Source organism: Diadema antillarum, unplaced genomic scaffold, assembly GCF_040938485.1.
Source record: "Diadema antillarum isolate AM-2024a unplaced genomic scaffold, OU_Dant_1.0 scf00000192, whole genome shotgun sequence".
Taxonomy (NCBI): domain Eukaryota; kingdom Metazoa; phylum Echinodermata; class Echinoidea; order Diadematoida; family Diadematidae; genus Diadema; species Diadema antillarum.
Window position 1 is genome coordinate 357,895 of NW_027271081.1, and position 57,958 is coordinate 415,852.

Here is a 57,958-nt window from a genome sequence, read left to right on the forward strand (position 1 = left end):
ATCCAAATATGAGTTCTCATCTTTACAACCAACACTATACCATCCCTTTGAGATAATAGGGTTACAGTCCTTTTTTATAGGATGGTATTGGACATCAAACTTGTCCTATCCGAATGAATAATAATATATCCGGTTCTTGTGATATCAACGTCTTGTTGTCACTTTGCGAAGTGATCTTAGTTTGCATGCCCCAGCTCAAAAGATCACCGAACTAGGTATCACCCTATCAACGATGTCGTTTATGTTACCATCGGTCAAATGGACAACTATTCAATTCAAACGGGGCAAGTCGTTTTTTCTTTAGCAGTGTGACAACAAAATCAACTACTGCATGAATCTTGATAATCAACTGCCAAAGCAAGGACAAACCTGCTATTAGTTGCCTGTGCATCGCACGCCAGCATCTTCTGAATGTCCGCAGTTGTTGACTCCGACTCCACTGTTGCCGCAATCAAAGATGCCGGTTTCTGTTCCAGTGCAAGCCACGTCATCCAGTAAAATGTTACTGGTGCCTTCTCCAAAAGCGGCATTGCCCACTGCTTCTACAGCGCCACCGAAACCAAGACTGCTGCAGACAACGCCCGCATCGATGATATCCCAGGAGTCATCGCACACAGTTCCCCAGGCTCCGTTGTGGTAAACCTCTACTCGACCTTCATTTAAGGTTTCACCATCGACGAGGCGAACTAGATAAGCGAAATAAAATCTTAAAGGCAATTAAAACTTGCATTAACTTAATAATGAGAGTACCAAAAAGTCTTGCTTGCTTATCGAGATCGAGTCTAGGTTCAGCTTTGTTTTCTTTACTGAATTTATTTCCACAAGTCGTTGAAAACGGGAATTAGAGAGAGAGAAAAAAATACTCTAGGCGCTTACAGACTGGAATTGTATGGCATTACCAGTAGCACTGCACTTGACTCCAGCATCTTCTGAATGTCCGCAGTTGTTGACTCCAATTCCACTGTTGCCGCAATCAAAGATGCTGGTTTCTGTTCCACTGCATGACACGTCATCAAGTAAAATGTCGCCGGTACCCTGTCCAAAGGCCGCATTGCTCAGTGCTTCTACAGCACCTGGGAAACCAAGACTGCTACAGACAACGCCCGCATCGTTGATATCCCAAATGTCATCACACACAGTTCCCCAGGCTCCGTTGGCGTAAACCTCTACTCGACCTTCATTTGCGGTTTCACCATCGACGAGGCGAACTAGATAAGGGAGATAAAATCCTAAAGTAATTAAGGACGTTCCTCAGTTACGTTTGTGCGCCATTAACTCTACTTTTTACAAGTGCGCTTAGGCTATGTTCACACCGACGCCGAATGTCGCGCTTTAAATCGGTGATCAATTCGGCGTCATTTTTGTTTACTTATCAAAAAATCTCACGATCTCCTCAGATATGTTATGCTCTGATAAACTCTAATACGCTCTGATACGAAGTTCTTTTCCGCTTTGGGCGAAAAATTATTTCCCGAAGCGCTACGGCTTCTCACGCTTTGATGCCGATTGATCAGGATTTGTTACGCTTTAAATCACGCTTTGATATGCTTTAATACTCTTTGATAAGCTTTGATGCGCTTATCACGCTTTAAATAACGCTCTGATACGATTATCAAGCTCTCTTGTGCATTGATAGGCTCTGTTAAGCTATAGTTACGTTCAGACGGGAGCCCTTAACCTCGAAGTTAGGAAACTTCGAGGTTAGAGCTTGTAGTTAGGGACCGTGAAGACGCACTCGTAGTTAGCAAACCTCGAGGTTTGCTCGATGTTTCGAGCCACGAGAAATCTTATGGTTAGCGCTCTAACCACGAGCCGCGGGGGGTCCCCACTCGTAGTTAAGCACCGTGTGGACACAAAAAACAACGAACTCGAAGTTAAGAGTGTATGACGGGCGAGGGGAGTCAAAATTAGTGCAACTATGCAACTATACAACCATAGAATGGATGTCAGGTTTCAGCCAATCAGAACGCAAGAAACCGTATAACTATGCAACTGTGCAACTATGCAACTGTGCAACTGTACAGCTCTAGAATGTCTGTATGGTTGTCAATCGCACGGGCCGAAGTGCCATTAACCGAACAACCATACGTCCCTGCATCCCATTACGGAACGCCTGTTGGGTTTTAACCAATCAGGACGCGAAATACCCGACGGACATACATAAATACATGAGTGTAGGAACGGCTGTAGGGTTTAGCCAATCAGGACGCGAAAAACCCGATAGACATACATGCATGGGTGTGGGAACGGCTGCATGGTTTTAGCCAATCAGGACGCGAAAAACCCGACAGACATAAATAAATGCATGAGTGTAGGAACGGCTGTAGGGTTTTAGCCAACCAAGACGCAAAAAAAACAACAACAAACAAACCGACAGGCATAGGCCTACATAAATTCATGAGTGTAGGAACGGCTGTAGGGTTTTAGCCAATCAGGACGCGAAAAACCCGACAGACATACATGGATGGGTGTCGGAATGGCTGTAGGGTTTTAGGACACATGAGTGTGTCTGCTGAGTTTATTGCATTCCGGTCCGGAATGCAATAAACTCGACAGACATACACGCATATATAGTTTCATTCTGTCAAAGCACCTCCCTGAGTGTACGTCCACACCTGCCTTAGGATCGCAGGTCATGAACCCTTGATGTGGAAAGGAATGGGGACCATTGCACCAACGGTATAATAAATCTGTCAGGAGATTCAGTGGTTAGCAGAGCCCCAAGGCTAATTACGTGCAGAGGGAAAGGCTGAATGGTCAAAATCTAACACCCGTCCCTCACTAACACATGTGTATATGTCTGTCGATTTTATTGTATTCTGGTGTGCTAAAATCCTACAGTCTTTCCCACACCTGTGCATGTATGTATGTCGGGTTTTTCACGTCCTGATTTCCTAAAATCCTACAGCCGTTCCTACACTCATGTGTTTATGTATATCTGTCGAGTTTTTCACGTCCTGATTGGCTAAAACCCTACAGCCGTTCCTACACTCATGTATCTATGTATGTCTGTCGGGTTTTTCACGTCCTGATTGGCTAAAACCCTGCAGCCGTTCCCACACCCATGCATGTATGTCTGTCGGGTTTTTCGCGTACTGATTGGCTAAAACCCTACAGCCGTTCCTATACTCATGTATTTATGTATGTCTGTCGGGTTGTCTGCGTCCTGATTGGCTAAAATCCGACAGGCGTTCCGTAGTGGGATGCAGGGACGTATGGTTGTTCGGTTAATGGCACTTCGGCCCGTGCGAGTGACAACCAAACAGGCATTCTAGGGCTGTACAGTTGCACAGTTGCATAGTTGCACAGTTGCATAGTTGTACGGTTTCTTGCGTTCTGATTGGCTAAAACCCGACATCCATTCCAATGCTGTATAGTTGTATGGTTGTGTCGAATTCTGTCGTATCTCGCCCGCCATAAGAGTGACCTCGCCGTAAACTCCAGCCCCCACAATTTCCCTCTGCTTCCGGGTCAACCTCCCAAACGTACACCACAAATACACTACACGTGAAAAACCTATGACGCACGACACAACAACATCATCTTTTCTTCCCATGCGCTTGATCTCTGAAACTGAACACGTCGAACTCGCTACTGTATTCTATATTCTTCTCCGACGCTAAAAAAAATTTTCGACGAATATCTTCATAAAGGCATAAAGTCGTCAGTGCAGTGATATCTCTGCATACCATGACAGAGAAAAAGAGTACCTGTAAGCGAGTCCGACAGGGTTGGACTAAAGAATAAATAGACGCCTTGTTAGCAGTGTGGGCTGAAACTTCCGGTTTTGTGGTTTTAACATCGAGTGGGACCCACTCGTAGTTACGGGGGGCAGAAGCTTAACCTCGAGGTTTCGTAACCTCGAGGTTAAGATTCGTCGTGTGGACACACGTCGTAGTTAGGGGGCAAGAGCGAAACCTCGAGGTTTCCTAACCTCGAGGTTAGGGCCTGCCGTCTGAACGTAACTCATGTTACGCAAAGGAAAATTTCGAGATCCCGATTGCATCCCGCCTCTGATCCAGAGCATATATAAAGATCCAGCAGATACACGAAAGGAGGAGAAGAGTGGTGGAGAATGCCTTTGCTATCTTGGCCAACAGGTTCCGGTGCCTACTGGGAAAACTGGAACAGAAGGTAGATAACGTCAGAGATTTGGTGGAGACTGCTGTGGTGCTCCACAACCTGCTGAGGAAGAGAGTGGCGCTGGCAGCCAATGAGGTGGACCACGAAGATGAATCTAGCACAACTTCGTACCAGGGGCCTCGAGAGATGGACCTCACTGGGAAGATGTTCCGCAACCACCTGCAAGGGGGAACCTCGCCACTGTGGATGCCAGACATCAGAGAGATCATCTCAGAGAATACTTCGTCTCTCCAGTGGGTGCTGTTGACTGGCAACAAAGAATGGCTGGGGTGGTACTTCCTGATTGAGTTAAGAAAGGAGTGGCTCAGATATCGTCAGAAGCAGATGATGAAGTTAAAGACTTGTTTGTCTGGAAATAAGAACATTCTCCCATATGCACACTTTGTTCATTTGTAATGTACGTTTGAAATAATTTTTGTATTATGTGAACGTGTGAAGATGTTATTAATGTTATTATTGATGTTATTGTTGCTGTTATGTATTTCATCTGCTTGTAAATAATAGGCCTATAAATACAAACTTTATTGATTTTTCCCCATGAAAAATCAGATAATACTACTATTGTAAATCAGTAGTGAAAATTCAAAGAAATAAAGTTGTAGAATTTGAAATTTAGATATGTGCGATAAACGGAATTATTTTATTAATATCATATAATATAGTTTTATCAATACGCAATTTTTTGTTAAATTAATTATCCCAAATTATTATTACAAATTGATTTTCTTCCTAATCAAAAAAAAAAATTAGTAAGAAAATCAATTTTATATGTGAGATGAATAACCCTTATTGTAACGAAGAAAATAAAACAAAGGAAATAAAATATAAAACATTATGAAATTACAAAATGAAATATAACAAAAAAATAAATAGAAAAAAAGCTTTGTGAAAAACTCAGAATACTAAGTTTTGAACATAATTTTTTCTATTTATTTCTATTGCCTTTTCTATTTCATTATGTTTTATACAGGGTGTTCCGGTTAAGCTTTCCTACGCTTTGAGCAAAACTTTGATACGCTTTGTGACTCTTTGATAAACTTTAATACGCTCTCTCCGCTTTACACAATTCCTGACAGATCGCCTCAAATTTTTAAACAGTTTAAAATTTTTTGGCGCTCTTGCCGAATGTCCCGAATTGCTCAAAGCTTTCTCACGCTCTATTACGGTCTTTACGCTTTAATTAAGCTTTGTTACGCTTTGCCGCCGCTTTGCTCGCCGACTTTTAATAATTCGCCATCAATTAGGCGTCGGTGTGAACTAGGTATTACAAGCGAGTATTCTGTCACTCTAACAGTAAACAACTTCAACTGATCGGTTTCGCGTACGTAAAAATTGTCAAGATATGTTTTGTGCTCTCTCTTAATCCTATTCCAAATGTTAATGACACTAATGATTTTTTTTTTCAAACATGAACCTCATTCTACTCCGCTCTGAAACCCTGTCAATCGAGGATTAATTACAGCTGTTTCATCTCTTTTTTTTTCAGTGGGAAGGGGGGGGGGGGGAGGGGCTGGGCTGGGTTCTTTAAGGTACATCGCCACAGTTTACAACTTACCAAGCACTGCAACAACCAACAAAGACAAACTGCAATCAACGCTATCATGTCAAATTTTTTTTTGAGGACAGACTTATGTCAAAACTCCCCTTTCCGTACTTTTCTTCCTAAAGTATCACTTTCTAAAGTTACAGAAAGAAAGGGAAACAATTAAAACAAAAACATATCAGTGTGGAGTTTTTCCACACATTATTTTTATCATTATTATTATTAATATTATTATTATTATTATTATTATTATCATTATTATTATTATTGATATTAATATCATTATTACTTATTCAGCCAAATACAAATAACAATAACATTAACATAACATACCTTCACATGGAAATATCACAGTTGACGTATTAGGAACAGGGAAGCAATACATGGGATAGGCCGCACATCCACATATGGGCTTTGCGAGGGAAATAAAAAAAGATGACCAAAACGCACATGGACCTTCCTTTCTGAATAGTTTTCAACGCCATCACTGCAATTTTGACAAGTTTTTTGAAAAGAAAATGAGGTTTTGAGTGTACAGTATGAGATTTATGGCCTAACCCTATCAAGGCATCCCTGCATAGGTTCCTGACCAGAATTTGGGGCCTTGTGATGGTTTCTGTAGCACGGGGGCGCCGCTGGTACAAAAACGAGCACACGAACCTCCCATTTTTATAATGTTTGTGCATTAAGTAAACCTTCTTCTACAATTTGGTCAAGTTTCGTGAAAATGACATGGGTTTTTAATGTACAGGATGAGATCCATGAACCCTCCATATGATCAGGGCATCTAGGATAGGTTATTAACCAGATTTGGGGGTCCTACGATGATTTCTGTCATACGGGAGTGCTGCCAGCGCAGAAAAAAAGAAAAAGAGCACGCGAACCTCCCATATTTATTCTTTTTAATGCAATTAGTAAGCCTCTTTATATAATGTTGACAAGTTTCGTGAAAAGGTCATGGATTTTCAATGTATAACATGAGATTCTTGCACCCACCCGATGAGGGCATCCCTGGTTAGGTTTATGACTAAATTTTGAGGTCTTACTGTGATTTCCGCCGCATGGGGGCGCTGCTAGCTTAGAATACACCAGAAACCATCCATTTTACGTATTTCCTGCATTAACCCTTCTTTTACATTTTGGTGAAGTTTTATCAAAATCACATTGGTTTTAAACGTACAGCACAAGTTTTATCAACCTTCTCCTATAGCCCAGCCCTAACAGAAAACGTTCCTCACGAGGAATTAAGAGATTTCAGTGGTTTCTGCAGAGTGAGGGCGCTGCTTGCTTGAGAATAATAGTGTAAACCCTAATTTTAAAACCTTTCCTTCGTTTGAGTACCTTTTTGGGTAACAATTCTTGTAAATTTTTAGAAAATAAAGTGGACTTTGAAAGAATTATGGGATTTAAATTTGCCATTGCAGATTTTGTTGCCGATCGTGGAAATGATCCCGTAACGCTATTATTCTGGTACTGGACGGCAGATTGTCATATTCTTCAAAGTCCCGCAAAAGAAAAACAAGCTCATGAACCTTTGGTTTTATTTGCATATTTGGGCTGCGGATGGGCCAAAGTTATGATATGGGAAGTTTGAAGAAAATGACATGAACTTTACTTTAACTGAGGAACGTCCTTAAAACTTGCTTAAACCTAATGACTGTATCAAAAAAAAAAAATCTTGTTTTGATTATCAAGATCGAATCTAGTTTCAGCTTTGTTTTCTTTACTAAATTTATTTCCGCAAGTCGTTAAAATCGGGAGTTAGAAAAAAAGAAGACTGTAGGCGCTTACAAACTGGAATATTATGGCATTACCTGTAGCACTACACTTGACTCCAGCATCTTCTGAATGTCCGCAATTGTTGACTCCGATTCCATTGTTACCACAATCAAAGATGCTGGTTTCTGTTCCACTGCATGACACGTCATCAAGCAAAATGTCGCCGGTACCCTGTCCAAAGGCCGCATTGCTCAGTGCTTCCTCAGCACCTGGGAAACCAAGACTGCTACAGACAACGCCCGCATCGATGATATCCCAGGAGTCATCGCACACAGTTCCCCAGGCTCCGTTGGCGTAAACCTCTACTCGACCTTCATTTGAGGTTTCACTATCGATGAGACGAACTATAGATAAGTGAGATAGAATTAAACACCATTAGTAGGGTAAAGAGTACATGTTAAAAAAAAATGTTTTACTTGTTACAATCCGATATTATTTAGAGTTTATTTTCTTACATTTTTAGAATAATCTTCTTAAAAGATAATCTTCTTAAAAAAAACAAATTCAACAATTAATCTACTGAGGACTATAGTAATTGATATTGTAGCGCTTTGAGATTGAAGCTGTGGGGCCTTTCTACCTGCAGCACTGCACCTGACTCCAGCATCTTCTGAATGTCCGCAGTTGTTGACTCCGATTCCACTGTTGCCACAATCAAAGATGCTCGTTTCTGTTCCACTGCATGACACGTCATCAAGCAAAATGTCACCGGTACCCTGTCCAAAGGCCGCATTGCTCAGTGCTTCTTCAGCACCTGGGAAATCAAGACTGGTGCAGACAATGGCCGCATCGGTGATGTCCCAGGAGTCGTCGCACACAGTTCCCCAGGCTCCGTTGGCGTAAACCTCTACTCGACCTTCATTTGAGGTTTCGCCATCGGCGAGGCGAACTATAGATAAGAGAGATATCTTAAAGGAGACCTCCGGATGATTTTCAGCTTTTTACATTTGAACAACTATAAATTAGTTCTACCAGGGAGGTGGAACTGCATTCCACCTCCCTGGTTCTACTGAGGACAAAGTTTTAGAATTTGTGATAATTGGGATGAAGAATAAGAATATTTTCTAAATTAAGAACAAATTGCAATGGACAAGGATGATGACATGGCAGAGTCACCATAAGAATGCATGAGCTGGGGCTCAAGGAAGCAGAACAAAAGAAGAAGGCATGCATATAGATTATACACAGGTGAACTCGCAAGCAAGCGGTATTGTAATGAAATTACATGGCTATATTTCTGAAATGTGTGAACCTCCTATATCATCATCCTTGTTCAGTGTAATTTGTTTAAGGTTTTTCAAAGTATTAGTTCTCTGCTCAAGAACCACAATAAATTTCATAAATCTATACATGGAGTTGTCGATATATGTACTACATGATGTGAAATTATGAAAATCGTCTTGAATGTCCCTTTAAGGCAATTCAAGGAGGTTGGCCAATTGAAACTTATTCAAGTGTAATGAATATGCACGTTAAAAAAAAAAAAAAAAAAAAAAAAAAAAAAAAAAAAAAAAAAAAACTTGGTTCGATCATGGACTTTGGATCTTATTGTAATATATCAAATGTGACCCTGCACCACAAAACACACAAAAAGTTGCCAGACATGGATTTTTACATAAGGGCATATTCTGAAAGAGCAGACTCTACGCTTTAAAATGATGTATAACTCAATTCAAATGGATTTTCCTAACCTATACATATATTGGAAAGAAATCGCACACTCTGGAAAAGTTTGAACTGAGAAAAGAGGCTGTGAAATACAGAGCCTATTCAAGGAGGTTCGAGAGGATGAAGTTACAACTGACTATTTAATCAGCTGTCAATTTTCTATGGATGGACAAAAGAATTCCACAGGTGCATTTGTGCCTTTGATGTTCGATGCTTGAAGTTGCCATCTTTCTGAGCAATCTGAAGGTTCATTTTTAACGCTAACATAATATCGGGTACATTCTGCTCGTTTATATATCAAATGCAATGAATTTTCACCTAATGATAAAGCATATAAAAGAAAAGTCAATTCCGTTCGTAAATATGTGCAAAAGTCTAAATCTGAGCTGTATTTTGTGAAAGTGTTTGAAATTTTACCCTGATGGGAAGCCGGGTTTTATCACTTTTCTCCTTATTTCCGCCAAATGAAACTAATATGGTATCATCTTCAAGTATAGTTCTTTTTAAATTGATATGTCGGATTAGCGTACAGACACGTACAGTCGAGTAATTTTGATAAAGGTATTTCAGCAATATTTGAGCAATTTCTATTCGCGCCCTCCGCACCTTTACCATTGTCTACCGCCCATCGTTTGTTAGTAGGGATAGCGAAAAGTAATTACCATCAGAAAAACATATCTTCCTTGGAAAGTGGCAGGTGATTATGCAATGAGACACGAGTCAATTGTCTTCGCATCTGAGCGACAGGTCCAGTTTGATACATACTTCAAATATTTTTTAGTGACGGCTTTGAGTATAGGATAAAAGCGAATAAGACTGTTGTGACTCCCTTTCTCGAACCTCCTTGGTCTATTCAAGCGCCTAATCTTTACTAAGCCGTGATACCCGTGCGATGAATGAGACAAAAATCTTGTTGTAAACCATTGTAGCAACAATAATGAAGGCATTATTACATTAAGCTGAAATGAAATATGCTTGACTAAGACATTCTGTTCATAATAAATGTCAACTTTCAAAGCAGTAGCATTATCTCTTCAAAAGTTATTAAAGTTGAAAGAGAAGAGTAAGCAAAGGATTTTCAAGAAATTAAAAGGGGCCTTTAAGAAAAATCTGATCACACTACTTTATCAAAAAAGGGTTGTGGTAAACTCACTTTTTCATTCAACTTATGATCTCAAATTTATGGATAATGTAGAAGACGAATAGCTCATTTAGAAAATATGGAAAACTCAAAACTGACTTGGTTGACCTGTTTCACCTTTCTTGAGTCCTCACATAAAATCAAGGGGCGCGACTTTTGGTTTGTTTTATGATTCACGGTCACAAATGGAGGAGTGTTGTTGCTACAAACCCAAGCTCTAACCACTACAGACTTGAGGGTAAACTCCTTCGGTGCTATTCTCGACGTCGATGTATGGGCAATTTGCTAATTAGATGCAATAGCTTGAGAACTCGACGGAAGATTTTCATGAATTTGATTTGTTGTATGATAGTTTTGCTCATTTTGAGAAGTTTTACAAAGACATGAAATTACAAGTGATAATGGATGCCGTGATATTATGCAGGAAGGGGATAGACTCACCATTAATTTGAGCAGTTGCCGATGCCAGAAGGCAAAATACGATGATTGATCTGATCATCATCTCCCGAACTTTGAGAAAATTAATGCAGCGAAAAACGATGTTGGTGGTGGTGGTGGCAAAAGAAAGCTTTTCACGTCCAGATCCTCACACCTTCATCACCTGAGAAAACGTTTGCCATGTCACCACGGAGGCCCGCCTTTTATCCTATTCTTCTATCTTCGTTTAGAGATGGGCTACGACTGGATAGACGTGATTTGATATCACCCTCTAGTTCACTCGAGTCTCCTTAATTGCAACCTTGTGTAACTTGACAGACATCATCATATCAAGGAAAATGAAGAAACGAGATATGATTTCGTTACTTGCTGGCACGACACGTAACACCACTTGGTCAAGCTACTTTATCTTAAATGGCATTGTTGGCAAGGCCTCTTGATTCCAGCAATTATGGCATAATATCAAAAAGTCTGACACGTTACAGGAATATCTTGATGACGTTGACCCTTCTCCTTCTAGTACCATGCTCTTTACCTTCATCCGGTTTTTATGTCTATTGTCTGGGTCTCTGTAACCTCACCAGAATCAAATCTTATTGGTGTTGCTTTTGTTTTTCTTTATTTGTCTCTCGGTATAGATTTTGAGACCTGAAATAAAAATGATAACCAATCTACCGGGGTTTCGAACTCAAGGATGATACCAGAACTTTGCTTCAGCTTAAGTTTAGAAAAGAATAGAATTACCTGAATAATCTAAATTCAGCTAACCAAACAAACAAAAAATAAGCAAAGTAAATACACCATCATAACAAACTAAATCTTCTTCTTTTTTTTTTCTTTAAGTGTGGACTTGTAGGTTGCAGCAAACCTTTCACTTACTAAAGAAACACACAGATCAAAGAAGAGCAAAACGTAACAGGGGATTCTGGCCTTCTTTCACAGGGGCTGGATTAAGCGATGATTGCAGAACTCAATGATTTTAATGATAGGAACAGTTTCCACATACAGCTCTTTAACGTTTCCTTTACAGATTATGTGTGACGCTCCGTATATTTTTCAAACAAAACATGAAGATTTGGTAAATGTTAGTCCCGGTGCTAACGATATAATCCCTCCATCATTTCCATTGAGTTCAAATGTTAGGCATCTAATTCCTTTAGAACTGATTTTAATGCTAATTCGCCCCAAAACAAGCTAGCCTGGGTCCCTCCACCGTGCATGGTTTTGGGAAGTAAAACCTACATCAAAAGAAAACACACAAATTGACCAACGGATGACAAATCAAATTGTAGCACTTAGCCATGATCTTTCAGCTGGGTAGAAAGAAATGTCTTATCTGCCATATCTTCCTCTTTGTAAGCATTGTTGTAAATTTTATCTTCAAAATAAACAGCGTTTGAGATTCAAGGTAGTGTTAAAAAACCACAAGCATTGCCTCCGAATTCTTCTTTATCTGCAGGAATATAAAACTGTCAATCTAATTATGTGGCTTGTCACTCTAAGATGAATAAAAGGGCCTATGTGAAGTGACAGATAAATGCGCGCTACTGCATGCATGTGTTTGTTTTCTTGGAATATTGTCTCTGAGGGAAAAATGTAACTTGTTGTGTAGTCGTCAGGGATATTAACACCAGAGAGAATAGAGTGCATAAGTTGGGTTCGAAATGGATTTTAATAAATGGCAGACTAGAAAGCTATAACGGAATATCATTTTATACGCCACCTTCAAAACTCTCAAGGAGTGGTGATTCGCAATATTCAGCTTTTGATTCTCTCAATCATCAATATTCATTTGAGTTGTTGAAATTCTTTAGATTTGGAGAACAATTTTGTAGATTTGTGTCTGTGTTTTATAATGATATAGAAAGTTGTGTTTTGAATGATAATATAGGTCAACTGGGTATTTAAGGATTGGGAAGGGCGCCCGCCAAGGCGATCATTTGTTACCTTATCATTTCAGCCACAGAGACACTTGCCATGCTTACACTCCATATTAGATCTAGCCCAGAAGTCATTGGAATAAAGTTAAGGGCGTAGGAGGAAATAAACATTTATATGTATGCTGATGATGTAACAGTTTTTTTAACAGACGATCAATGTTTTCCTGATGTTGCGAAGATTTCAGATGATTTTGACATCTGTTTGTCTTTATCAATTAATTATGATAAGACAGAAGTGATGCGAATCGGTCCATCTGTGTCTACTATACTGCACCCAAGACGGACATGCAACAATTTAGACATGGCACAATTACAGAGAATTTTGATGAATATCAAATCAAAACTGCATAGGTGGAGATCTAGAAACTTATCCCTCTACTATGATAGAAAATTCAGATTGTTAAGACTTGTGCTTTATCTTAGTTGTTATAATCAATATCGTAAGCATAGTTTCAATGCCAGATTACTTTATACACGACGTAAATAAAGGTATTTATGAATTTATTTGGAGAGCCCCAGAAAGAACAAGGCGCGATGTTTTAATTAAAGATTATGAGGAGGGAGGTTTGAAAATGTGCTGTTTAAAGTCAATGATGCAAGCTGAAAAAATAAAATGGCTGCAGAGGTTAATTGGGTCATGTTCAAAAGGGTGGAAATTCATTTGTTTCAATTTGTTAGCATCAGTAGGAGAAGAATTTTGTTCTTCTGCAAACTTGATGTTTCAAAGTTAAAGATTAGTCACACTTGTTATCAGAGAGAATAGAAACGTGGTCTCTCTTTCAAAACAGGGAATTTAGCGTACCCAATCAAATAATTTGCAATAATGAAGACATTTTGTTTCATGGAAAGTCTATGTTTGATACACATAATCATAGTAGAAAGGGTTGTTTGAAGGTAACGGATATGTTAGATGAACTTCGCCGACCTATACGTCGGAAGACTTGAAGGGTATAGGTTTGCAGTTTACTGAGTATTTCACTCTTCTTGATTGCTTCAAGAAGATGGCAAGTGAATGAAAGCTTTTTTTTTTTCTTTTTCTTCAAGATTATCACCCCTTCATTGAATTTCTTAGTATTTTTCCTTTAAATTGGATTGAGGGTAGGAGGTTGGAATAATTACATCACGTTACAACAAAGCGGTTATATGATATATATGAGCATTTGAATAACCCTGAAAAATCTATTGTTTTCGATCGTTTGATGTTAGGTATGGCATTGGATTGGAAGATGTTCAATCTTTTTCAAAAATTACCTGCCAGCTTGACAATTGATACAAAATTAAGAATAACGCAAAACGAATAACGAATAATATCAAAAGGTATTATATGGTGTTATACATCCGAGGAACGATTTTGATCTTTCGTATAATTTCATCAGGTAAACATTTCATTTTAGGCTGTAAGTATCAAAGTTTAAAGTCCTCAAAAGCAACATTTTGTGCAGTATGTAAAAAATACAGTTTGATTAAAGAAGAATAGCTAAAAGTAAAAATAAATTTGATTTGCATGAGGCAAAGTGGAGAAAAATCTAACACATTATATCTCGAAAGAAAGTTTTTTTTTATGTTTTATTGAAAAACTATACAGACTCACACTATTGACAACAATTATTAACTTGATTAGAATAACACAATCACTGAACAATGTAGAGGAATCGTGAAAAAGAACAAAGAAAGGCAGAACATTATAAGTTATCATCAGATCTTGCTCAGGAGCGATATTCGGAGATGGGGAAGGAGAATAAAACAGACAAATAAGCAAACAAACTAATGAGTGACCAAATAACAGTTTCATCCTCCCTTCCAACTGAAAAAAAAGTGTGTGTACTGCAAAGACTGGAATAAGCCAAACCAGGGGGCGAGAAGATCCACATTAACTGTCCTTATCCCCTTTTTCCTTCCTTGTCCTTGCTCAGATGGTCTTTTCTTCCTCATCGTGGTTTATACTCCTTTTTCTAATTTTCTCCCTCTCTGTCTGTCTGTCTCTTGTTATGGCGTTTATTACAAATTATGTTTATGAACCCACTGTTCTGTTCTGCATTATCATCCCAAAGACTGTAGCGTCGAATACCCCCCCCCCCCCACCCCCCAGGGCCGGGAGTGGGGACTAGAGACTTGGCATCTTCAGCCCAGGGCTGGATGTATCATTGTAGAGAGAAAGTTACGGAGAGTGCAGAAATGAGCAAGGTGAATATTATAATACCTTTGTTTTCTATTTTTTATTTATTTTTTGTTGTTGTTGAATGTAGTGTGTGTTCTTATGAATTTGGTTTGTTTTGTCTAGTCTTGGGAAATATTTAGTGTTTGATCCATTAAAGGCTATTTTTCTTTTTCTTTTTTCTTTCTTTCTTTCCCTCGTTTTCTGTGTATACGATTCTAGAGTGTATTGGTGTTAACGTGTGTTAAGGCCACCGCACACTACACGATCAGACTGGTCGTAAAAGTCTTAAGCCAAGCTGACCTGTCGTACGACTGGACACTATACGACCGAGTATAGGCTTACGACTGTATAAAAGCGCGCGCAATGCGCACTGCGTGTGCTTGCATTTTACTGCTCTGTGAATGGCTGAAAGCCTACGACCGGTCGTAGAAATTCAACATGTCAAATCTCTACGACTGGCTCTAAGACCCAGTAGTACGACTAGAAAATTGCAAGACTGTGACGTCACACTTCTAGCATTAAGGTCTTAAGACCGGTGAATCGGGGCAAAATCGTGTAGTGTGGGGCGGGCTTTAGTATAGTCCAAAAAAGGACCAACGCCTGGTAATTTTACTATCATCGAATGCTATGTTTGTGTGGTGATATCAAAATATCTATATGTCATATGATTTACTAAATAAGAACAATGTGTTTGTTCTGATCAATAAAATCCAGAAATACACACACACAAAAAAAATATTCAGCTCCCCATCATACTACACAGAATTTCAGAATTCACTTTCTCGGGCTTATTTTTACGAGAACATGATAAATTGCACTCGTCGATGAAAGGAAATGTATTTAGATACAGGGGTGTGGGTTATTGGCAAGAAAATAAAGATAAACACAAACACACACAAAAAAAAAATTAAAAAAAAAACGTTAGCAGATAAAAGATCTCAAATTGTCCCAGGGTGCTTTTTGTCTATACACACTTCTTTCTCTTTGCTGATAGTGGCCGCGGTACAAACGCCAAGCATCATCAATAGGTTGAAATGGATTGAAATGAATTGACAATCGATTGAAAATAATATATTCTTTAAAACCATGATCATCAAAACACATCTCCAGAACGAATTAGTCCTTGGGTCGCGGTATCATGAATCTTCTTCACCAAACTTTCGTTGGTATTAAAATTCTCCTCTTGGACCCTTCACAGAGCTTGACACAGCATTATCTTTCTGTCTGGATGGGCACATCTCTTTGTATGAATGTTCTTGACCTGTCTGAATTTTTTTTTTTTGTTGTTTTTTAAGGAAAATGACCTCCATCAGCCAAAAGAAGCATTGTTTTTTAGAGAGACAAAAAAAGAACAAATAAATCACTTCATATAATCAACAGCACATAATAATAAATAATAAATAAAATAATAACAACAACATAAATAAATAAATAAATGAATAAGATCACAGATCAAAAGAGAGAAGGTAAAACGAAGGAGGTTTAAGAGTTGGAGTTCCAACTTGCTATAATTAATCAAATTGTTGTCGGATTTCTATTGATGTACAAAAGAATTTCACAGGTGCATTTGTGCCTTTGATGTCCGATGTTCGAAGCCGCCGTCTTGCTGAGCAATCTGAGGATTCATTTTCTTCCATCTTCGTTGAGAGATGGGCTTATTTGCGACCTTTTGCAATCATATAGACTTGACAGACATCATTGTATCATGCCTGTAAATTGAAGAAACGAGAGACGATTTCGTTACTTGCGAACATGACAGCTAACGCCACTAGATTACGCCACTTTATCTTGAATGACATTATTGGCAAGGCCTCAAGATTCAAGCAATAATGGCATATCAAAGAGTCTTATACTTTCACATTACTTTGATACAGTTGACCCTTGTCCCAGGACCACAATTTGCCGTCATCGTTCTTTTTTGAAATGCATATTGTCTGGATTTCTGTACCCTCAAAAGAATCAGATTCTATTGTTGTTATTTGCGTTTTCGACTCTCAATATGACTCTGAGACTGGGATGACATAGTCAGGCAGGCTAACTTACCGGGCAAAAACAACAACAACAACAACAACAATAACAAGAAACAAAGTTATAGGGATTTGTGGTCTTCTTTCACAGAGACTGAAATAACTGTTAATTGCAGAGCTTCGTGATTCCAATTACAAGAACAGTTTCGACAGAGCTTATCAACATTTCCTCTACGGATATGTATGACGCCATCTTTGTTTTTCAGACAACAGTACATGAAGATTTGTTAACTTGTCCCGTTGCTAACGACATCAGTATCATACGTCTCTTATTTTCCCTGATTTCAAACATTAAATTACACCTGATTCCCTTTACAATCGATTTTGAATGCTAAGACGCCAAAGCCAAACTAGATTGGGGTATCTCCACTATGGTTTGGGGGAGCAAAACCTACTACTAAAGAATACTCATACAACTTGGCCAACGGATGACAAATCAACTTACAACGACCACGTCAAAAATTGGCAATAATTCATTTCATTTCATTGCAGTCTTTATTGTCCATATCACAGATATTTGTTTTGTTCACATGCTTTTTACAAAACAAAAAATATACAGTACACAGTTGAATAACATTCAAATATATTTCAGCAGGGAAAGAAAAAGATGCTATATATTATTTTACGTTTAGTTACCATTGTTGTAAATGGTAACTTCAAACTAATCAGCATTTTAGATTCAAGGTAGTGTTCATGACCACAATCATTGCCTGCGAGTTATTCTTCATGCAGTAATACAAAATTATGCATTTAATCATGTGGCTTATCATTCTCAAGTGAGTGTGTGAAGAGAAAGAGAAATGCAAGCAATTTAATGTATTACCTGAGAATTTTGTCTCTAAAGAGAAGAAGATACTGGTGTTTAGTCTTCAGGGATAACTAGCACTGGAGAGAATAACGTGCACAAGGTGACTTCGAAATGGATGTTAATAAATTGTTCATTACGATGGCAGGTTTGGAAACTATACTAGCGTTGACAAGTATAGGCCCTATTTTAATGGAAGAGCCTACGCTACTCAATTCCCAAGGAGTGGTTATTGGCATTATTCTCTCTCAAAACTAGGCGGAACCAACTAACCAACTGACCAATCAAACCTGAAAAATAAAGGACAATAACAAAGAAAAGTTTCAAATTTTCCACGGGTGACATGAGTGTATGTTTCTGTGTATTCTCTCTGCTGACGTGGCGGTATCAACGCCAAGCTTGTACAGTATCATTAAAACACGCGTTGACAGAACGGGTAAGAGCTAAGGTTACGATACTGTCATCTTTACCAAACTTTCGCTGATACGAAGATTTTCCTCTTGGTCCCCTTCGTAGTTCTTGACACAAACACTCATCATCCTCTTACCTCTTGCATCTATTGCTACAAAGGTTCTTGACCTGTCTGAAAATTATTTTGTTTGTGATAAAAATGACCCCGCTCGACCGAAAGAAGCCAAAAAAAAAGTGGTGAGTGACCCTGAAATTAGGTGTAAACAAGTATTTTAACATACTGAGTTAAAATATTAACTGATGTGATGTGTCTGACAAACGCAATGCCTGCTATTTTGAATTCCAATGTGGCTACGAAGACAAGTATCACGACTAACATTCACGGGCATGTCAAAAAGTGCAGCAAAAAGGAAGCATAATGCACCTTTCACTGATGTCACAATGTAAATACATCAGCGCGCACTCTATCAGTTACATACGCGCGCTCAATCAGGTAGCCTAATTTACAAACCCGAGATACATATTTTCAACACTCCAACATGGCAAATATGTATTAAATTCAAATTGGCTGCCGTGCAGCTTGTCAGACACATCAAATAAGTCTGTTATTGAAGTCATCATATCTTCATGCTTTTATGTATCAAATTCCAATGGCTAATGGTCAGTCAGAAATGAAGATAGGGATCTTTGACGGCGGCCATATTGGAATTCAAAATGGCGGCCGACCCTGTGATCAGATCTCTTGGATCCAGCAATTTTTGAAATCAGCGCCTCAAAATACCCCTAAATGCAAGATTTCATACTTTCCGCCGGATGTGAGCATCTTTTTCACATGCGGCTGCCCCACTATAGGCTTTCAGCCATTCACAGAGCAGTAAAATGCAAGCACACGCAGTGCGCATTGCGCGCGCTTTTATACAGTCGTAAGCCTACTCGGTCGTATAGTGTCCAGTCGTACTACTGGTCAGCTTGGCTTAAGACTTTAAGACCAGTCTGATCGTGTAGTGTGCGGTGGCCTTAACACACGTTAACACCAATACACTCTAGAATCGTATACACAGAAAACGAGGGAAAGAAAGAAAGAAAGAAAAAGAAAAAGAGCCTTTAATGGATCAAACACTAAATATTTCCTAAGACTAGACAAAACAAACCAAATTCATAAGAACACACACTACAATCAACAACAAAAAAATAAATAAAAAATAGAAAACAAAGGTATTATATTCAGGAATTCACCTTGCTCATTTCTGCACTCTCCCTAACTTTCTCTCTACAATGATACATCCAGCCCTGGGCTGAAGATGCCGAGTCTCTAGTCCCCACTCCCGGCCCTGGGGGGGGGGGGGGGGGGGGGGGGTATTCGACGCTACAGTCTTTGGGATGATAATGCAGAACAGAATAGTTGGTTCATAAACATAATTTGTGATAAACGCCATAACAAATGACAGACAGACAGAGAGGGAGAAAATTAGAAAAAGGAGTATAAACCACGATGAGGAAGAAAAGACCATCTGAGCAAGGAAAAGGAAGGAAAAAGGGGTAAGGGCTTCTCGCCCCCTGGTTTGACTTATTCCAGTCTCTGCAGTGCACACACTTTTTTCAGTTGGAAGGGAGGATGAAACTGTTATTTGGTCACTCCTTAGTTTGTTTGCTTATTTGTCTGTTTTTTTTTCTCCTTCCCCATCTCGGAATATCGCTCTTGAGCAAGATCTGATGGTAACTTATAATGTTCTGCCTTTCTTTGTTCTTTTTCACGATTCCTCTACATTGTTCAGTGATTGTGTTATTCTAATCAAGTTAATAATTGTTGTAAATAGTGTGATTCTGTATAATTTTTCAATAAAACATAAATCTAAAAAAAAACTTTCTTTAGAGATATAATGTGTTCTATTTTTCTCCACTTTGCCTCATGCAAATCAAATTTATTTTTACTTTTAGCTATTCTTCTTCAATCAAACTGTATTTTTTACATACTGCACAAAATGTTGCTTATGAGGACTTAAGACTTTGATACTTGCAGCCTAAAATGAAATGTTTACCTGATGAAATTATACGAAAGATCAAAATCGTTCCTCGGATGTATAACACCATATAATATCTTTTCACATTATTCGTCATTCGTTTTGCGTTATTCTTAATTTTGTATCAATTGTCAAGCTGGCAGGTAATTTATGAAAAGATTGAACATCTTCCAATCCAATGCCATACATAACATCAAACGATCGAAAACAATAGTTGAATGAGAGACCCAAGTCAGTTAAGGCATTTTACCACGACGAGATATTTGAAGAGATGCTGCTTTACTTAGCTTTGATTTTAAATGTATATCTTTTGTCGTGTACCATAAGGTGCCAAGTGAAAATATACCTGCATTCAAAATCATGGGAAATGGTGATATCCTTTTAACTTACTTAAAGAAAAAAAATGCAACTGGGTATGTTACAATAACACTCTGAATAGAGAATGGATATTTGCGTGGATGGGAAAACTAAGAGATAAAATAAAAAGTTACAAACAAATTAATTTGTATGGAATTTTCAGGTAAAGTCGATAATGATAAAGGAACAGAAGATACAACTTTGATAGCGGTCCAGATCACCATTGGGATCAGATTTTGTTGTTACATTCTATCAATTATTCATTTATTTCAGAATTCTTTATCATTATAGCGTCAATCATGAACGCTAACTGGCGTGCTTGCTTTTGCGACCCTTGGAGCCATTGCAACATCAGTCGGACATATACATCAGTGAAAGTTTGAGGAAAATGGGACAATCGAAGCAAAAGTTATGAATTTTTACAGTTTTTGGTGTTGGAACCGCTGGATGAGGAGACTACTAGGTGATATGGTGTCATGTGTTGACATCAATATGAAGAAAATATAAATGGAATTTCACAAAATTTCATATCTCGTGAAAATTACACATTCCATCAATTTGATACTGACATGTTTTAAGGGTAGCAATTATTCCCTCTGCATTCTGAAAGTCAAGTGCTCTATCATTATGCTAGAAAAGTTTTTTTTTTTTTGTATGATACGAGTAACTTATTGCTTTCCCATTCTAGAAATGTAAGAACTAAACTGCCAAAGAGGAGTCCAATTTCCTGCTCTAAAACTTTGCCATTATGATAGAAATACCATTTCAAACCAAAGGCAAATCTTATACATCATAGTAGGGTTCTTTAGTTTTCGTTGCGCTTGTATACCTGAGTATTTTTGTTATTTACAAATTGTCCTTGCGTCATACCGATCATTGTCACTGATTGTCGTAGACGAAATAAGCAACATTAAAAAAAAAAAAAAATTTCCCTGTCCTGATAGCATCATTAAAGGATCATGTTCATTATTTTAAGGGAACGCCTGATCTGAAATTCATATTCAAAATAATTGAAATTATGTAGTTTTACTGAATATAATTGAAAATGGCTAAATGTTATTGATAATTACTGATATTCATTAATACTTAGAATGTAATAGGTCATCATTAGATATTTCAAAAAGCATTATATGCATTTAACCGTTTACATTTTAAAATGATGAAAGTAGTATCGGTGTAGATGAAAAATTGTTACTTGGACGAAGGTCTAACTCTTTTTTTTGGGGGGGGGAGTTATTTTGAATGATAGATATTGACTTGGCATGATTATGAGGAATTTAATAGCTGTAATATCCAGGCAGATCGGCATTAAATCATTTGCGATATCTATTGTTATCTAAGCCGTTCTGCATGGTTTGAAATACATTTAATTGATTTCTATGTAACCTATTGTGATGTTGTTTGCGGCAGTTGTAATACGACGAAGAAATGTTATGACGCAGGAAGGCAATCAGAATACACACTGCACATGTAACACCTACAACTCTCTTTTATATACACATGCAGGGAAGTGCATTTAAAATTGATGACTAACATTCATTTCAAAATTCTGTATACATGTCAAATACACCAAGAACTTGATGCTGTATTCCCTTCAGAACTTTTCCTATGATGTAATACCAACATTCATTCGTACCCTACACGGTACTCAACAGATTTCCACTTTGCGTAATCAGAAATCCCTTACAGCTCACAGGTCAGTGAGACATAGTGAATATTGGTGTATAGATATAATAACGTATTATATGAGTGTAGTATAATTGAAGACCTGAATATAAGAACGACCCAAGTCCAATTTTTGGCCAAATTCAGTTTGACATGGGAAATTGTAGCTTATGCATGCATGGATTCATCTTGTGTTTAAATGATAAATCCTAATTACCCCCGGAGTGCCTGAAATAAACCAGTTAAATCTTATATGAATGTAAGAATGAAGGACTTGGGTCATTCTTACACTCATATTACAGCGCCCTCTCTCGTCCTCCTCTCTTCTCTATAGCAGAATCAAAGAACGACCCAAGTCCATATGAATCAAAGAACGACCCAAGTCCATCACACAAAATGGCCTCTCCACAATTAATGTAAATGTTAATTGTCATAATACTATATGTTCTAATTTGTATATACAATGTTGCCTTCCCATCACAGTTAAATAGAATATTATTGGACAAATAAAAAAGATATGAAGTTTTTTTAAATTTACTCGAAATGATCTTCCAAGGACTTGGATCGTTCTTATATTCATGTATCCAATTTTCAGTAATAAAATTGACAATCTTAGACAAGAAAAGTGCCCTTCTTGTTCATTTTGATCTTTGAATAATTATAGAGGGCATGGCGGGGGGGGGGGGGGGGCAAAAACTCCTTTTGCCCCTCCCCCCCCCCCCCCCCCCCCCTCCGGCGCTTTGGGGGTAGGTACCGGTAAGTGCTACCCATATAGGCATATGTGGAGTAAAGACCTGAAATATGATATGTCACATTTTTACACCATTGCTATACTACAGTTCAATCCTTAGGCATTTATTTGCAATTTAATTTAAGTGTAGGTTGCTATGCAACGATAGATTCAAGATTCAAGATTCACCTTTATTTTCACTTCCATGAAATAAACAAAGAAATTATATACATTGCATATGTACAGGATATTTGTAACTTTTCAAGGTTTTGATGGTTACCATGGCATCGAGTTCCGCTCGGCAAATTAAGACATCATACTGATATTACTGGTCGTTTAGAAAAATGTTCCAATTGAACTACTACTGTTTCAGTAACAAATAATATAAGATATATCCAAGGAGGAACTAGGCTTGCCTAGTACCTCCTTGATATATCCATTTTCTGGCTTTCAGGCTTCATGGCGGCCATTTTGGACGCCATTTTGAATAATTAAAATTGCCCAAGGGTGAGAGCTCCACACCCACCTGAATATCATTGCAGAGACCCCAAAGATGAATAATCAACAAAGAAATAAAATTATATCAGAGAAAAAGTACTTGGCCCCCTCGGCTGCCAGACTATTTCAGAAAATATGAAAAACTCAAGAATGATTCAGTTGACCCATTTCACCTTTTTTGAGTCCTCATGTAAAAATCAAGATGTGCGACTTTTTGTTCGTTTTGTGATGCACGGTCACATATACACAATGTATATATCTGCTATGCTCATTTTCAAAAAGTCCCAACTGCGGAAGGGCATCTCCCAAAATCTCTTTAACCTTCTGTCGCTTCGCCCCTTCGTAAAGTCCTTCAATATGGGCCCCCTCTCTGTCATAAAAACTGAATGACTAACATGCATTTTGCATGCTTAAAAACACATATTTGATATACGTATTCTCAAAAGACCCTTATGTGGGATGGATCTTTAAGGTATTGTTTACCACTGGGAGCAGTGATTCAGCAAATGTTCGAGTTATCACATTTGATGCATTATTATGTAGGTCAGTCGTATAAGAAAACATCCTGTCATATAAATATTTCATAATAAAGCCTGAAATAATAATAAGAAGATATCACTATTTATCTCAATAAACCATAACTGTAGACGGTTCATCTTAGAAACAATATTATCATAACTATTGTTCGCATTTTGTATATTCAACAATACCTGATATTGGTTATACTGAATAACGTTTTTACATTGGTTGTTTCTATCCCTACCTCATATTTTAGAATTATTTTAAAGCACTAAAGCTAGGTGTTTGTTTCATATGAAAATCGTAAATAATGACTTTAATATCTTTACTCAAAGTTTTGCTTCACCCCATCCCCCTATTCTGAAAACGGATCAGCACATTTGCTGCCACGTCATGCAAGTTCCGGATATGTACAATTAGTTCTCGGCTCAATATCTAATTCAGTTCAATTCAGTTCAATTCACTTCAGTTTAATTCAGTTCAATTCAATTCAATTCAATTCAATTCAATTCCAACGTATTTTCGTTTCCCGACAACAAGAAAAAAGAAGTGTTGTTTGAAGGTTTGCATGGTGAAATAAATGAGGGAGAAAGGTTTGCGGTGACACCATAAGAATAACAGAAAATACATCTCACTTTCTTTACTGACAGAAATCATGTAAACAAGACGATGTATAAAGGGATATGTTTGAGGGCAAGACTTTCTTTTTAGATGTAATTTTGAAACACCATGTATTTCTGGTATTAAGTCAGTATCTTACTGCTATCGTTTAAAACCACCCTTCGAAATGTATTCATGATATAAAATATATATACTAGTCAGTCCTGATGTGAGCGTGACTCCCTTTCCTTTTACATGAACCATCAATCATGAATGTATCATCAATACATTCTTGAGAGTGTTTCCAACTTGTGTGTTTTCCCCCGACTTAGCCAGTAAACACAAAATAGATGGCACGAAAGAGGCGAACATTCAGCTAGAGTGTATGCATACAATCCTTGTCCACGATTTTTTCATTGTTTTCCAGGGGTAGGGGCTATTGTTTCGGTGCTTCCATACTATACCCAAAACTTTAAACACCCCCCTTTGAACAATGCTAGGTAAGCCCATGTGCCAATGAGTTTTAATCCGTCATTATCTTTGTGGTTGTGCATGTTTTTAATGATATAACTTTTTTGATGATCTACTCAGTAATTATTCATGATGCGTCTCAGCACAATGAACTCAGTCACTGTCAGTTGAAAAGCAGTTTGTAATTCAAACCCCACGATGATCACAGGAGGGATACGGTATTGCAACAAGTTGCTTAAACATTTTGTATATCTGTAATTCAAAGCAGGTTTCACTACTGCAGCATAATATAGGGGAATGCTGGGAGAGGGTGGTTAGAACAGTTACAATTGCAAGATAGGGCACTCCCGGGTGGTCGAATGGAGGTTTCCGAATATTTAAGCGTTTGAAATTGATAATCTCTCGGTACGGAAAAATAAACATGTTTTATATACTATTTTGTCCATAAGATATTGCTTCGTGAGTTAATAAGACAAGTTTGTTTACTATATATATATATATATATATATATATATATATATATATATATACACAAATATAATGATTTGACAAATACACAGGTCTATAAGAATTTGGAATAACCAAGGTCACGTACAAAGTCAAACAAACGTATTACAACGAGCAAGACGAGGATATCAGGCAACGGCATCAGCTTCATGTGAACTCCAATGATAAATCATTCACTGGACTTTATATTATAATTATGTGTTTAGCTGTTGGGCTAAATTAACGGTGCCCAATTTGTCTTTCCTATAGATATATTTGATGAACAAAAGTATACAGATGTACGAATATTCATTACTTTGCTATAAATGGACGGGGATAGATGTTTTCAATTTTTCTTATCAGTGTATCATGTCTTGGCTTTGTGTGTATATATCATTTCAGATATTGCTGTATAATATTCTTGCATTTACTGATAAATGCGTTTTTTATCGGCACGGACCAGCTACAGCCTTACAAAAATAAAATCAATTGAACTAAACTAATCATTGTTTCTCTTTTTACTCTAAGAATACAAACCTCTTAATAGGACAAGCAGTTGACAACGGTGTAGATTACACTGCAAAAAGTCCGGTGTTAGATATGAAACACCGAGATGGTGTTAAATTTCCGGTGCTCATTCATGGTGTTAGATTAACACCTCCGGGTGTCATTTCAAAATATAAAATTGTTTTTTGATAGTTTCTTAGTTACTGAATTTCTTGTTAATTCTGAACTTCAACAAGACGATGAAGAATTTTCCGATAAAGTACTTGATTTTTGAAAAAAAAATGTGTAAACAAGATTACACCACAGTAACACCAGTTTGTGTGGTCCCCTATTGAAGCTGGACGGGTGTTATACCATTGAAATTAACACCACCACTATCAAATCAACACCATGCGGTGTCATTAATGAATTAACTCTATAGCGCAGTGTCAAAAATATCACCAGCTACAGTGTCAAATTAACACCACGAAGTGCCAGGTGAACACTTTTTAACACCGTCACAATACATTTTCTACACCTGTGGGTGTGGTCCTCTATTGAAGATTGATCGGTGTTAGATTTAACACCCATGGTGTTAAATCTAACACCGATGTTTTTGCAGTGTACTTCCAAAGCCGTAAAAATTAATAGAGAATATAATTTGAAGTCATGATATCATTTTCGTTTGAAGAAGTGCAAGACCGGGCTCTTACGAACATGCTGAGACACACATACACAGACACACACACACACACACACACACACACACACACACACACACAAACAAACACATATTACAACAACAACAACAATCACTCACACACACACACACACGCACACACATACATATACACAGCATTGCACATAATTTATACAAGAACGCTTTCTGTCATAAGAAACTTGCCTTTTGTCTAAAATCGAATACACTGTATACACCCTCGATGAAAACAACAATCAAGCGAACAAATAGAAGTCATCAATGCTAATTTTGCAGAAGAAATACATTTATTGACCAGCCACCACTCTTTAAAGAAGAAAATCCTCAACCAAATGCTAACAAAACTTGCAGAGGATTCCTACGGTGTATAATAGGAAATCAAGGTTTAGGAACCATACAAAGTAACATTCCTAATTAATGACATTGGATAATTTTAACTTGTCGTGTCGTTCTCTGAACCATTCAGCGTGAGTTTGTGTAAATATTAGAATATCTATGAAATAATGTACGATAACCTGATACAGAAGATAAGGTACGATTACTGTTGATTACTTAAGATTACTATCTTTCTCAACAGTGTCAGTTCAATTGGAAGCATCGAGCTAAGTATGAAGAGGTGGAGTGCCTTTGTTTCTCACAAATTTCACTCTTTAGATATAGAAGCTAGACAGTATCGCAAATTCGATTCATTTGAATTGAATTGAAAAAAAAGGTAACCCATATCCATCGTGTCGTGAAATTATTTCCATTGTAGCCTCTGTCACTGCAACCTTGGAGGGCCTAGGGGGGAAAAAAACCAGAAGAGCATTGTTTTATTTTTGGGGTAATGATAATGGTACAAATATAACACAATATTTAAGGTTTTCCTGCCATTTTATATTTCAGAGTGCATTGAATTAAACGATGTGATCATTATTTAGATTTCCAAAGAATTTTCATAGTGTCTCTAAATTGAATGAAATTGGTATGAAACGAAGCTGATCACTCAAAGAATGAATATGGACCAGGAGAGTACGATGTTAAGGAAAATTGAATTTGAACGCCTATGAGTGAATGCGAACGCAAGTCTGATGGACGGGGGGGGGGGGGGTACCTCCTGCGGGGTATTCATCCATCACCACATTTAACCTCATTTAATCTACTAATACCAATCAACATGTACATACTCCGAATGCATTTCGTTCCACTCTAAGATCTGACATCAAAATTGTGTCGGAAACGCAGGTAAAACTCCACTTCTAAAGAGAGTTAAAGGGTAGAAACTTTCACTTTTAACCAACCGATCAGCCGATTCGAAGATGAATATTTCAGAGAATGCAAAGATAAGGTTTGCCCAAGGCAAGTCTTATGTGATGGAACATACACCACAACATCTGCTTACCATTGAACACTTTGCTGCTGCAAATAAAAGGAGGATAACAGTTTTATGCGATAACGACACACCTTCAGGTGTGAGTTTCTTCAATTTCTCTCCCTCTTGCTTTCATTTAATGAGACACCTCTTATGAATTATAAAGTATGAGTAGGCCTATACCATTCTATCAGGAATTGAAAGCTTATCTTATAAAAATTTGCTTTGAAATGGCCGAGATATAAAAAAGGACAAAAGACAAATGGGTCCTATCAAAAACGTGGGACCCAACATTTATAAGGACCACTTTCTTTCACTTTATTTCAATATCTCAGTAATTTCAAACCGATTTTCATCAAATAAACTTGGAATTCATTTCGGAATTTCAAAAGTGGTTCCAAATTCAAATATGAGTTCTCATCTTTACAACCAACACTATACCATCCCTTTGAGGTAATAGGGTTACAGTCCTTTTTTATAGGATGGTATTGGACATCAAACTTGTCCTATCCGAATGAATAATAATATATCCGGTTCTTGTGATATCAACGTCTTGTTGTCACTTTGCTAAGTGATCTTAGTTTGCATGCCCCAGCTCAAAAGATCACCGAACTAGGTATCACCCTATCAACGATGTTGCTTATGTTACCATCGGTCAAATGGACAACTATTCAATTCAAACGGGGCAAGTCGTTTTTTCTTTAGCAGTGTGACAACAAAATCAACTACTGCATGAATCTTGATAATCAACTGCCAAAGCAAGGACAAACCTGCTATTAGTTGCCTGTGCATCGCACGCCAGCATCTTCTGAATGTCCGCAGTTGTTGACTCCGACTCCACTGTTGCCGCAATCAAAGATGCCGGTTTCTGTTCCAGTGCAAGCCACGTCATCCAGTAAAATGTTACTGGTGCCTTCTCCAAAAGCGGCATTGCCCACTGCTTCTACAGCGCCACCGAAACCAAGACTGCTGCAGACAACGCCCGCATCGATGATATCCCAGGAGTCATCGCACACAGTTCCCCAGGCTCCGTTGTGGTAAACCTCTACTCGACCTTCATTTAAGGTTTCACCATCGACGAGGCGAACTAGATAAGCGAAATAAAATCTTAAAGGCAATTTAAAACTTGCATTAATTTGATAATGAGAGTACCAAAAACTCTTGCTTGCTTATCGAGATCGAGTCTAGGTTCAGCTTTGTTTTCTTAACTGAATTTATTTCCACAAGTCGTTGAAAACGGGAATTAGAGAGAGAGAGAAAAAAAACTCTAGGCGCTTACAGACTGGAATTGTATGGCATTACCTGTAGCACTGCACTTGACTCCAGCATCTTCTGAATGTCCGCAGTTGTTGACTCCAATTCCACTGTTGCCGCAATCAAAGATGCTCGTTTCTGTTCCACTGCATGACACGTCATCAAGCAAAATGTCGCCGGTACCCTGTCCAAAGGCCGCACTGCTCAGTGCTTCTACAGCACCTGGGAAACCAAGACTGCTACAGACAACGCCCGCATCGGTGATATCCCAGGAGTCGTCGCACACAGTTCCCCAGGCTCCGTTGGCGTAAACCTCTACTCGACCTTCGCTTGAGGTTTCACCATCGGCGAGGCGAACTATAGATAAGAGAGATATCTTAAGGCAATTCAAGGAGGTTGGGAAATTAAAACTTATTCAAGTGTAATGAATATACACGTTAAAAAAATGTTATGTTCACACCGATGCCGAATGTCGCGCTTTAAATCGGTGATCAATTCGGCGTCATTTTTGTTTACTTATCAAAAAATCTCACGATCTCCTCAGATATGTTATGCTCTGTTATGTATTTCATCTGCTTGTAAATAATAGGCCTATAGATACAAACTTTATTGATTTTTCCCCATGAAAAATCAGATAATACTACTATTGTAAATCAGTAGTGAAAATTTAAAGAAATAAAGTTGTAGAATTTGAAATTTAGATATGTGCGATAAACGGAATTATTTTATTAATATCATATAATATAGGTTTATCAATACGCAATTTTTTGTTAAATTGATTATCCCAAATTATTATTACAAATTGATTTTCTTACTAATCAAAAAAAATTAGTAAGAAAATCAATTTTATATGTGAGATAAATAACCCTTATTGTAACGAAGAAAATAAAACAAATGAAATAAAATATAAAACATTATGAAATTTACAAAATGAAATATAACAAAAAAATAAATAGAAAAAAAGCTTTGTGAAAAACTCAGAATACTAAGTTTTGAACATAGTTTTTTTCTATTTATCTTTTTATTCTATTGCCTTTTCTATTTCATTATGTTTTATACAGGGTGTTCCGGTTAAGCTTTCCTACGCTTTGAGCAAAACTTTGATACGCTTTGTGACTCTTTGATAAGCTTTAATACGCTCTCTCCGCTTTACACAATTCGTGAGAGATCACCTCAAATTTTTAAACAGTTTAACATTTTTTGGCGCTCTTGCCGAATGTCCCGAATTGCTCAAAGCTTTCTCACGCTCTATTACGGTCTTTACGCTTTACTTAAGCTTTGTTACGCTTTGCCGCCGCTTTGCTCGCCGATTTTAATAATTCGCCATCAATTAGGCGTCGGTGTGAACTAGGTATTACAAGCGAGTATTCTGTCACTCTAACAGTAAACAACTTCAACTGATCGGTTTCGCGTACGTAAAAATTGTGAAGATATGTTTTGTGCTCTCTCTTAATCCTATTCCAAATGTTAATGACACTAATGATTTTTTTTTCAAAAATGAACCTCATTCTACTCCGCTCTGAAACCCTGTCAATCGAGGATTGATTACAGCTGTTTCATTTTTTTTTCAGTGGGGAGGGGGGGGGGGGGGGGGAGGAGGGGAAGGGCTGGGTTCTTTAAGGTACATCGCCACAGTTTACAACTTACCAACCACTGCAACAACCAACAAAGACAAACTGCAATCAACGCTATCATGTCAATTTTTTTTTTGAGGACAGACTTATGTCAAAACTCCCCTTTCCGTACTTTTCTTCCAAAGTATCACTTTCTAAAGTTACAGAAAGAAAGGGAAACAATTAAAACAAACACATATCAGTGTGGAGTTTTTCCACACATTATTTTTATCATTATTATTGTTATTGATATTATTATTATTATCATTATCATTATTATTATTATCATTATCATTATTATTATTGTTAATTTTAATATCATTATTACTTATTCAGCCAAATACAAATAACAATAACATTAACATAACATACATTCACATGGAAATATCACAGTTGACGTATTAGGAACAGGGAAGCAATACATGGGATAGGCCGCACATCCACATATGGGTTTTGCGAGGGAAATAAAAAAAGATGACCAAAACGCACATGGACCTTCCTTTCTGAATAGTTTTCAACGCCATCACTGCAATTTTGACAAGTTTTTTGAAAAGAAAATGAGGTTTTGAGTGTACAGTATGAGATTTATGGCCTAACCCTATCAAGGCATCCCTGCATAGGTTCCTGGCCAGAATTTGGGACCTTGTGATGGTTTCTGTAGCAAGGGGGCGCCGCTGGTACAAAAACGAGCACACGAACCTCCCATTTTTATAATGTTTGTGCATTAAGTAAACCTTCTTCTACAATTTGGTCAAGTTTCGTGAAAATGACATGGGTTCTTAATGATCAGGATGAGATCCATGAACCCTCCATATGATCAGGGCACCTAGGATAGGTTATTAACCAGATTTGGGGGTCCTACGATGATTTCTGTCATACGGGAGTGCTGCCAGCGCAGAAAAAAAGAAAAAGAGCACGCGAACCTCCCATATTTATTTTTTTAATGCAATTAGTAAGCCTCTTTCTATAATGTTGACAAGTTTCGTGTTAAGGTCATGGATTTTGAATGTATACCATGAGACTCTTGCACCCACCCGATGAGGGCATCCCTGGATAGGTTTATGACCAAATTTTGAGGTCTTACTGTGATTTCCGCCGCATGTGGCGCTGCTAGAATACACCAGAAACCATCCATTTTACGTATTTCCTGCATTTAGTAACCTTTTTTTTACATTTTGGTGAAGTTTTATCAAAATCACATTGGTTTTAAACGTACAGCACAAGTTTTATCAAGCTTCTCCTATAGCCCAGCTCTAACAGAAAACGTTCCTCACGAGGAATTAAGAGATTTCAGTGGTTTCTGCAGAGTGAGGGCGCTGCTTGCTTGAGAATAATAGTGTAAACCCTAAATTTAAAACCTTTCCTTACTTTGAGTACCTTTTTGGGTACCAATTCTTGTAAATTTTTAGAAAATAAAGTGGACTTTGAAAGAATTATGGGATTTAAATTTGCCATTGCAAATTTTGTTGCCGATCGTGGAAATGATCCCGTAACGCTATTATTCTGGTACTGGACGGCAGATTGTCATATTCTTCAAAGTCCCGCAAAAGAAAAACAAGCTCATGAACCTTTGGTTTTATTTGCATATTTGGGCTTCGGATGGGCCAAAGTTACGATATGGGAAGTTTGAAGAAAATGACATGAACTTTACTTTAACTGAGGAACGTCCTTAAAACTTGCTTAAACCTAATGACTGTAACAAAAAAAAAAAAAATCTTGTTTTGCTTATCAAGATCGAATCTAGTTCCAGCTTTGTTTTCTTTACTAAATTTATTTCCGCAAGTTTTAAAATGGGGAATTAGAAAAAAAAAAAGAAGACTGTAGGCGCTTACAGACTGGAATTTTATGGCTTTACCTGTAGCACTACACTTGACTCCAGCATCTTCAGAATGTCTGCAATTGTTGACTCCGATTCCATTGTTGCCACAATCAAAGATGCTGGTTTCTGTTCCACTGCATGACACGTCATCAAGCAAAATGTCACCCGTGCCTTCTCCAAAGGCCGCATTGCTCAGTGCTTCCTCCGCACCTGGGAAACCAAGACTGCTGCAGACAACGCCCGCATCGGTGATATCCCACGAGTCATCGCACACAGTTCCCCAGGCTCCGTTGGCGTAAACCTCTACTCGACCTTCATTTGCGGTTTCACTATCGACGAGACGAACTATAGGTAAGTGAGATAGAATTAAACACTATTAGTAGGGTAAAGAGTACATGTCTAAAAAAAATGTTTACTTGTTACAATCCGATATTATTTAGAGTTTATTTTCTTGCATTTTTAGAATAATCTTTAAAAAAAAATCAGCAATTAATTTACTGAGGACTATAGTAATTGATATTGTAGCTCTTTGAGATTGAAGTTGTGGGGCCTTTCTACCTGCAGCACTGCACCTGACTCCAGCATCTTCTGAATGTCCACAGTTGTTGACTCCGATTCCACTGTTGCCACAATCAAAGATGCTCGTTTCTGTTCCACCGCATGACACGTCATCAAGCAAAATGTCACCGGTACCCTGTCCAAAGGCCGCATTGCTCAGTGCTTCTTCAGCACCTGGGAAACCAAGACTGGTGCAGACAATGGCCGCATCGGTGATATCCCAGGAGTCGTCGCACACAGTTCCCCAGGCTCCGTTGGCGTAAACCTCTACTCGACCTTCGCTTGAGGTTTCACCATCGGCGAGGCGAACTATAGATAAGAGAGATATCTTAAGGCAATTCAAGGAGGTTGGGAAATTAAAACTTATTCAAGTGTAATGAATATACACGTTAAAAAAAATGGTTCGATCATGGACCTTGGATCTTATTGTAATATATCAAATGTGACCCTGCACCACAAAACACACAAAAAGTGGCCAGACATGGATTTTTAGTTAAGGGCATATTCTGAAAGAGCAGACTCTAAACTTTAAAATGATGTATAACTCAATTAAAATTGATGTTCCTAACCTATAGAAATATTGGAAAGAAATCGCACACTTTGGAAAAGTTTGAACTGAGAAAAGAGGCTGTGAAATACAGAGCCTATTCAAGGAGGTTCGAGAGGATGAAGTTACAACTGACTACAATTATTTAATCAGCTGTCAGTTTTCTATGGATGGACAAAAGAATTCCACAGGTGCATTTGTGCCTTTGATGTTCGATGCTTGAAGCCGCCATCTTTCTGAGCAATCTGAAGGTTCATTCTTAACGCTAACATAATATTGGGTACACTGCAAAAAGTCCGGTGTTAAATAGTGAACACCGAGCTGGTGTTAAATTTTCGGTGCTCATTTATGGTGTTAAATTAACACCCCCGGGTGTCATTTCCAAATTTTAAACTGTTTTTTGAAGAGTTTCTTTGTAACTGCACTTCTTGTTGATTTTTAATTTAAACAAGACGATCAAGAATTTTACATTAAAATACTAGATTTTTGAAAAAATGTGAAAATAAATTTACACCAAAGTAACACCAGCTGGTGTGGTCCCTTATTGAAGCTGGACGGGTGTTAAACCATTGATATTAACACCAACAAATATCAAATCAACACCATGTGGTGTCATTTTTGAATTAACACCAGTACAGTGTCGAAATAACACCAGGTACAGTGTCAAATTAACACCACGAAGTGTCAGATGAATACTTTTCAACACCATCACAGTGCATTTTTAACACCTGTGGGTGTGGTCCTTTATTGAAGTTTGATCGGTGTTACATTGAACACCCGTGGTGTTAAATCTAACACCCATGTTTTTACAGTGTACATGCTGCTCGTTTATATATCAAATGCAATGAAATTTCACCTAATGATAAAGCATATAGAAGAAAAGTCAATTCCGTTCGAAAATATGTGCAAAAATCTAAATTTCAGCTGTATTTTGTGAATGTTTTTTTACATTTTACCCTCATTGGAAGCCGGGTTTTATCACTTTTCTCCTTATTTCCGCCAAATGAAACTAATATGGTATCATCTTCAAGTATAGTTCTTTTTAAATTGATATGTCGGATTAGCGTACAGACACGTACAGTCGCGTAATTTTGATATCTATTTCAGCAATATTTGAGCAATTTCTATTCGCGCCCTCCGTGCCTGTACCATTGTCTACCGCCCATCGTTTGTTAGTAGGGATAGCGAAAAGTAATCGCCATCAGAAAGACATATCTTCCTTGGAAAGTGGCTGGTGATTATGCAATGAGACACGAGTCAATTGTCTTCGCATCTGAGCGGCAGGTCCAGTTTGACACATACTTCAAATATTTTTGAGTGGCGGCTTCGAGCATGGGATAAAAGCGAATAAGGCTGCTGTGACTCCCTTTCTCGAACCTCCTTGGTCTATATTCAAGCGCCTATTCTTTACTATGCCGTGATACCCGTGCGATGAATGAGACAAAAATCTTGATGAAAACCATTGTAGCAACAATAATGAAGGCATTATCACATCAAGCTGAAATGAAATATGCTTGACTAAGACATTTTGTTCATAATAAGTGTCAACTTTCAAAGCAGTAGCATTATTGCTTCAAAAGTTATTGAAGTTGAAAGAGAAGAGTAAGCAAAGGATTTTCAAGAAATTAAAAGGGGCCTTTAAGAAAAACCTGATCACACTACTTTATCAAAAAAAGGGTTGTAGAAAACTCACTTTCCCATTCAACTTATGATCTCAAATTTATGGATAATGTAGAAGAAGAATAGCTCTTTTAGAAAATATGGAAAACTCAAAACTGACTTGGTTGACCAGTTTCACCTTTCTTGAGTCCTCACATAAAATCAAGGGGCGCGACTTTTTGTTTGTTTTGTGATTCACGGTCACAAATGGAGGAGTGTTGTTGCTACAAACCCAAGCTCTAACCACTACAGACTTGAGGGTAAACTCCTTCGGTGCTATTCTCGACGTCGATGTATGGGCAATTTGCTAATTAGATGCAATAGCTTGAGAACTCGACGGAAGATTTTCATGAATTTGATTTGTTGTATGCTAGTTTTGCTCATTTTGAGAAGTTTTACAAAGACATGAAATTACAAGTGATAATGGATGTCGTGATATTATGCAGGAAGGGGATAGACTCACCATTAATTTGAGCAGTTGCCGATGCCAGAAGGCAAAATACGATGATTGATCTGATCATCATCTCCCGAACTTTGAGAAAATTAATGCAGCGAAAAACGATGTTGGTGGTGGTGGTGGCAAAAGAAAGCTTTTCACGTCGAGATCCTCACACCTTCATCACCTGAGAAAACGTTTGCCATGTCACCACGGAGGCCCGCCTTTTATCCTATTCTTCTATCTTCGTTTAGAGATGGGCTACGACTGGATAGACGTGATTTGATATCACCCTCTAGTTCACTCGAGTCTCCTTAATTGCAACCTTGTGTAACTTGACAGACATCATCATATAAAGGAGAATGAAGAAATGAGATATGATTTCGTTACTTGCTGGCACGACACGTAACACCACTTGGTCAAGCTACTTTATCTTAAATGGCATTGCTGGCAAGGCCTCTTGATTCCAGCAATTATGGCATAATATCTAAAAGTCTGACACCTTACAGGAATATCTTGATGACGTTGACCCTTCTCCTTCTAGTACCATGCTCTTTACCGTCATCCGTTTTATTTCTATGTCTATTGTCTGGGTCTCTGTACCCTCAAAGGAATCAAATCCTATTGGTGTTGCTTTTGTTTTTCTCTCTGTCTCTCGGTATAGATTTTGAAACCTGAAATAAAGATGATAACCAGTCTACTGAGGTTTCGAACTCAAGGATGACACCAGAACTTTGCTTCAGCTTAAGTTTAGAAAAGAATAGAATTACCTGAATGTCTAAATTAAGCTAACCAAACAAACAAAAAATAAGCAAAGTAAATACACCATCACAACAAACTAAATCTTCTTCTTTTTTCTTTACGTGTAGACTTGTAGGTTGCAGCTAATCTTTCACTTTAAAACAAACACACTTACAGATCAAAGAAGAGCAAAATGTTACAGGGGATTCTGTTCTTCTTTCACAGTGTTCACAACCAAGGGAATTGCCTTCGAATTCTTCATCTGCAGGAATATAAAACTATCAATTCAATTCTGTTGCTTATCAATCTCAGATGAATATAAGGGCCTATGTGAAGCGACAGATACAAATGCACGCTTCTGCTTGTGTTTATTTTCTTGGAATATTGTCTCTGAGGGAAAAATGTAACTTGTTGTGTAGTCGTCAGGGATATTAACACCAGAGAGAATAGAGTGCATAAGTTGGGTTCGAAATGGATTTTAATAAATGGCAGACTAGAAAGCTATAACGGAACATCATTCTATACGCCATTATCAGAACTCTCAAGGAGTGGTGATTCGCAATATTCAGCTTTTGATTCTCTCAATCATCAATATTCACTTGAGTTGTCGAATTTTTTTAAATTTAGAGGACAGTTTTGAAGATTTGTGTCTGTGTTTTATAATGATATATAAATTTGTGTTTTGAATGATAATAGGTCAACTGGGTATTTAAGGATTGGGAGGGGCGCCCGCCAAGGCGATCCTTTGTTACCTTATTATGTTCATTTTAGCCACAGAGACACTTGCCATGCCTGCACTCCATATTGGATCTAGCCCAGAAATCATTGGAATAAAGTTAAGGGCGCAGGAGGAAATAAAACTTTTTATTTATGCTGATGATATTACAGGATTTTTTTAACAGATGATCAATGTTTTCCTAATCTTGCCAAGATTTAAGATGATTTTGCCATCTGTTTGTCTTTATCAATTAAATATGCTAAAACAGAAGTGATGCGAATTGGTCCATCTGTGTCTACTATACTGCACCCAAGACGGACATGCAACAATTTAGACATGTAGAATTTGTTAAAAAGAAAGTGTTAAATTCCTTGGAATACATATCAATGAAAATTTGAAATGGAATGCTCATGTGCAATATATCTCAGATAAAGTGTCTCGTAATGTTGGTATACTCTGTAAGCTTAAGTATTTTGTCCCAAAGAATATTTTATTTATGCTTTATAATTCCTTGATATTATCGAACATCTCATATTGTAACATTGTTTGGGCAACTGCAAAAAGTCACATTGACAGTATATTGCTTCTACAAAAGAAAGCTATACGTATATGCACCAATTCAGGTTATCTTGACCATTCAGATCCTTTGTTCGTAGAATTAAAAACACTAAAGGTAAATGATATTAATTTTTTTGCAAAATTCACTTTTTATGTTTCGTTTGTATAACGGTCAGTTGCCATCTTCTTTTTTCTCATTATTTCATTTAAACAAGGATATACATTCTTATCCCACAAGGCAATCTGATAAATTTCATCTACAAAATCCTAAAACGGTGATGGCTCTGAAATCTATCAGACACACTGGACCTGATATTTGGAACTCTCTTCCTTCAGAAATTCGAACTTTAAAGTCTATTTATTCTTTCAAGAAAGCTGTAAAGACAATGCTGCTCTCTGGATATCAGTGATCTTATAATGTCAGTGCAATTGTATTGTATATGAAATTCCCTCGTGGAATTATCGTTGTTCTGAATTTATTGCGTAATGTTTAACCGACCATGACCTGTAACTGTTCACCTGTACCTCGGTGAGAAAATACTTTGCCATGCTTTACTATTCAGTGATCCAGGTGATCTAACTTTGTGTATTAGTGAAAGCAGACAGACCTCTCCTCTCTCCTTTCTCCCATCCTATCTCTATGCAAGTCATCCCTCCCCCTATTTTCCTATATGTTATGTATTATGTACGAGGGCTGCATGCAAATCAAGCAATGCTTAAGCTGTAGCCCTTCTGCGTTATTCATTGCATCACTGTTCTGTTGGACATTGTACAGGCAATGAAGAAATGTATTGCTGTATATTCTAAAAGTAATAAAAAAACCTCATTTTGTTAGCAACTAATGTTCATGTATATCCATTTATATGTATTGTACCATTTATGTATATGATATATGTTTGTATCTACATGAGCAATGATATAATGCAGGAACCAATAAAATCAAATCAAATCAAATCAAATCAAATTTGCATCTGCTCTCACTGTTTTAGGAATAGGGTATTTCGTACTCTTTTCACGGCCGGAAGGCACAATTACAGAGAATTTTGATGAATATCAAGTCAAAACTGCATAGGTGGAAACTAGAGACTTATCCCTTTACAATAATAGAAAATTCAGATTGTTAAGACTTGTGCTTTATCTCAGTTGTTATATATCGTAAGCATAGTTTCAATGCCAGATTATTTTATACACGACGTGAATAAAGTTATTTATGAATTTATTTGGAGAGCCCCAGAAAGAACAAGGCGCGATGTTTTAGTTAAAGATTATGAGGAGGGAGGTTTGAATATGTGCTGTTTAAAGTCAATGATGCAAGGTGAAAAAATAAAATGGGTGCAGAGGTTAATTGGGTCATGTTCAAAAGGGTGGAAATTCATTTGTTTAAATTTGTTAGCATCAGTAGGAGAAGAATTTTGTTCTTCTGCAAATTTGATGTTTCAAAGTTAAAGATTAATATTTCACACTTGTTATTAGAGGGAATAGAAACGTTGTCTTTCTTTCAGAACAGGGAATTTAGCGTACCGAATCAAATAATTTGCAATAATAAAGACATATTGTTTCACGGGAAGTCTATGTTTGATACACATAATTATAGTAGAAAGGGTTATTTTGAAGGTAACGGATATGTTAGATGAACTTCGCCGACCTATACGTCGGAAGACTTGTAAGGGTATAGGTTTGCAGTTTACTGAGTATTTCACTCTTCTTGATTGCTTCAAGAAGATGGCAAGTGAATGAAAGCTTTTTTTTTTCTTCTTCAACATTATCACCCCTTCATTGAATTTCTTAGTATTTTTCCTTTAAATTGGATTAAGGGTAGAAGGTTGGAATAACTACATCACGTTACAACAAAGCGGTTATATGATATATATGAGCATTTGAATAACCCTGAAAAAAAATTTGATGTTATGATGTTATGTATGGCATTGGATTGGAAGATGTTCAATCTTTTCATAAATTACCTGCCAGCTTGACAATTGATACAAAATTAAGAATAACGCAAAACGAATAACGAATAATGTCAAAAGGTATTATATGGTGTTATACATCCAAGGAACGATTTGATCTTTCGTACAATTTCATCAGGTAAACATTTCATTTTAGGCTGTAAGTATCAAAGTTTTAAGTCCTCAAAAGCAACATTTTGTGCAGTATGTAAAAAATACAGTTTGATTAAAGAAGAACAGCTAAAAGTAAAAATAAATTTGATTTACATGAGGCAAAGTGGAGAAAAATAGAACACATTATATCTCTAAAGAAAGTTTTTTTTTATTTATGTTTTATTGAAAAATTATACAGAATCACACTATTTACAACAATTATTAACTTGATTAGAATAACACAATCACTGAACAATGTAGAGGAATCGTGAAAAAGAACAAAGAAAGGTAGAACACTATAAGTTACCATCAGATCTTGCTCAAGAGCGATATTCCGAGATGGGGAAGGAGAACAAAACAGACAAATAAGCAAACAAACTAATGAGTGACCAAATAACAGTTTCATCCTCCCTTCCAACTGAAAAAAGTGTGTGCACTGCAAAGACTGGAATAAGCCAAACCAGGGGGCGAGAAGATCCACATTAACTGCCCTTACCCCCTTTTTCCTTCCTTTTCCTTGCTCAGATGGTCTTTTCTTCCTCATCGTGGTTTATACTCCTTTTTTTAATTTTCTCCCTCTCTGTCTGTCTGTCATTTGTTATGGCGTTTATTACAAATTATTTTTATGAACCCACTGTTCTCTTTGCCATTATCATCCCAAAGACTGTAGCGTCAAATACCACCCCCCCCCCCCCCCCCCCCCCCCCCCCCCCCCAGGGCCGGGAGTGGGGACTAGAGACTCGGCATCTTCAGCCCAGGGCTGGATGTATCATTGTAGAGAGAAAGTCACGGAGAGTGCAGAAATGAGCAAGGTGAATATAATACCTTTGTTTTCTATTGTTTATTTTTTTTATGATTGTAGTGTGTGTTCATATGAATTTGGTTTGTTTTGTCTAGTCTTAGGAAATATTTAGTGTTTGATCCATTAAAAGCTATTTTTTCTTTTCTTTTTTCTTTCTTTCCCTCGTTTTCTATGTATACGATTCTAGAGTGTATTGGTGTTAACGTGTGTTAAGGCCACCGCACACTACACGATCAGACTGGTCCTAAAGTCTTAAGCCAAGCTGACCAGTCGTACGACTGGACACTATACGACCGAGTAGGCCTACGACTGTATAAAAGCGCGCGCAATGCGCACTGCGTGTGCTTGCATTTTACTGCTCTGTGAATGGCTGAAAGCCTACGACCGGTCGTAGAAATTCAACATGTCAAATCTCTACGACTGGCTCTAAGACCCAGTAGTACGACTAGAAAACTGCAAGACTGTGACGTCACACTTCTAGTATTAAGGTCTTAAGACCGGTGAATCGGGGCAAAATCGTGTAGTGTACGGCGGGCTTTAGTATAGTCCAAAAAAGGACCAACGCCTGGTAATTTTACTATCATCGAATGCTATTACAAAAAAGATAGCAGATAAAAGATCTCAAATTGTCCAAGGGTGCTTTTTGTCTATACACACTTCTTTCTCTTTGCTGATAGTGGCCGCGGTACAAACGCCAAGCATCATCAATAGGTTGAAATGGATTGAAATGAATTGACAATCGATTGAAAATAATATATTCTTTAAAACCATGATCATCAAAACACATCTCGAGAACGAATTAGTCCTTGGGTCGCGGTATCATGAATCTTCTTCACCAAACTTTCGTTGGTATTAAAATTCTCCTCTTGGACCCCTTCACAGAGCTTGACACAGCATTATCTTTCTGTCTGGATGGGCACATCTCTTTGTGTGAATGTTCTTGACCTGTCTGAAATTTCTTTTGTTTTGTTTTTTAAGGAAAATGACCTCCATCAGCCAAAAGAAGCATTGTTTTTCAGAGAGACAAAAAAAGAACAAATAAATCACTTCATATAATCAACAGCACAAAAAAGCGAAATAAAATAATAACAACAACAAAATAAACAAATAAATAAATAAGATCACAGATCAAAAGAGAGAAGGTAAAACGAAGGAGGTTTAAGAGTTGGAGTTCCAACTTGCTATAATTAATCAAATAGTTGTCGGATTTCTATTGATGTACAAAAGAATTTCACAGGTGCATTTGTGCCTTTGATGTCCGATGTTCGAAGCCGCCGTCTTGCTGAGCAATCTGAGGATTCATTTTCTTCCATCTTCGTTGAGAGATGGGCTTATTTGCGACCTTTTGCAAATCATATAGACTTGACAGACATCATTGTATCATGCCTGTATAATGAAGAAACGAGAGACGATTTCGTTACTTGCGAACATGACAGCTAACGCCACTAGATTACGCCACTTTATCTTGAATGACATTATTGGCAAGGCCTCAAGAGTCAAGCAATAATGGCATATCAAAGAGTCTTATACTTTCACATCACTTTGATACAGTTGACCCTTGTCCAAGGACCACAATTTGCTGTCATCGTTCTATTTTGAAATGCATATTGTCTGGATTTCTGTACCCTCAAAAGAATCAGATTTTATTGTTGTTATTTGCGTTTTCGACTCTCAATATGACTCTGAGACTGGGATGAAATAGTCAGGCAGGCTAACTTACCGGGCAAAAACAACAACAACAACAACAACAACAACAACAACAACAACAACAACAAGAAACAATAAAGTTATAGGGATTTGTGGTCTTCTTTCACAGAGACTAAAATAACTGTTAATTGCAGAGCTTCGTGATTCCAATTACAAGAACAGTTTCTACAGAGTCTATCAACATTTCCTCTACGGATATGTATGACGCCATCTTTGTTTTTCAGACAACAGTACATGAAGATTTGTTAACTTGTCCCGTTGCTAACGACATCAGTATCATACGTCTCTTATTTTCCCTGATTTCAAACATTAAATTACACCTGATTCCCTTTACAATTGATTTTGAATGCTAAGACGCCAAAGCCAAACTAGATTGGGGTATCTCCACTATGGTTTGGGGGAGCAAAACCTACTACCAAAGAATACTCATACAACTTGGCCAACGGATGACAAATCAACTTACAACGACCACGTCAAAAATTGGCAATAATTCATTTCATTTCATTGCAGTCTTTATTGTCCATATCATAGATATTTGTTTTGTTCACATGCTTTTTACAAAACAAAAAATATACAGTACACAATTGAATAACATTCAAATATATTTCAGCAGGGAAAGAAAAAGATGCTATATATTATTTTACGTTTAGTTAGCATTGTTGTAAATGGTAACTTCAAACTAATCAGCATTTTAGATTCAAGGCAGTGTTCATGACCACAATCATTGCCTGCGAGTTATTCTTCATATGTGCAGTAATACAAAATTATGCATTTAATCACGTGGCTTATCATTCTCAAGTGAGTGTGTGAAGAGAAAGAGAAATGCAAGCAATTTCGTGTATTTCCTGAGAATTTTGTCTCTAAAGAGAAGAAGATACTGGTGTTTAGTCTTCAGGGATAACTAGCACTGGAGAGAATAACGTGCACAAGGTGACTTCGAAATGGATGTTAATAAATTGTTCATTACGATGGCAGATTTGAAAACTATAATAGCGTTGACTAGTATAGGCCCTATTTTAATGGAAGAGCCTACGCCACTCAATTCCCAAGGAGTGGTTATTGGCATTATTCTCTCCCAAAACTAGGCGGAACCAACTAACCAACTGACCAATCAAACCTGAAAAATAAAGGACAATAACAAAGAAAAGTTTTAAATTTTCCATGGGTGGCATTTGTGTATGTTTCTGTGCATTCTCTCTGCTGACGTGGCGGTATCAACGCCAAGCTTGTACACTGCAAAAAGTCCGGTGTTAAATAGTGAACACCGATCTGGTGTTAAATTTTCGGTGCTCATTTATGGTGTTAAATTAACACCTCCGGGTGTCATTTCCAAATATAAAACTGTTTTTTGAAGAGTTTCTTAGTAACTGCACTTCTTGTTGATTTTTAATTTAAAAAAGACGATCAAGAATTTTACATTAAAATACTAGATTTTTGAAAAAAAATGTGAAAATAAATTTACACCACAGTAACACCAGCTGGTGTGGTCTCTTATTGAAGCTGGACGGGTGTTAAACCATTGATATTAACACCAACAAATATCAAATCAACACCATGTGGTGTCATTTTTGAATTAACACCAGTACAGTGTCAAAATAACACCAGGTACAATGTCAAATTAACACCACGAAGTGTCAGGTGAACACTTTTCAACACCATCACAGTGCATTTTCTACACCAGTGGGTGTGGTCCTCTATTGAAGTTTGATCGGTGTTAGATTTAACACCCATGGTGTTAAATCTAACACCGATGTTTTTATAGTGTACAGTATCATTAAAACACGCGTTGACAGAACGGGTAAGAGCTAAGGTTACGATACTGTCATCTTTACCAAACTTTCGCTGATACGAAGATTTTCCTCTTGGTCCCCTTCGTAGTTCTTGACACAAACACTCATCATCCTCTTGCCTCTTGCATCTATTGCTACAAAGGTTCTTGACCTGTCTGAAGATTATTTTGTTTGTGATAAAAATGACCCCGCTCGACCGAAAGAAGCACTGTTTTTTTTTCTTAAATTTTCAGAAAGGAAACTAAAAACTCATCAATGATATCATATCACCAGTAACACAGACAAATAAACACGAAAGAAATACTTGGTGACATAATATGATGGAAAACAATGATGACAGAAAAAACACCCGCAGTAAGATCAAAGACCCAACACCGCAACTATAATAGAGAATGTAATGCCATCGGCAACGAGTACACTTAACCTAATGCCTTATCCTTGAGTTACTCATAGGCAATTAGATCAATTCATATCTATAATGATAGACGACATGATCTTGTTGTTTGTTTGTTGCCCCCTCCCCCCCCCCCCCCCCATGAGAAAAAAAAAAACAAACGGCTCTTATATTTGGTACTTGATTTGAGTTTTTTTTTTAACTATATTGCTCTGTAAATAGGCCTAAGCAGATAATAACATTTGCAAAGATCTTAAAATTAATGCAGTACGAATTTTCAATGGATAATACACTGACATTCCCCTGTAGAAAAAGTCATTTTACAATTATCAGAATTTGGTTTCAGAAGATTCAAATTCGGATTTGAACGAAGTTCCCAAGGAGCGGTTATTGGCACTATTCACTCCAAAAACTAGGCGGAACCAACTAACCAACTGACCAATCAGACCTGAAAAATAAAGGACAATAACAAAGAAAAGTTTCAAATTTCCCATGGGTGGCATGTGTATGTTTCTGTGCATTCTCTCTGCTGACGTGGCGGTAATAACGCCAAGCTTGTACAGTATCATTAAAAGACGCGTTGACAGAACGGGTAAGAGCTAAGGTTACGATACTGTCATCTTTACCAAACTTTCGCTGATACGAAGATTTTCCTCTTGGTCCCCTTCGAAGTTCTTGACACAAACACTCATCATCCTCTTGCCTCTTGCATCTATTGCTACAAAGGATCTTGACCTGTCTGAAAATTTTTTTGTTTGTGATAAAAATGACCCCGCTCGACCGAAAGAAGCACTGTTTTTTTTAACCTAATGCCTTATCCTTGAGTTACTCATAGGCACTTAAATCAATTCAAATCTATAATGATAGACGACATGATCTTGTTGTTTGTTTGTTGCCCCCTCCCCCTCCCCCCACAATGAGAAAAAACAAACAAACAAACGGCTCTTATATTTGGTACTTCATTGAGTCTTTTTTTAACTATATTGTTCTATCTAAATAAGCAGATAATAACGTATATAAGCACTAAATTGATCAGTGTTTTAGTATATAGTAGCCATGATAAAAATCAATGGGCGTACATACTCGAGCAGGATTCGAACCCACGACCTCCTGGGGGGCGTTTCATGAAAGAACTTGTCGGATAAAATATCTGACAAGTCAATTATATCCGACAAGTTTTGAAAAATTCTTTAGTCTGATTGGCTGATTTCTCTGAACTCGTCGGATATAATTGACTTGTCGGACATTTTATTTGACAAGTTCCTTCATGAAATGCCCCCCAGGGGGGCGTTTCATAAAAGGCTTATTTACGTTGATGTTGGGCAATTTGTCAACCAGATGCATTGAAAACATCTCGACGGAAGAATTTCCTAATTGAATAGTAAAAGCAGTACCCGCTGAATGTTATAATGATAAGAACCAACACTTGCTGTCGGGCGGAAGCTCGATGGTCTAGTGGAGATGACGCCTGTCCGGAGATCATGAGGTCGTGGGTTCGAATCCTGCTCGAGTATGTACGCCCATGATTTCTATCATGGCTACTATATGCTAAAACACTGATCAATTCAGTGCTTATTTACGTTGATATTGGGCAATTTGTCAACCAGGATGGATTGAAAACATCTCGACGGAAGAATTTCCTAATTGAATAGTAAAAGCAGTCCCCGCTGAATGCTATAATGATTTGAACCAACACTTGCTGTCGGGCGGAAGCTCGATGATCTAGTGGAGATGACGCCTGTCCGGAGATCATGAGGTCGTGGGTTCGAATCCTGCTCGAGTATGTACGCCCATGATTTCTATCATGGCTACTATATGCTAAAACACTGATCAATTCAGTGCTTATTTACGTTGATATTGGGCAATTTGTCAACCAGGATGGATTGAAAACATCTCGACGGAAGAATTTCCTAATTGAATAGTAAAAGCAGTCCCCGCTGAATGCTATAATGATTTGAACCAACACTTGCTGTCGGGCGGAAGCTCGATGATCTAGTGGAGATGACGCCTGTCCGGAGATCATGAGGTCGTGGGTTCGAATCCTGCTCGAGTATGTACGCCCATGATTTTTATCATTGTTACTATACTAAAACACTGATCAATTCAGTGCTTATTTACGTCGATGTTGGGCAATTTGTCAACCAGTTGCAAAGATTTCTGAATTATTCACTTCGTTCAAATCCGAATTTGAATCTTCTAAAACCAAATTCTGATAACTGTAAAAGGACTTTTTGTATAGGGGAATATCAGTGTACAATCCATTGCCCAAGGAAATTCGTACTGCATTAATTCTAAGATCTTTTCAAATGTTATTATCTGCTTATTTAGATAGAACAATATAGTTTTTAAAAAAAAGACTCAATGAAGTACCAAATATAAGAGCCGTTTGTTTGTTTTTTTCTCATTGTGGGGGGAGGGGGAGGGGGCAACAAACAAACAACAAGATCATGTCGTCTATCATTATAGATTTGAATTGATTTAAGTGCCTATAAGTAACTCAAGGATAAGGCATTAGGTCAAGTGTACTCGTCGCCGATGGCATTACATTCTCTAGTTGCGGTGTTGGGTCTGTGATCTTACTGCGGGTGTTTTTCTATCATGTTGTTTTCTATATCATGTCACCATCATGGTGATATGATATCATTGATGAGTTTTTAGTTTCCTTTCTGAAAATTGAAGAAAAAAACAGTGCTTCTTTCGGTCGAGCGGGGTCATTTTTATCACAAACAAAATAATTTTCAGACAGGTCAAGAACCTTTGTAGCAATAGATGCAAGAGGCAAGAGGATGATGAGTGTTTGTGTCAAGAACTACGAAGGGGACCAAGAGGAAAATCTTCGTATCAGCGAAAGTTTGGTAAAGATGACAGTATCGTAACCTTAGCTCATACCCGTTCTGTCAACGCGTCTTTTGACGATACTGTACAAGCTTGGCGTTATTACCGCCACGTCAGCAGAGAGAATGCACAGAAACACACACAAATACCACCCATGGAAAATTTGAAACTTTTCTTTGTTATTGTCCTTTATTTTTCAGGTTTGATTGGTCAGTTGGTTAGTTGGTTCCGCCTAGTTTTGGGAGTGAATAGTGCCAATAACCGCCCCTTGGGAACTTCGTTCAAATCCGAATTTGAATCTTCTGAAACCAAATTCTGATAATTGTAAAATGACTTTTTCTACAGGGGAATGTCAGTGTATTATCCATTGAAAATTCGTACTGCATTAATTTTAAGATCTTTGCAAATGTTATCATCTGCTTAGGCCTATTTACAGAGCAATATAGTTAAAAAAAACTCAAATCAAGTACCAAATATAAGAGCCGTTTGTTTGGTTTTTTTTTCTCATGGGGGGGGGGGGGGGAGGGGCACCAAACAAACAACAAGATCATGTCGTCTATCATTATAGATATGAATTGATCTAATTGCCTATGAGTAAGTCAAGGATAAGGCATTAGGTTAAGTGTACTCGTTGCCGATGGCATTACATTCTCTATTATAGTTGCGGTGTTGGGTCTTTGATCTTACTGCGGGTGTTTTTTCTATCATCATTGTTTTCCATCATATTATGTCACCATGTATTTCTTTCGTGTTTATTTGTCTGTGTTACTGGTGATATGATATCACTGATGAGTTTTAAGTTTCCTTTCTGAAAATTTAAGAAAAAAAAACAGTGCTTCTTTCGGTCGAGCGGGGTCATTTTTATCACAAACAAAATAATCTTCAGACAGGTCAAGAACCTTTGTAGCAATAGATGCAAGAGGCAAGAGGATGATGAGTGTTTGTGTCAAGAACTACGAAGGGGACCAAGAGGAAAATCTTCGTATCAGCGAAAGTTTGGTAAAGATGACAGTATCGTAACCTTAGCCCTTACCCGTTCTGTCAACTCGTGTTTTAATGATACTGTACAAGCTTGGCGTTGATACCGCCACGTCAGCAGAGAGAATGCACAGAAACATACACAAATGCCACCCATGGAAAATTTGAAACTTTTCTTTGTTATTGTCCTTTATTTTTCAGGTTTGATTGGTCAGTTGGTTAGTTGGTTCCGCCTCTAGTTTTGGGAGAGAATAATGTCAATAACCACTCCTTGGGAATTGAGTGGCGTAGGCTCTTCCATTAAAATAGGGCCTATACTAGTCAACGCTAGTATAGTTTTCAAATCTGCCATCGTAATGAACAATTTATTAACATCCATTTCGAAGTCACCTTGTGCACGTTATTCTCTCCAGTGCTACTTATCCCTGAAGACTAAACACCAGTATCTTCTTCTCTTTAGAGACAAAATTCTCAGGTAATACACGAAATTGCTTGCATTTCTCTTTCTCTCCACACACTCACTTGAGAATGATAAGCCACATGATTAAATGCATAATTTTGTATTACTGCATATATGAAGAATAACTCACAGGCAATGATTGTGGTCATGAACACTGCCTTGAATCTAAAATGCTGATTAGTTTGAAGTTACCATTTACAACAATGCTAACTAAACGTAAAATAATATATAGCATCTTTTTCTTTCCCTGCTGAAATATATTTGAATGTTATTCAATTGTGTACTGTATATTTTTTGTTTTGTAAAAAGCATGTGAACAAAACAAATATCTGTGATATGGACAATAAAGACTGCAATGAAATGAAATGAATTATTGCCAATTTTTGACGTGGTCGTTGTAAGTTGATTTGTCATCCGTTGGCCAAGTTGTATGAGTATTCTTTGGTAGTAGGTTTTGCTCCCCCAAACCATAGTGGAGATACCCCAATCTAGTTTGGCTTTGGCGTCTTAGCATTCAAAATCAATTGTAAAGGGAATCAGGTGTAATTTAATGTTTGAAATCAGGGAAAATAAGAGACGTATGATACTGATGTCGTTAGCAACGGGACAAGTTAACAAATCTTCATGTACTGTTGTCTGAAAAACAAAGATGGCGTCATACATATCCGTAGAGGAAATGTTGATAGACTCTGTAGAAACTGTTCTTGTAATTGGAATCACGAAGCTCTGCAATTAACAGTTATTTTAGTCTCTGTGAAAGAAGACCACAAATCCCTATAACTTTATTGTTTCTTGTTGTTGTTGTTGTTGTTGTTGTTGTTGTTGTTGTTGTTGTTGTTGTTGTTGTTGTTTTTGCCCGGTAAGTTAGCCTGCCTGACTATTTCATCCCAGTCTCAGAGTCATATTGAGAGTCGAAAACGCAAATAACAACAATAAAATCTGATTCTTTTGAGGGTACAGAAATCCAGACAATATGCATTTCAAAAAAGAACGATGACGGCAAATTGTGGTCCTGGGACAAGGGTCAACTGTATCAAAGTGATGTGAAAGTATAAGACTCTTTGATATGCCATTATTGCTTGAATCTTGAGGCCTTGCCAATAATGTCATTCGAGGTAAAGTGGCGTAATCTAGTGGCGTTAGCTGTCATGTTCGCAAGTAACGAAATCGTCTCTCGTTTCTTCATTTTACAGGCATGATACAATGATGTCTGTCAAGCCTATATGATTTGCAAAAGGTCGCAAATAAGCCCATCTCTCAACGAAGATGGAAGAAAATGAATCCTCAGATTGCTCAGCAAGACGGCGGCTTCGAACATCGGACATCAAAGGCACAAATGCACCTGTGAAATTCTTTTGTACATCAATAGAAATCCGACAACTATTAATTATAGCAAGTTGGAACTCCAACTCTTAAACCTACTTCGTTTTACCTTCTCTCCTTTGATCTGTGATCTTATTTATTTATTTATTTATCTATGTTGTTGTTATCATTTTGTTTCGCTTTTTTGTGCTGTTGATTATATGAAGTGATTTATTTGTTCTTTTTTTGTCTCTCTGAAAAACAATGCTTCTTTTGGCTGATGGAGGTCATTTTCCTTAAAAAAACAAAACAAAAAAAAATTTCAGACAGGTCAAGAACATTCATACAAAGAGATGTGCCCATCCAGACAGAAAGATAATGCTGTGTAAAGCTCTGTGAAGGGGTCCAAGAGGAGAATTTTAATACCAACGAAAGTTTGGTGAAGAAGATTCATGATACCGCGACCCAAGGACTAATTCGTTCTCGAGATGTGTTTTGATGATCATGGTTTTAAAGAATATATTAATTTCAATCGATTGTCAATTCATTTCAATCCATTTCAACCTATTGATGATGCTTGGCGTTTGTACCGCGGCCACTATCAGCAAAGAGAAAGAAGTGTGTAAAGACAAAAAGCACCCTTGGACAATTTGAGATCTTTTATCTGCTATCGTGTTTTTTTTTTTATCTTTTTTGTGTGTGTGTTTGTGTTCATCTTTATTTTCTTGCCAATAACCCACACCCCTGTATCTAAATACATTTCCTTTCATCAACGAGTGCAATTTATCATGTTCTCGTAAAAATAAGCCCGAGAAAGGGAATTCTGAAATTCTGTGTAGTATGATGGGGAGCTGATTTTTTTTTTTTTTTTTGTATTTCTGGATTTTATTTATTATTATTTTATTTAGTAAATACACTCTAGAATCGTATACACAGAAAACGAGGGAAAGAAAGAAAGGGAAAAAAAGAAAAATAGCCTTTAATGGATCAAACACTAAATATTTCCCAAGACTAGACAAAACAAACCAAATTCATAAGAACACACACTACAATCAACAAAAAAATAAATAAATAAAAAATAGAAAACAAAGGTATTATATTCACCTTGCTCATTTCTGCACTCTCCGTAACTTTCTCTCTACAATGATACATCCAGCCCTGGGCTGAAGATGCCGAGTCTCTAGTCCCCACTCCCGGCCCTGGGGGGGGGGGGGGGTGGTATTTGACGCTACAGTCTTTAGGATGATAATGCAGAACAGAACAGTGGGTTCATAAAAATAATTTGTAATAAACGCCATAACAAATGACAGACAGACAGAGAGGGAGAAAATTAGAAAAAGGAGTATAAACCACGATGAGGAAGAAAAGACCATCTGAGCAAGGAAAAGGAAGGAAAAAGGGGGTAAGGACAGTTAATGTGGATCTTTTCGCCCCCTGGTTTGGCTTATTCCAGTCTTTGCAGTGCACACACTTTTTTTCAGTTGGAAGGGAGGATGAAACTATTATTTGGTCACTCATTAGTTTGTTTGCTTATTTGTCTGTTTTGTTCTCCTTCCCCATCTCGGAATATCGCTCTTGAGCAAGATCTGATGATAACTTATAATGTTCTGCCTTTCTAACTCTTTTTCACGATTCCTCTACATTGTTCAGTGATTGTGTTATTCTAATCAAGTTGATAATTGTTGTAAATAGTGTGATTCTGTATAATATTTCAATAAAACATAAATAAAAAAAAACTTTCTTTAGAGATATAATGTGTTCTATTTTTCTCCACTTTGCCTCATGCAAATCAAATTTATTTTTACTTTCAGCTATTCTTCTTTAATCAAACTGTATTTTTTACATACTGCACAAAATGCTGCTTTTGAGGACTTAAAACTTTGATACTTACAGCCTAAAATGAAATGTTTACCTGATGAAATTATACGAAAGATCAAAATTGTTCCTCGGATGTATAACACCATGTAATACCTTTTGACATTATTCGTTATTCGTTTTGCGTTATTCTTAATTTTGTATCAATTGTCAAGCTGGCAGGTAATATATGAAAAGATTGAACATCTTCCAATCCAATGCCATACATAACATCAAACGATCGAAAACAATAGATTTTTCAGGGTTATTCAAATGCTCGTATATATCATATAACCGCTTTGTTGTAACGTGATGTAATTATTCCAACCTCCTACCCTTAATCCAATTTAAAGGAAAAATACTAAGAAATTCAATGAAGGGGTGATAATCTTGAAGTTAAAGAAAAAAAAGCTTTCATTCACTTGCCATCTTCTTGAAGCAATCAAGAAGAGTGAAATACTCAGTAAACTGCAAACCTATACCCTTACAAGTCTTCCGACGTATAGGTCGGCGAAGTTCATCTAACATATCCGTTACCTTCAAAAAAACCCTTTCTACTATAATTATGTGTATCAAACATAGACTTCCCGTGAAACAAAATGTCTTTATTATTGCAAATTATTTGATTCGGTACGCTAAATTCCCTGTTCTGAAAGAAAGACCACGTTTCTATTCCCTCTAATAACAAGTGTGAAATATTAATCTTTAACTTTGAAACATCAAATTTGCAGAAGAACAAAATTCTTCTCCTACTGATGCTAACAAATTTAAACAAATGAATTTCCACCCTTTTGAACATGACCCAATTAACCTCTGCAGCCATTTTATTTTTTCAGCTTGCATCATGGACTTTAAACAGCACATTTTCAAACCTCCCTCCTCATAATCTTTAACTAAAACATCGCGCCTTGTTCTTTCTGGGGCTCTCCAAATAAATTCATAAATACCTTTATTTACGTCGTGTATAAAGTAATCTGGCATTGAAACTATGCTTACGATATATAACAACTAAGATAAAGCACACGTCTTAACAATCTGAATTTTCTATCATAGTAGAGGGATAAGTTTCTAGATCTCCACCTATGCAGTTTTGATTTGATATTCATCAAAATTCTCTGTAATTGTGCCTTCCGGTCGTGAAAAGAGTACGAAATACCCTATTCCTAAAACAGTGAGAGCAGATGCAAATTCCACATGTCTAAATTGTTGCATGTCCGTCTTGGGTGCAGTATAGTAGACACAGATGGACCGATTCGCATCACTTCTGTCTTATCATAATTAATTGATAAAGACAAACAGATGGCAAAATCATCTTAAATCTTAGCAAGATTAGGAAAACATTGATCATCTGTTAAAAAAAACTGTAATATCATCAGCATGCATAAAAAGTTTTATTTCCTCCTGCGCCCTTAACTTTATTCCAATGATTTCTGGGCTAGATCCAATATGGAGTGCAGGCATGGCAAGTGTCTCTGTGGCTAAAATGAACATAATAAGGTAACAAAGGATCGCCTTGGCGGGCGCCCCTCCCAATCCTTAAATACCCAGTTGACCTATTATCATTCAAAACACAACTTTGTATATCATTATAAAACACAGACACAAATCTTCAAAATTGTCCTCTGAATTTAAAAAATTTCGACAACTCAAATGAATATTGATGATTGAGAGAATCAAAAGCTGAATATTGCGAATCACCACTCCTTGAGAGTTCTGATAATGGCGTATAGAATGATGTTCCGTTATAGCTTTCCAGTCTGCCATTTATCAAAATCCATTTCGAACCCAACTTATGCACTTTATTCTCTCTGGTGTTAATATCCCTGACGACTACACAACAAGTTACATTTTTTCCCTGAGAGACAATATTCCAGGAAAATAAACACATGCAGAAGCGTGCTTTATCTGTCGCTTCACATAGGCCCTTATATTCATCTGAGATTGATAAGCAACAGAATTGAATTGATAGTTTTGTAGTGATAGTGATGTAGAATTCGAAGGCAATGCTTGTGGTTGTGAACACTGTGAAAGAAGACTAGAATCCCCTATAACTTTTTGCTCTTCTTTGATCTGTAAGTGTGTTTGTTTTAAAGTGAAAGATTAGCTGCAACCTACAAGTCCACACGTAAAGAAAAAAGAAGATTTAGTTTGTTGTGATGGTATATTTACTTTGCTCATTTTTGTATGTTTGGTTAGCTTAATTTAGACATTCAGTTAATTCTATTCTTTTCTAAACTTAAGCTGAAGCAAAGTTCTTGTGTCATCCTTGAGTTCGAATCCTATAGATTGGTTATCATCTTTATTTCAGGTTTTTTATAGATGTCTACTATGCATTTGACTTCAATTCATCTTCTTCTTTTTCGTCAGTTTTCTTCCATGTTCTTTGTAAATCTATATAGCCTTTTATACACCAAATCGTTATCAAAAATGATTGTATGAATATCTAAAAACATCAAAAATGTAAAAAGATATTTTCCAGAAATTTCGAAAAAGAGGTTAGCAGGGATATTGGCCCCTCATTATAAACGTCTTCCCTTTCCCCCTATAAACTGTGATTACCCTGAAAACTATTACAGCCTTGTGAACAACCCTATTACTTTAACAAGACAAATAAAAACACATATACGTTCAGCGAGTCAACAATAATATCCATAGCTGACTAATAGTAACTAGAGCTCGAACTAATGCTGGGAAACAGTCTTTTTCATACACTGGAGCGCTCGAATGGAACAGCCTACCGATAAACTTAAGGCATGCCCCATCCAAACATTCATTCTCAGCCCAATTTTTGGAGGGCACTCTACTAAGCCCCAGAATAGTTTTATTTTATCTATTTTTTTTTTGAGATAGGGGTAATTTAAGGATAGGAGGATGTAAATCGTTAAATAATTATAGGCCTACCCACGCCACACGTAGTGTGAAGGGGGTATATAGGAATCACCGTGATGTTGGTCGGGCAGTCGGGCGGTCGGTCGGTCGGTCGGTCGGTCGGTCGGTCGGTCGGTCGGTCGGTCGGTCGGTCTGTTGCAAAATCTTGCGTCGCGAACTCCTTCTACAGTTTGAAGCAATTTAAATGAAACTTAGGGTAAATGATGATATTGAGGTATAGATGTGCAAGACATGTTTTTTGTGTTTGTCGGACAATGCGTTGCCATGGTAACCACAATGTTACCAAAACTTTGTGGATTGAATAACTTCCATAGTATTTAAGCAATCAATTTCAAAATTGGTTTATCTATAGGTGTAGTTATGCAAGACACTCTTTGTGTTTGCACTTGACAAAGCGTTGCCATGGTAACTGCATGTTTTCTTCGAAATCTTGTGGAGTGACAAAATTCCACAGTTTTGAAGCAATTGAAATCAAATTTGGTAGGCATTATGGCCTTGAGGCATAGATGTGGAACACATGATTTTTGTGTTTGTCGGACAAAGCGTTGCACTGGTAACCATAATTTTACCAAAACCTTGTGGGTTGAATAACTTCCACATTATTTAAGCAGTTAAGGTCAAATTTAGTATGTATATCGGGAGGTGTAGTTATGCAAGACACCAATGTGTTAATATAAGAAAAATGTGTTGCCATGGTCACCATTCATTTTTGTATCAAATTGAACTATTTAATTCATGAAGGTAAAATTTGGTGTGTATGATGTTTTTCAAATGTAGTTTTGCAAAATGTCCTTTGTATTTGTATCGGACAATGCGATGCCATGGTAACCGCATTTTTTTTTTTTTTTGGATCCTGTGGAGTGAACTTCTTCCACAGTTTTCAAGCAATTGAAACCAAATTTGGTAGGCAGTATGGCCCTGAGGTATAGATGTGGAACACATAATTTTTGTGTTTGTCACACAAACCGTTGCCATGTTAACCACAATTTTACCAAAACCTTGCAGATTGAATAACTTTTCCATCATTCAAGCAACTAAACTCAAATCTAGTATTTTTAGTATTTAGTATGATTTAGTATTTAGTATGATTTAGAAGTGTAGTTTTGCAAGACACCAATGTGTTAGTTTGAGGAAAATGTGTTGCCATGGTAACCACTATGAACTGAAAACTGAACTGAACTGAACTAATTTTTGTATCAAAATAAACCATTCAAGCTATGAAGGTCAAATTTGGTGTGTATGATGGTCCTTAAGTATATCAGACAATGCATTGCCATGTTAACCACATTTTTTACCCAAACTTTGTGGAATTCAGTGTCAACTCTATAATTGTACAGAAAACTAAAATTACTTTGTTTTTGATTCGACAGGTGCACAAACTTGGTATTAACGTCATTGCCCTCATGACATCACATATTAGGCCAATAAAGCAACATTAGGGGCGGGGACATTAATCACCTTCAGTGATAATTTTAGTTATTGTTAAATTTTTAGTTTAATAATAGTATATACTATGTTAAGTTATATACAGATTTGATACTGTAAACTTGATGTTGGTATTGTTGGTAATTATTATGTGTTTATATGTATGTATGTGTTCATGCAGGACCTCCAAGAATTGACGGAGCCACCCTGTGAAAATAAAACATATAGATAAATAAATAAATAAAAAATAAATAAATAAATAAATGAATAAATAGCTGATATCGTTTTGGGGTTTTTAAAACTAATAACAATGCCATCATGTCCATCGTTTTTTTTTTCTTTTCGCGTTCTGGGCTACATCGAGCTCTTTTTATGCCTCCGGCACGAAGTGGTGCCGGAGGCCTTATGTTTCCTGGTTGTCCTTCCGTCCGTCCGTCCGCCCGTCCGTCAGTCCGTAATGAATTTTGTGGACAGCATAACTAAATAAACTTTTGAGGTTTCCTTATGAAACTTGGCATGTATGTGTATAAGGTTGTAAAGTTGTACCTTTCAACTTTTCGATGCACATGCTCAAGGTCAAAGGTCAAAAGGTCAAATGCTCAATATTTCACTATTTACCCTATATCCATGCAATGCCTGCAGATATTTTCTTGAAACTTAGTGTATGCATACATCAATCAATCAAGATTCTTTGGTGAAAGTTTTGGGTCACGAGGTCAAAGTTCAAAAGGTCAAAAATTTTGAAATTTCACTTAAAGTTTCTCCATATTTTGGAAATGGTTCAAGGTATCTTCATGGAACATAGTATATATGCATGTACTGACTGGCAGTGATTATCTAAGGAATTTTGGGTTCATGGGTCGAGGGTTGGGGTCAAAGGTCAAGGGTAACACTTCAAAATTTTACTATTTCCCTCATATTTATGCAATGCCTGCAGCATTATGTTCTTTTTTTAAACTTGGTGTATGCATGATTAACCCAATAGAGATTCTCTGGGATTTTTTTTTCTTTTGCCAAAAAGGTCAAAGGTCAAAAGGTCAAAGATCAATTGAAAGTGCTGAACTTTACTTCTTCCCCCATATCTCGGAAGTGGCTCAAGCTATCTCGAAACTTGGTACATATTTATGCACGTTCTGCCTGACGATTTTCTTATGAATTTTAGGGTCAAGGTCAAACGCCAGATGAAAATGGTAACAATTTACTATTCAATACCGAAAACTTTTCTCCGTATCTTGAAAATTACTCAATGCATAAACTTATGAAGTTTTCAAAGTCAAGTTAAAGTCCTAAAATCCCCAAATACATGCTGTCTCATTCACAGAAATCAAACCTGGGTCAAGGAAGGTGAATATTCAGCACATTTGTGACAAACGTGTCATTTCAATATTTTGCCAATTTTGTGAAAATGTAATCACACATTGTCCACATGCTCTATAGACCTATTAGGAGAATCATGCATTATGGCGGAGGCATACCAGTCGCTATAGCGACATTTCTTGTTTCTTAATGCTTTATTTATTTCCGTTCCTTTTTATACTTTTTTTTCCCTTTATTCTCATGTATCA

The 57,958-nt window shown here is 37.3% G+C and overlaps 1 protein-coding gene across 1 annotated transcript; it reads right to left on the bottom strand.

Moving 5' to 3' along the window:
* Nucleotides 1-375: 375 nt before the first annotated feature.
* LOC139723464 (scavenger receptor cysteine-rich domain-containing protein DMBT1-like) lies at nt 376-36,047 on the bottom strand. The gene is made up of 11 exons (XM_071634710.1): nt 36,020-36,047; nt 33,200-33,508; nt 32,678-32,986; nt 29,258-29,566; nt 28,740-29,042; nt 17,661-17,675; nt 8,046-8,354; nt 7,501-7,809; nt 4,049-4,390; nt 900-1,208; nt 376-686 (listed from the first exon to the last, which is right to left on the bottom strand). Exons 1-11 carry the CDS (start codon nt 36,045-36,047, stop codon nt 376-378), a joined length of 2,853 nt encoding a protein of 950 aa, XP_071490811.1.
* Nucleotides 36,048-57,958: the final 21,911 nt, after the last annotated feature.

What these genes read in the sequence shown, in the direction of transcription:
- LOC139723464 (XM_071634710.1), bottom strand. Translation starts at nt 36,047, where the DNA reads ATGGCAAACGTTTTCTCAGGTGATGAAG. An exon ending in AGTCAAGTGTAGTGCTACAG is followed by an intron (nt 29,567 to 32,677) that starts GTAAAGCCATAA and finishes TCTTATCTATAG; the next exon opens with TTCGCCTCGCCGATGGTGAA. An exon ending in AGTCAGGTGCAGTGCTGCAG is followed by an intron (nt 7,810 to 8,045) that starts GTAGAAAGGCCC and finishes ACTTATCTATAG; the next exon opens with TTCGTCTCATCGATAGTGAA.